General features: G+C 35.6%; 3 protein-coding genes across 10 annotated transcripts; 2 read left to right on the top strand and 1 right to left on the bottom strand.

The window, feature by feature from the left end:
* Positions 1-13,190: 13,190 nt before the first annotated feature.
* On the bottom strand, positions 13,191-22,446 carry LOC142341066 (protein Flattop homolog). Of its 8 annotated transcripts, none has more exons than XM_075391910.1 (6): positions 22,254-22,446; positions 21,711-21,773; positions 16,618-16,878; positions 16,311-16,347; positions 13,946-14,077; positions 13,191-13,314 (listed from the first exon to the last, which is right to left on the bottom strand). In XM_075391910.1, the coding sequence occupies exons 1-5, from the start codon at positions 22,278-22,280 to the stop codon at positions 14,034-14,036; spliced, it is 432 nt and encodes a 143-aa protein (XP_075248025.1). In that variant the 5' UTR covers positions 22,281-22,446; the 3' UTR covers positions 13,191-13,314; positions 13,946-14,033. The 8 variants fall into 8 exon arrangements, with proteins under 8 accessions (XP_075248025.1, XP_075248028.1, XP_075248027.1 ...); XM_075391913.1 differs by having other exon boundaries at positions 13,191-13,334; positions 13,915-14,077; positions 22,254-22,445; XM_075391912.1 differs by having other exon boundaries at positions 13,191-13,334; positions 13,939-14,077; positions 22,254-22,445.
* Positions 22,447-47,070: 24,624 nt separating this feature from the next.
* Positions 47,071-48,528, top strand: LOC142341356 (uncharacterized). The gene is made up of 2 exons (XM_075392283.1): positions 47,071-47,091; positions 47,638-48,528. The coding sequence occupies exons 1-2, from the start codon at positions 47,071-47,073 to the stop codon at positions 48,526-48,528; spliced, it is 912 nt and encodes a 303-aa protein (XP_075248398.1).
* A 103-nt stretch (positions 48,529-48,631) lies between these two features.
* LOC142341355 (uncharacterized) lies at positions 48,632-68,072 on the top strand. Its single transcript, XM_075392282.1, has 4 exons — positions 48,632-50,723; positions 55,104-55,519; positions 59,545-59,643; positions 67,926-68,072. The coding sequence occupies exons 1-4, from the start codon at positions 48,632-48,634 to the stop codon at positions 68,070-68,072; spliced, it is 2,754 nt and encodes a 917-aa protein (XP_075248397.1).
* The last annotated feature ends 4,017 nt before the right edge of the window (positions 68,073-72,089 follow it).

Raw genomic sequence — 72,089 nt, 5'->3', positions numbered from 1 at the left:
CCAGATTCTTCTTGGATCTTTTATGAAGGTGTTTCTTTCGGGCAATATTTAATTGGACGGCGTGTTCTTTCAATGGGAGTGGAGGATGCGCTTGTGTGGTGCGAAGGAAGCGGGATTCATTGTCAGTTGCTAGCCGTTCGCGATTGGTAGCATCCTTCGTCGCCTTACACATATTACGTTCAATTTTGTCATCACTGCGGCTGTTTCCCCAGTGTTCCTCCGGCAGCAATTCATTAGGTGTTACCGTTTCTTCATCTAAATAATGATTCAAAATTTTTTCATAACTTAAGTCAGATGATTTTGGTTGAGTACTTATATTACTAAGTGGTGTATTGGCTTTACGCCAAAAGTGAGATTCGAATGGCGAAAGCTTAGTTGTTTTATGTTTACATATGCGAAGCTGGTATATAATTGATTTTAATGCTGCTTTTATGATGAACGTATTTACTTCTTTATTTGCGTCTTTAATACATGTCAAGCGTTGTTTAATAGTACCAATAAGTCGTTCAACTAAACCTATTGCACGATGATCGTTTGCCGGATCTGGTATTAGTTGGATGTTGTTTTTTGTACAAAAATTTTTTACTTGGTTACCTACAAGACAACGAGCTTGGTCTATTCTTAATGAACGAGAAACTCCATGAATTTGTATATAATTATCTAAGAATTTTATGACATTCGAGGAATTTGCATTATCAACCAATTCTGCAGAAGGGTATTTTGAAAATCTATCAATGCATGTTAAAATGTATATTTCATGGTCTTTTTCGTTATTAATGGGCCCTGCAAAATCTATTTGTATTTCTTGGTTTGGAACTCTACATGGTGTATGTGCTTAAAATTGTTTTGCGGGAATGACAGGTTTTAAGTTTTTACCGATGGCAGTGCAAGATTTGCACTCTATTGCTTTGACAAGCAAATCACGATTCATGTATGGCCACCAGCAGTGCTGAGCCATACATAACATCCCCCAGCTACCTGGGTGACTCGCATGTAGATCGTCAATGAGGGCATCTTTGAGTGCATTCGGGATGGCCACCTTCTCGTCCATGCAAACACACCCGCCAGTCACATGAAGGTCCCGCCAATAACTATGAAGGTACGGATTGAGGGCCTTTAGTCTTTCTTCATCTCCACGAATTATGCAGTCCCGAACCTCTTTCAGTACTGCATCCCTGCTTGTGAGTGAAGCAATTAGGCCTTTGCTAAATACTTTCCCCACTACTCGTTCAAAAGACATTACTTGGGGACTATCCGTTAGTGGGGTGCTTAAATTTGAATGCGAGGAGGATCTGCGTGGCGTGCTTGTGGTTGCATTGTCAGTGAATGACACGCGGGGCGAAGCTCTGGTTGTTCGTGAAGAGATTGATTTTCCTTTCAATGATGAAGTTTGTTTACTCATTGTTGATGAGGATGGAGTTTTTTCAATTAAATTAATTGACGAAGAAGAAGACAACTGAATTTCAGGTTGAGTTTGGGCAAAAAGCTCTTGATTGTTGTTTGTTAATTGAGCACGTGAGTTATTTAAGGTATTTGAATGTGGCTTACTAAAAAAGGGAGGAATTTGAGGCTGATTATTGATTGCAAAGTGAGAATGACTTAATGGAGTAAATTTTGGAGTATTTTGGTAAGCAGGTGACGCTTTGCTTGTATTTACAAGAATTTGAGGCTCAATTTGTACAGGATTAGTTGTAAATGGTAGACTAAGTGACGCAAATTTGGAATGGATTGGGTATTTAGTAACTTGCTTTGCAAAAGAGGCATCTGAGGAATGCATTCTAGTCTTTTGAGTAATTAATAAAGTATTAAGCAGGGCTGGTGTTAATTGTTAAAAGAAAAGCGTACTCGCGATGCGGGATCCGAAGTGGTATTACTTAAATTAGATGAATTAACATTTGAAGAAGGATATGTGTGAGCGAATACAGAATCATTTTGATTTGAATGTACTCGCTGATCATGTGCAGTAGTGCAATTAATACTATTATTGGAATGGAGAAATAAGTTATGTTTTTGATCCGCGCGTGATTCAGTATTACTTGTTAAATGTACTTTCGGGGCGTGTGTACTATACGGATGGTTGGATTTAAAGGAGTTTACATTAGAGTTGTATTCTCGCGCCGCGAGATTCAAACTATTATTTGTTAAGCGTACATGCTGGGCGAAACTTATGTCTAAATTGGAGCTTTGTTTTGTACAGAATTTTGAACTATTGTTTCGCGGGGCGAGATTTGAATTAATATCTGTTAAGTGTACACGCTGGGCGGAATATGTGTCTGAATTAGAAGTTTGTTTGGAACAGAATTTTGAACTATTGTTTCGCGGAGCGAGTAGATCGTAAATTTTAGTTTGCGGATTTGGTGTTACGTAATTTATGGTGAAAACTTGTGTTGTATGTGCGGTGGAATTTTGATTTTCACCATCGACATCAATATATAATTTATGAAGTGAATGTGCAGAGAGGTTGTGTTTTTGTTGAGGTAATTGAGCGTCAGACTGTATGCTTGATAATGTGGCGACTAGAAATTCCTCATCATATTTAGAAACACTTTTTGCTGGTTGACATGGGTTTCGGGATATGTAGTCAACTAGTCCCACTTTAGCACCAGGTAGATGTTCTATTGAGAATTGATAAGATAAAAGGCGATCAACCCAACGTGATAACCTACTATTATAACTTTTATTTGATCGATGTTCTTTTAAAATAGAAAGTAATGCGCGGTGATCAGTGATAACAGTGAATTCTTTACCATATAAATAATTTTTAAAATATTCTATGGACCAGACTACCCCAAGAAGTTCTAATTCGTTAATGCTATAACGTTCTTCACTACTATTTAAAAATCTTGATGCAAAAGAAATCGGCTTCCAACCGTCAGCTGTTAGTTGTTCTAGTGCTGCTCCCAATCCGGAGCGAGATGCATCACATTTGATTCGCGTTTCAAGTTGGGGATTATAGTGAATGTTTTCTGTATGATTTGCTATGCGAGTTTTTATGGCATTAAAAAATAGTGTATGATTGTCGGTCCAAATGTATTTAGTTGACTTACGAAATAGGGGTCTTAAAGGATGGCAAAGTTGAGCTAGATTTGGAATAAATTTACTAATATAGTGGACTGAGCCGAGGAATGAGCGTAATTTTTTAAGTGTATTAGGTGGTTGTAATGACATAATAGATGATGTTTTAGATTCGAGTGGCGATATTCCAGATTGAGTTATATTATATCCTAACCAGGAAATTTGTTGCTTCGCAAAGTGGCATTTGGGAAGGTTAATTCGAAGATTATCTGCGTCCAATTTTTTAAGACAGTCTAACACAAGTTGGAAATGATCGTCTTCAGAACCTTTACTTACAATTAAGATGTCATCTAAGAAGCAAAATGTTTTTTAAGGCCAATCAAGGTGTAATCCATTGCCTTCTGAAACTCGGCAGGCATATCTGTAAGACCATAAAATCCCGTCTTGAATCGATATGTGCCTGTCATGTCACCATTTACGATATTAAAATTACAGTGTTTAGCACTTTCAGGATGTAAGTTTAGTTGGCTGTATGCATATTTAAGATCTATAGTAGAGAAGTATATTTGTTCTGCAGGTTGTGTTTTGTAGTTTGTTATTATTTGTGATATGGAGTCCATAAGTGTTTCAATATTTGGCATCTGATATTTGTTTTTGTGTATTGCTTTGTTAGGAGTTTTAGAATCTAATGCTAACTTTATGGTTTGGTCTCGTTTAACTGTGATTACAATAGGTGAAATAAAATATTGGTCAGAACAGTTATTTAGTTTTTCTATATGTTCCTCTTCTATAAGTTTTTTAATTTCATTATTTACTCGTTCTTGTAAATTAATAGGTACTCGTCTGCCCTTTTGATGTTTTGGCTGAAAATTTCGGTGGAATTTAGATTTAACAATGTGTATTTTGGAGCGACCAATTCGTGTAATAAGTTGAGGGAATTGTTTTGCAATACGTGTTTTAAGTGGACAATGAGTTGTGATAGTGTTGACCATACTACCTTCATTTTTGGGAATTTGAGTTACTGATTTTCCGAGGGCGTCAAAAAAGTCTCTGCCCACTAGTGGTTTCAGTCCATCACGGACCACTACAAATTCAGCTTCTTCAAGACGCCATCCATTGCTTTCAATTGGTGCCTGTATCATACCCATCACATGTATGGGTTCGTTTGAAAATGTTTTAGGTTCCTGAGGAGGCGCTATCATCAACCAACGACTAAGAGGGGAATTTTCCACAATCTCCGAAGCAAGAGACTCGGGTAAAATACTGCATACACTGCCTGAATCGACGAGAAGTCCAACATGGGTATTACCGATTTGTAGGGTGGTGTTCTTTGGCTCGATCTGTATTGCGTTACTTGCAATGCTAGCGACCATATTATCATCTGAGCTATCGTAGTCTGATTCGCATTGCGGGTTATAATCCACATTTTCTATGGCGTTTACCGTTTGGTCAATTGGAGTTTCTTCAACAGAATTAACATTGGATCGGTTAGGTTTATTTGTTGGTGACTTTGGTTTCCTGCACACTCGCGAAAAGTGATTTTGGAGACCACAATTATTGCAAGTCTTGCCTCTTGCAATGCACTTAACTTTATGGTTTGCTGTCCAGGTTAGACCACAGTTTCTACATAGTTGATTTGATGGTCGGGTAAAGTTAGATGTAGTTGGCCGTTGATTAGGTGGTCGAAAAGGACGTTGGGGAATTACTGCGTTAACTTGCGGGGCAGATTGTGAGTTTGTAATTTGTAGTTGATTTCTTTGACCTAATTCCATGTTTATGGCCAAACGTAACGCTTGGACTGGTTCTAGGGTTTCTCGCAACAATTCCCGTTGAATTTCCGTATCTAGCATATTCGCGATGAATAGATCTCTGATGAGAGTGTCCTCTTCACTCCCGAGATCGCAATTTTCAGAAAGTTCTTTCAATTTTCCAAAGAAGTGTTCGATAGATTCTCCTCTTGTCTGTTTTGTGGTGAGAAGAACGTACCTATCAAATGTTATATTGCGTTGACGAATGAAGGCTGATTCCATGATTGTCCAGAGTTCTGCAGTTGTTAAACTGTCCATCTTGAGATGTGGGTTTCGACTACACACGATTCGGCGTCCTTCTGTGCCCAAACTGAGGTATAACATTGACACAGTCTTTCGGTCGGCCTGTGCCCATGGTTTGTCTCCACACATTATTCCTATCTCCAATTGTCTCTGACACCGATTCCCCCAGTTCATTTTTGATTGAGCATTCCTCGCCAATCTTTCCCTCTCCGATTGTGCCGATGATCCTGTTATCGTATCTTCGTAGATAGGTTCACGTGGTAGTTGTACTGTTTCGGGTTTCGGTTCCAATAAAGTGTCTAATGTAAAGTTTTCTTTCGCAAGAAGAGCTAACTTGGCCTGCATCTGCCACTTTTCCCATTTTAATGGAGGGTCTGTACTAGGCTTGTCCCAAAAAGGTTCAATACCAAGTGGGGTCCGCTTTTGACCTGCTGGCTGCGCCATGTCGTACGCAAGTGGAATTGCGTACTTAAACTTGAGTCGCGAGTTGCAATTAAGCTTATGTTCTGACTTGCGCGGCGAATGCGCTTTGCACAAATTCTGAGTGAATTCGCTTAGCGAATTGCTTATTAATTATTCGTCTACTTTACTCGATTCGTAAAGACAGTTAGTGAAGGATAAGTTAAATTGAGCAACTGTACACGAGGTGCAAAACAAAAGAGAATGAAGATTAAGGCAACTGGTATTCTAGAAGTCATAACAAAATGTGAACACTAATTTCCCGCTGTGGGAAAATGGGAGCAACAGACTAGCATGTGAAATAATAATGACTTATGCACATGCCCCTCAGGAATAGATACCCTAAATAAATTAAGTACATCGTATGATAAATTTACTGCACTAAATTAATTTATGATGTATCACAGTGAGAAAAAAAGTCTTTTGTAAAAAAAATGACATTTATGAAACATTTTTGATCTTTTACATTTAACCACAAAAAATAACAAATGGAAAAACAGAATAAAAAACATCAAAACGTGCAATTTTTGATAAGAACCTCAAATAAAAAAAACGACAGATTTGAAGAAAAAATTAAGACGACATTTTTTCGAGAAAATAAAAAAAATTCGCAAAAAAGATGACAAATGGAAAAATTGAAAACTAACATTAGAAAATAAACATTGTAAAAACCTTAAATAAGAACGAAAGCAAAACTTTCGCTGATATATTTTTCTGAGTAGATAAGATCAGCAGAAATGCATTAAAACGGAAAATCAATTATTTCAGCCCGACGGATTTCACCTGGGATGGTTAAGATAATTAACCTTGGTGTAATTATGAAAATTTGACAGGTCTTTTGCTGTTCCTCTCTGTTTTAGGTAAATCTATGGAAATTAGATGAAAAGGGTCTATACCTAATGTTAACGAATGTTACATCCTTTTATCCCCCACCCTCATATAACTACACGTCAAAACTTTTTTGAAACAAATGTTTTTAATAAATCAAAATTGCCTTGCCGGCAAAAACAGGCGTCTTTGAAGAAAAAAAGATATAAAAAAACAAAAATTTTTCCAACGTACATTTCTTTCAAGGTTGAACTTTCATTTTAAAAAAGAGTTTTAGAAAAAAAGCATTTTAAAACTCAATTTTTAAAAAAAAATGGAAAATTAAAAGAGAGTGTGGTAAATTTTAGTATCAAAGTATCCAATCAAAAGCATACAAAAAAATCAACTTTTTCTAGGTGAATAAGCAGAATATTTAAAATTAAACAGTCAATCAGTCATCTCAGAAATTACTAGTTTTATAGCTGAAATTGTACAGGAAATATGTACAAAAGATCAGTCAAAAGAACAACTTCAGCTGTCTAGTTTTAGCTACTATATAACTCAGCAGCTCCCCCGATTTGCACGATGCAGGACACATCTCTTTCTAGCTTTTTACTTCCCACGCTCTCAGGATTATTTCCATCAGAAGCTCTTCTCTTGACCGCCTTTTGTCTGCAATACGCTGGTTGCTCAGACTTGAAGTAAAATTTTGCAGATATTGTTCCATTTACCTAATTAGAAATAATAGGATCTTTTTAACCTTCACCTCCACGGACTATTGTACTAAGGTTAATTCTGGTACACGTCAGAGAGTTTTTTTTAACAGCCGACGCTCTTCGTACCTCTTTCATTGCATATTTCGCACTTTCTGCAGAAACACACAAAAATGGGACTGTCTGGTCAATTTTATTGTTGCCCAACTTGGGGTCGATTGCGTTCTTTTCTGCAATACTTGCAATTATACTCTCTATCATTGACACGTTTTCCCACTAGTCACACTTCTAATCAGGTTTCTGCTTCTGCAGGTTGTCAAAATTGTCAGACACACACCAAAGAAATTTAAGTTCCCTCTCCACTTTAAAAGGTCTCAGTTGATTTTCAAACATCGGCCAATAAGACAACTCATAATCACAGAATTGTGCAAGGACTGATCTCCTTAGTTGCATGTTATCTGAGACTTGTAAAGTTGTGTTTTCGATGTGGCTTTTGTAGAAGTCTAGAGTTGTCTTTTTGTATGGTACAGAGACTTCAGGCAAAATCTCGATAGCAATAATGAAGACCAGGAAGCTGCCTCCGAAATGAGAATGCAGGATCAGCTAAACATCCGAAGCAAGTTTTTCTCCCCTTTATGATTGCTACATCATCATTGAAGTCGGGAAAAAGTGGACCTTATTATTTTCGTTCAATTTTACAGATTTGATATCTATTATTCAAGGCTTTTTTTGTTTGATGACTGTTGAAATCTTAGTTGAATTAAAACGTAAAATTAAACCCTTTAAAAAAATAATTGCAAAATTTTTCTCTCTGAAGATTTCATATGCTATTTGCGAATGAGTACGATTAATATCATTTTCATAAACTTATTTTTTTCTGGTTGGTTTTCATAATTCATACCAGAAATGGCTTACTTGGAATTGGAAATGGGAAGAGGCCCTGGAGCTGAAGAATCGTCACTGAAAGATCTACAGTTGACAACTTCGGTTGTAGCAAAAGGAGATTGAGATTGTCTCAGAAAGAGAATAAAAGCTAGCTATAGTTGAGTTGTTGAAGAGAAGGAAAAAGAAGATACTGACTTGTACTTTTGTTTGTACACTATGATAAAAAAGGACGCAATAGGGACGTAATAAATGCAACATTTTGAGCAAGAATTCAATCACGTAAGCAGTGTGTGAATGGTTTGATAAAGTATGAATAATCACATCGCAAGTAGTGTGGAGTCAACTTTGTTCACATGAGTTCAATGACCCCATACACTATCTAGGCATCCGTAATGTCGACAATCCTGAGACGCAGCTGGACTAAGTTTTTTTCAAAAGAGGTCAGTGGTCCACATACAAAGACGAGGTCACCTAATTGTCCTCAATCGTGAAGATAGTGGGACGTAATTTTTGTGGTACTATGATTTAACTGAGTTAATTTTATGACTACTTTCTGACGAAAGTGAAAAATTCGTGACAACATTGTACTCATAAAACCTATATCAATCACCTGAGAAGTTCTTCTCTACGAAAGGAAGATATCAAAAGTTTGTGTTTGCAAGATCACTAAATATTTGCATTGTCGGGAAGATTTTAGATAAATACAGATGATTTCAAGATCACGTAATGTTTGTTAAATTTTAGATAATTATTTGATAAAATTTTATTATGTTGCTGAGAGTTTGGGTATATTTTGTTAAAGCTAAAAAAATAGTTTCTTTTTTCAAGATTTAGCTACTTTTTGATAAAAATTGGTTTTTTTGTCAAGTTTTGGGTGTTTTCGGGTAGCAAGAATTGGCCAAGTTTGCTATTTTGCTAGAATTAGGTCCCTTTTGGCAGAAATTGGTCTCTTTTGAATAGTATTTTTAGCATGATTTGGGTAGTTTTCAAACGTATTGAGTAATTTTAGGCAAGGTCCGGGAAAAATTTTCTCAGAAATGGGTGTTTTTGCTAAGAATTGTGTATTTCTGTAATAAACTCGGATTCTTTTGGGCAGGAAGGTTTTATTGGCAAAATTTTGGTAATTTTATCTCAAATGGGCTACTTTTGCCAAATTTTGGTTGTGTTTTTGGCAACAATCGGGTATTTTTTGACCGAAATTGAGTACGTTTTGTCAAGAATTGGTTAATTTTGGAAATAATTGGGTATTTTTTGGTCAAAAAATTGAACTTGTTTGTAAGATTTGTGTTATTTTCTGGATGAGTATTGGGTACTGTTTACTTCGAATGGAGATTTCGGTCAGATTTACATATTTTTGTTAAATTGTGTTTTTCTTGGCTAGAATTGGGACTTTTTGAGTTGCAATTGGATAATGTTGGCAAGAATTAGTTATTTCTGGGCTTGTATTGGATATTTTTTGGCTTGGATTGGGTATTTTTGAACTAAAATTGGGTATTTCGGGCAGTAATTGCTTGCTTTCTTTACTAATTTTTTATTGAGGCATTACCTTGCTAATCCTTTTCGTGTGAACAGCTTGGGTGTCATGTTGTGAGGTACATCTTTGGAATTTGGAGGATTATGTGCTATACCTATTGTTAATATATAGGTACATCATTTTAACCCCCCTTCTCGTCTTGCTCACATATAACTACTTAGCAGGGTTTACAGAAGGATTGCTCCACAATTTGCTGCACACAATTGTTTTCAAAGCTTTTTTTTATTGGGCAGACGAATTTGTCTGAATAATATATACCTGTATCCATACGCAAAATGAGCTGGGCAAAATTAATACAACTAAACATGCAAATTTCGCTTCAGTAAAGTTGTTAATTGTACAACAAAGCGCGGCAAACAACAGAATCGCATGGTAGCTCCCCTTAAATAAACACTTTAAAGAAGCAAAACCGATCAGACTCCAGGGTTGAGTCTGCTTAGATACCATGTCATCAGATATTGTTCCCTCTGAGTCAAATCAAAGTTTCTTGAGTAATCTTTCTATGATTTCTATGAAGCCATCTTTAATTTCCATCTTGTACATTTCCATATATCTGCTGTAATAGTTCCGCCGGAAATTTCTATTTTTGCTACAATTTTGCTGAAAACAAGAGTCCATGAATATATGGTAATGTTTTTTTGAATGACAATAAACAGGTGATGATGACGATAAAATGATTTCTTAAAAATTGTTATCAATATTATGATCACTAAGCGAAATGATACTTCTCAATGGCCACTTGACCATAATTTTGATAAGACTTCCTTTATTGTTCCGACCCCTCTTGAGGGGGAAGGAACTATATACTCAAATGGGTTTTTTTTTGTTCAGTCAACTTTGGCCGATCGATATATTCATCGTAGAGAGTTGAGACTGGTATCATTAGAAAGCTTGTCCAGCGTAGAATATGGAATTTAAAAGGTTTTTTTAATTTTCGTATTTTACAGGGAGTTATCGAGGTTTAAATTTTGAGAAAATACAGTGAACTCCGGTGAGATTTTATTCACATTTTCCCGAATTTTTGACTAAATTTTCGCCAATTCTGCTAAGTTTGTTATTTTTTCAAAAAGTGTTTTTGATTTTTATTTGCAAAGAAAAAAAATATTGTAAGTTTTTTATTAATTTTTTTTGTCAAAAAAGCTGGCTAAATATTTCAAAATGAAGACTTTTTCATCAAAAACAGCACAAAATAAGTTTTTTTTAGTCCGGTTTGATTAAATTTACGAGAAGTACAGAACCAAACACCACTAACATAATTTTTGTAGACTCAAAAAGGCGCTTCTTCTACTTCAAATTCCGTTGAGAGTGCTCTGTAATTAAAACTTTGCCGTTTTTTGCTAACTTTATTCGTTGTTTATCAAAAACGCAGCATCTATTTTTGATTTTTTTAATTGACCAAATATCAATATCTATAACTTTCGAATAAATAATTGTTCCTTATGAACAAACAGCATTAACTGGGCTAATTTTGGACCAATCTTGAAGGGTCCAAAAAAAAAGAATCCGGATTGTAATCAGTCGATCTTTTTTATAAAAAAAAATCGATCTTTTCTAAATTAATTAAAAAACAGAACATTTCAAACCAAAGCTCACTAATGACAGGTCAAATTGGCTTCCGCATCAAGTCCACATTTTTGTATCTAGTTGGTTACTTGAAAGCCTATGGTCCTTTTGACTTTTAAAAATAATTGATTTTAAAGTAAATAATGACTTATTGAATTTTACCTCTATTTTTATCTTAATTTGGTCAACTTGTAGCTTATTGTCAGCAATGAGAGAATGCTTCTTCTTTCTTTTGGAATGAGATTTAGTCTGTATTGCGGTTTTTTGCCTTAAGTTATGGTTTTCTGGCTTTGATACTACTAGAAATCACATTTTTTTTTTGAATTTTTAGGTTTTTGCCCATTTCTCACGTTTTCTACTTTTGTCAAATTATCACGTTATTGGAAGTTCTTATATCAAATTATTGGCGTTCTCAGTAAGGCAAAATTGATAATCTTAAAATCTTTGAAAATATAGATTATGATTTTAAAGACTTCGACACCACTTTCTCGAAGAACTTATTCGAACTTTTTAAAATTTTTCGTTAACTGTCGGTTTTTGTCTTCTTAGTCGTATGAATTTGGCTGATCATTGACCCGGTTTCATTGGCTATTCATTGAAGAATAGATTAGCTGATATTCTGATATTAGTAGATAGCTGATGGCTTTCATGACTCTGAAAACAATTGTTTTCCAAGTTAAAAAAAAACACTTTTTAACTTCGCAGTTCAGTTTCTTTTATTGTCTTTTTGTTATCTACTCTCGTTAATTACAGGCCAAACATGACATTATTGTTGCAAAGCAGGGTTTCAAAATGGATTGGTGTCACACAAACTGATGTGTTTAAAGAACTCGACTTTACTGGCTTCGACACTGACAATGAAGTAAATTAATTTTTGATTTTTTGTCAAGTTTGACGATCTTTTGTAATCGTAAGACACCTTCTGGATAATTGCGATTCTCAAGGGCTTCTTTTGGAAGAATATACGGACCTATATAGTTATTTCGTTCTTTAATAAATGGCGTGCATGTCTTTGAAAGTTTTTTTTTCGAAAAAAATTAAAGTGTTACTTAATTTTGCATTTTTTTTCAGTTTTGTCTACTTGTTACCTGGCTTCATTTATGAGAGGTCACATAATACATTATCGTTGCTCGCAGAAAGTGCAATTGAACATATTTTTGATTGCCTTAGTATGGCTTTACGGTTTCGAAAGCGTTTTCTTCTAAGTTTTAATTGATTTTTTGTTTGTTGTCTATTTGTTGTTCTTTTTGTAACCGCATAAAAAGTAGAGTACCGGCAGTTCCTAATCCCTTCTTTAGAATTGGTAATTGTTCACCTATGGGATTTTTTCGCTGATTTCTAATGGTTTTCATTACTTTGAAATTAATTGTTTTAAAAAATATGCGAATTTTTCAACTTTACTGTTTTTGTTCTTTATTGTCTAATTATTACCAAGCCTTTTAATTGAATACTCCCATATCTTTTCTGTTGAATTACAAGTTATTTTGTTTAATATCAGTTTTAACTTACGCCATTTTGACTTTGTTATTAAATTTTGTTTTTTAAAACGGACATGTAGTTTTTGATGTAATTAATTTTTGTTGTTGTTGTTTGATTTTGCTGTTCGTTTTGACTCGCTTTCTTAATATTTGCACACATCATCAATCTATTGCACCGTCTTTACTCCACCACTGAGTTATTTGCTTTGGAGGCTATCTTTTCGTTCACAAACCAATTTTTTTTTAAAAGTACTTGAATTTCTGGGTTTTTCTATGTTCCTCATTTGGTAGACAATCATACCAAATTTGTGAATGAGCGGGATCGGAACCTTATGTGCGATCGCACATTACCGAGTCGCCTTGTTAATTGTATTTAAAGATTTGCAAGAAATTGCGAAGATAACCCAAACCCGAGTTTTGCCGAAAAACTCAAAATCTTTTATGTCTTAGCAATGTGTAGTGTAGTCGTGCGGTTTTGTTAAGATTCACTTGCGAACTTCATATCTCGTTCGAGTATGTGTGGTACACAGTAATGATCATTCAACATTTCCAGAATCAAATCAACAACAATGACAGCATTATTCACAGAGTTTGCAATCTCGTTCGTACTTAGAAACTTTCAACGAAAACAGATACTGACCTCACTAACACACGCTTATGTTAATCAACCAAGGGCCAGAAATAATATTTTTAAAGTTTTAATTAATTCTTTTAAGCCTCGCGTCGTTACTAATATTGCTATAGTAAGTTCGGTGTAGTATCGTCTTCATGTAATATTGCTTTGCCTCTGAGACTGTAATTTTGCTGATCCCGGGTCGAGGTGTCACCGCTAAAAATCGCTAAAAGATGTAAGATTTGCGGTGAATTTGAGTATAAGTGTAAGATTTGCGTTCAATGCGATGAATGCGGTAAAAAACTTTTAAGCGGTGAAAAATTTTTTTTCAGCGCTTTAGCGGTGAAAGAAAATTTTTCACCGCTACAAGCAGGATGCGGTGAAAAAAATTTTCACCGCTACCAGCAGAATGTGGTGATAAAAAATTTTTCACCGCTACCAGCAGAATGCGGTGAAAAAAAAATTTTTCACCGCTAAAATCGCAAATCTTACAAATATTCACCACGCTAAATTCAACGCTTATCTTATATTCGCAGGAAATATCATTGAAGTAAGTGACAGATGGCGCAGTGGATTACGAAGTTGGTGACACTCATGAGGTAGAGGTTCGAACCCTTGTACGGCAGTTTCTTTTTTGTAAGAATTCCGATGAATGCGGTGAAAAAAAAAATTTCACCGCAAAATTCAACGCAATTCTTACAAAAATTCACCGCTTTCAGCGCATTCAACGCTAAAAGATGCGGGCGCTTTGCGGTGAAAAAAGTTTTTTTTCACCGCTATTCACCGCTAATCTTACATTATTTTTTGTCAAAACCTCGACCCGGGATGTGGTTGCTATTTGCTGCGTCCATGTAGTTGTTCAATTCTGAGTTCCCCCTTTTTTTTGTTTGTTTGCTTGTTTCGTTGTTCGTTTGTTCACTCAGTTAGGCATCTGAGGGGATGCAGGTGTCGTGGGGGGTCTGAAAATCATCATTACAACGAAAAACGTTCAAAATGTCAAATGAACATGTTTGAAGCAAAGATTTGGTTCAAAATAGAGGTCATTATTCAATATCACTTCACCAATATCAGATCAAAAGTTTAGTTTATCAGAACATCAGAAAGGATAGTTTATATAGAAATTCCAATGATAAGTCAAAATTCTAATCTTCTCGATATATCACATTTGCACATTGTGTTGTGGACAAAAGAGACAACAGCTTCTAGTAGCTTAAAAACAAATTTCTGAAGAGACAACATTGACTAGATTGGACTAAATCTTCGAAACAGATGTCACATAAGTGACAACGCAGCTTACCCCAGTCATAACGGGACGGTTATCGTGCAAGATCTTGCCACACAAGCGTCCAAGTTGAACAAAACCCAAATTTTCTAAAGGTCCATTGAGATTTTTTCAACATTCACAATTTTCAATAGAATTGGGTATATTGTGAGGTAATTAACTGTTGAGAACTGACATAAATATTGTCGAATATATTCTTTTTTTCGCTGCCAAATTCCCGGACCTTAGTAACATAGAAAACTAGTGCTCAATATTTTCGGTACATAAATTCTGTTTTACTATACACATCATGATTATGTCACTTTTTACTTACTTGGAAAGAAGTTTCAGGTAGCAAAGAAAAACAAGATCACTGAAAATAATATGAGTAGTCTACAGATCATTAATTCTTTGTCCATGGTCGAGGAATATTTTAATTTTGTCGGTAGCCGACTCTGCGCAGCCGAAAGCGGTAAAGAGAAGGCTAATAGAAAACATAAATTTAAAAATTAGACCATAGTAAAATTATCCAGAAACGGACGCGTATAGTCTGGCAAAAATGGGAGCAAAAAATGTTCGATCTGGTCGTTTTTCCAGATATCTGTGATAAAGAGAACTAGCAAAAAGAAATATGGTACTTTTTCGTCTCCATGAAGAAAAATTTGTGCTGTGATAACCCGGGTCGAGACCGAATGGTTAACTTGTAAGAACTTGCAAGTTTCTTGCAAAAAATGGTTAACTTGTAAGAACTTGCAAGTGAATGGTTAACTTGTAAGAACTTGCAAGTCGAATGGTTAACTTGTAAGAACTTGCAAGTCGAATGGTTAACTTGTAAGTTTCAGTCCAAACTGAAAAACACACTGAAAACCGAACTTTTGATTAACTTCATATAAGATTATTGGCAGTTATATCAAAGTTTCTTGAATTCAAGTTCATTTGACGAAAAAGGACTCCTCTTAAGCTGCACTAGAGAAAAAAATTCCAAAAAATTTTGACTGTTCAAAGTTTCTGACTTTATTAACTTTTATTGAGAAGAAGTTGAGAAGAATATGTTGTGGTCCATATTATGAATTTTCGCGGGTGGTTAAAATAATAATAATAAATTTGTTATTGTTGTCTGCCATTTTATGAAAAAATAAGTAAAAATTATCACTTGAATCTTTTTCTTTGTACTTTCATCGTAATTTTTTAAACTTTCTTGTTGACATTCTCTACAAAGAACGTTAAAACTGCACATATTGGCCAACTGATATCTCAATGATTGTTGTAATTTAACACGAGTTTGAGGGTCCCGCTTTCCCTTTGAGAAATTGCTGCTTAGCCGAAAGGAAACAAAAGTATTTTTTGCAATTTTTGAGGCGTTCAACGTTCTGTTTCGATCCGGGGCGATTCAAACTTCATAAAACAGAGAGAAAAACCCAAGAAAATCAAGAAATTTGAAAAAAAATCAAGAAAATTGAAAAAGGAAATGAAAAAAAAAAGAAGATGAAGAACACCTTTTCTGATGCTTTAGATTAATAATTTTGATGATTTTTTTGTTCTTTTGTCGATGCGCAGAATATGTGTACATTCATATCTTGCAACGTTTTACTGTTTTTTTTACACCATAGGCAGAATGGTTATCTTGTAAGAACTTGCAAGTTTCTGGCAGAAAAACTTGCAAGGCGATGCATCGCCTTGTAAGTTTCTGCCAGAAACTTGCAAGTTCTTACAAGATAACCATTCGGACTCGACCCGGGAACTTTATGTGAACAAACCTTTGCTTTCATAACCTTTTGTTTTATGCATATGTCTAATAAGAGGCTGGACGAGCCATTACAATTAATAGATCATTTTTATAACGGTTTAAACATGTCTATATATGGTTATATTACACTGGAGAGAGTTTAGAGTTACAGAAAAGAATAGGACAGATGAGATGTTATGGAAACCTGTTCGTCTACAGCAGCCCAGTTTTTTAAACTTCATCTGAAAACAACTCACTTTTGGTTGAAGTTGATAACAAATTTGGACTTTTAGAACAGGGTTGAGATTTTTCAGAACTTTTTTGTTTCGTTTTTAAAATAGAGCCCGATGTTTAAACCAGCTATGCTTCTGAGCTTCCGTATTTTGAATTTTTAAAAGTTATGCGGATAAATAATAAACAGTTAAAAGGGATGAGGATAAACAGATACTCCGCTTTAACGTACGCTAAAAAGTGAACCATATATTTATTTTTAAATTTTATGGGAAAGATACCTCTCTGGGCAGTTCTGGCACATCCGGCATAGACTTATTGAAGCTTTTGTTCAGTGGTTTTCCGATTGAGGCTTTGATCTCGTCGGCTGCCTCTTCTGTTCTACCCATGTAAGTTGTGATATTGCCCACAAACTTCCTGGGCATGTCCCAGGTGCCCACAAATTCACCCCAAGGGCTCTTTGCAGACTTGGGTACTCCGTCTAACAGGTGTCCTCTGTCGTTTGCAACTATCTGGGTGAAGCCTTCACGAGAATCAGGAAACTGAAGTTTAACAAATGTTATTTGTTACAAGTGTTAGTGGAGTCATAGCAGGCGCAACCACTGTTACAAAGGATTAGTGCCGGATTCGACTAGCATATCTGTTTTGTAGGCCATAGTGTGCTAACCACCCGGGTCGAGGGTCACCGTTATTCAACGAAAAAAATATGCAAGACAAGCGGTGAACGCGGAAAACTTTGTAAAAGAGAGGAATGCGGCGAAAAAAATTCTCGCCTGGTATGTGATGAAATTACATAAATTTACCGCTTAAAAAGGGTCCAAATTACGTGAGATAAGCGGTGAATGCGGTGAAATTGCATAAATTCACCGCTGAACTTAGTGGTGAAATTACATAAATTCACCGCTTAACTTAATGCATTACAGCAACTGGTCTGAAGCACCCAAACGTGGGTATCCCGGTAATCCATTCTCCTCTTTTTCCTTGTTTCATATGATTACAAATCTTGAGTTAACTACTTTCCATATATATCTCCAAGCTCCACTTATTTTGATCCTTACTGTGGATTTCGATCAGATCACAAAAAAATGTTAACCAATCGTGAAAACAGATGAATTCAAAGTCATGAAAGCAATTTGCTATCAATTGAAAACTTTGATTAACTTCGTTTAAACCTTCAAACAAAACAATTTAGACCTGTCAAATTTCAGATTGTCATACCACTGCACCAAATACAAGCAAAAATCCAGATGCAACTTCAAAATTGCGAGGAAACGCTGTTTATTTTGAAATATATTTTGGATATATTTAACTGCGCCTTATTTCAAAGCCTTTAATGTGATGTTTGACCTTTTATTAATGAGCCAATAATGTGACGATCGGAGGTGTCAGCGTAAAAGAACCTCAAGTTTAGAAATTGTCCAAAAAATTAGTGAAAAATTGTAGTATTGATTTTAAAGAAATATTATTTAAAGAAAAAAACAGCTATGAAAACTACATCATGATACACTTGAAAGAAAATGTGACTTCTCTATTTGCTGGAGCTGTGCTGAAAAGTTGCCGAGACAAGATTGATATTGGCAAATCTCAAATGACCAACATGATTTGAAAAAAAATCTTTAAACGCGTGAGGCCAAACTTAAAAATTGTAAATAGTTTAAACTTAAACAGCTTAGACTTTTACTGCTTGGGAAACCAACATTTCATGTAATTAGGGTGGTTTGGTTAAAAGACTACACATTAACATTGAATACAGGTACATCTCAAAATCTCACGAACAATTTTTTTTCAAATGGTGTTGAAGCCTAAGCCCGATGCAAATTTTATGTATGCAAGCAAATTTAAACAGTCAAAAAGTGAGTTTTGATTTTAAATAACTCTGGTCTGTAGCTAACGTAAAGAGACACACAAGGCATAATTATTTTTAAAAAATATGTAAAGGTCCCCATTAAAATTCGATTAATTTTTGAACTATGAGTTTCCACAACTAGAGCAAAGCCGGTCCTGCTCTTGCTGCCTCATTATGAGATCAAAACTCGCCAAGCTATTGCTGCGCAACTGTTATAAAACTACTGCCACAACAAATGGCGTAATAATGTCTTTGCCAGAGACAGAAATCCTAATACATCAAAAAAAGAAAATTCATTTTTTCAAATTGGGTTTAAATTAGCGAAAGACCGCAAAAACTTTTTTGGGAACTGGACGTAAAGATTAGCCCATATCTGACTATAGGACGATTGTGTTAGCAGTTTTGAAAAGAAAATTCTGAACTTTTAAAATTTTATCCAAATTTTTGCCAAAACACTTGGTTCAGAATATTCTCAAACTCTTTTCTATCTTTAAATGTAAAACCAATGAGACTATTGTTAACAACTGTATCTAATTTCAGCAAAAATTGGTCACAATTTAAGGAAAAATTACGATAAATGTGAACCAAACAACGGAAGCTAGGGTCACGTTCACTTTTCTTCAAACCTCTGTGTAACTCGTCGGAAACACCGAATTTCGAAAAAAAATTTTTTACATTGAAATGAAACGCTTGATAAACTTTCTAATGATACCACTCACCATCCTGTACGAGGAATAAATCGATCGGCGAAAATTGACCGAACAAAAAAAAACACAGTTGAGTATATAGTTCCTCCCGCAAAAAAGTGCGTAGGAACAATAAAATAGGCCACAATACATTAAGTGTTAAAACACAATAGCTTGTTACTTGCAGCGATTCAATAGCTCAATATGCCCCGGAGAATAAATTCTTTGAAAATTTGAATTCTTGAGTAATCAGGACTAGTGCTCTTTCTTTTACAGGGATGTGTACAATCTAAAATAGACTGTAGCAACATCGTCTGTAAAATCCTGAACAGCCGAGATCTGAAAATACAATCAATCTTTGTGATTGAAACGTGCCCCATTTTTGTAAAAAGAAGAATCACAACGATAATAAAATGCAAAAAAAAATCAATATTTTTAATATTGATGTCAGGCATAAAATACCTACCAGCAAAATATAAACCGAATAAGTCGTTATTTGTTCGACTTATATTTTGGTGATACGTCTTTTTAACTGACAACAATTTTTAAAATATGGAATTTTTTTGCAATTTTTTTTTGAGCGTTTTGATTCTTCTTTTTACTAAAATGAAGCACTTTTCAATCTCACCGATTGTATATCCATGTTCGCTTCAAGATAACGCTTCAAGATAACACCTTGATGTTTGCTAACTATTGCGATGTCAGATAAAAGATCGTATGAAAATTTGGATCTCTTCCGTTTGCGCCCCCGCAGCTTAGTGGATGCATATTATTTGCGCCCCCAAGACGCACGTGCCATAATTCTACAGAGCGATTTAAAATCCAATGGCACGTGATGTGTATATTGGGGGTGCATAACGTACTGGGGGCACAATCGGTAAAGATCCGAAAATTTTCTTATGAAATTTTAGCACATTGGTGCAACTTTTCATCAATTCGAACATAAAGATCTAAAAGGATGACCTCAACTCATTTTAACGTTCTTAGCTTTCGATTTCAAGAGCAATAAAAATGCTATCATTTTGTGGGTCTTTCCATTATAGCCCCTTCCCTTGTGGGTCTTTCCATTATAGTCTTTTGCTTTATTAATTGGGGAGGGGGACAATATTGGGAAAGACTCCATTTTGTGATAGCAACTTAAGGAGAGCCAAAACTTTTTGGATTTGAGAAATTAAAAATATAAAAAAAATATTAAAAAAGAAATAAAGCAAATTCGATGTGTTTTTTGCCAACCCAGTCCATTGCTGTTTTTCAGCTTCTGCTACAAACTTTGTGCCTTTGCATTTTTTGAGGCACTTCACTTAAAACGATTGGTCTCCAGCTTAGTGGGTGCATTTTATTTGCACCCCCAAACGCACGTGCCATTTTGCAACATAATGATTTACTATGTTATGGCACGTGCTCTGTGACTGCGGAGCATAAAGTACTTAGGCGGGGGAGGGGGCACAAACGGAACATATCCAAAACCCTAGCCGCGAACTGATCTCTCTTGAATACGGGATAAACGCATTACAACTACACAGTATAAAGATTGACCGCTTGAAAAATGCTAGAAAATATACTTTTCTACAGCTAACTTAATTTATTTTAATCCTAACATGCCATTTGCTTCAGATGTTAAAGTTCATTCGATAAGGCTAAATGGAGTTGAATTACGATGAATAATTTCAGCGTTGATTTCTGCGGGAAAATTTTTGTTAAAAACTAAAAAAATATTTATTTGGTTTAATGGTTTAATTTTGCTTGTACCTACTTTCTTCTCAGAACCTATACACTCTCGTAACAAATTTGGGATCTTTTCCGCATGTGCCCCCAAGTACGTTATGCTCCCCCAGTTACAGAGAACGTGTCAATACATGGTAAATCATTATGTAAAAACATGGCACGCACTTCTGAGGAATGAAAAATTATGCACCCACTAAGCTTGGGGGGCGGGGGAGGGCACAAACGGAAAAGATCCCAAATTAGAATGTCGTCTTATCATATCTGATGATGAAATTTTATCGATATTTGTTCGTTTTTTAAATAAAAGTTAGGGTCTTTCGCATTGTAGCCCCCCCCCCCATGAAATTATAGCCCCCATTATGGTATTTAACCATGATTGGGGGGCTATAGGTTATCTGATCACTAAGCTGTGGGGGGGGGGGGGGGGGGGAGGGGGCTATAATGGGAAAACCCCAAAAGTTTTCGTTTTGTTTTGATAAAATCTAAAATCCGTTTTACTCATGAAAAACAATCTGAAAAAATGGCCGTATTCTTGCTATACAGACTGAATTAAGGCAGTAAGCTTAATTCCTGAAAAAAGCCCCCAACCATCTATAACCCCTCTCTATTCTGTTTTTTGTACAGCGTTCTCAAGGTCATATTGGTCAAATTGGTCATATTTGTTTTTTTTTTGTGTCATCAGAATGTCATTTCAGTGAGTGGAGCTAAATCCATATGGTTTCATATGGTTAAATTCGAAAATCATGACACGTAACAAAATTTTTCGGTCATTCAAAATTTTCGTTAAAAATACGATCACATCTATGGATTATTAGTGGAACACTATTGAAAGTTGTACTATAGTGGAATTTCAAGGAAACACTAGTGGGATTAGTTGTATAGTGTAGTGGACCACTAGTGGATACTAGTGGGACCCCAACCCGGGTAAGTAGTTATTTATTTAAAACAAATCCATAATGTACGACCAGAATATGTACTGTGGGGAAAAACAATTACAAAAATTTAAAATTTTTAAGCGTTGTTATGGGCTTTAGTATATATTTACTGTAATTGGTGGAACAGGATGATTTCTTTTGACGTTTAATGCTGTCTTTGGCTTATTTTTGGAACTACAAACCTCTTTGTGTAGTAAGGGCACTTCCCAATTGCCCAGTCTGACGGGTTTGAAGGGTTCCTCATACTGAAACAACCAACATATGTATGAAGCAAACAATTAACAAACATATGAGGCAATATCCAATAGCAATATCATTGGGAATTGTAATAAATTGCACCAAGTTCATAATGAAACTCAACTGATAACGAATTGCTACGTATGACTCGTGCTCAGTAACAGTGGGTGTATAACATAATGGGTGTGTGTGTGTGTGTGGGGGGGGGGGGGCATTGTAAACTTGTAAACTGTCCTGCCTTCTTGGTAGATTTTGGCGCTCCATTATTGATATTTTTACATCTTTATAATTGTTTCTATTAACTGTAATAGCTAATACCGCCTCTGCGCCTCTTATCACAATCCAATACCAATTCGTTACTTGACATATGGTAATTAAAACAAAAATTTTGGGAACATGATGGGGGATGGACCACTCTATGCTTTTAGGCGTTGTTTGGGGGGGGGGGGTCAGTGCTTGTTTACTGTTTAGAAGACTGAGGAACCCACCTGGTTAGCGGAGAAATGCTGAGCCATTTTGTTGTGCTTATCTCTTCTAGTTAAAAAGAAAGACGAAGAAAAATTGAATGTATATGTGCGCTTGTATTCACTTTAAGAACAGCTTGCTCGTGTTTTTGATGGTCAAGCAAATGTATTATAAATTTGGTCAATATCATTCAGCTGCTGTATGATGATACCAGCACGTGCGTTTAACATATGCACTAAAAGCATACATCAAGGCAGTTTGTGACACGAGGAAATGCTTCCTGTGGTTGACTATAACTGCTATGTCTCTTTAATACTAAGCCGTGAGGGGCTGCAGAGGGAAAGAGGCGATAATTGTACGTTTTCATAATGATATATATATATATATATATATATATATATATATATATTATATATATATATATATATATATATATATATATATAAATCATAGGATCTGTACCGTTATTGCCCCCTCCCCGCCGCGTACGTTCTATCCCGTGATTACATACGTTTGAAGTTTTGTCAGGTTTTGGCTTTAAATTTGACAATTTTTGCTAATTTCATTAGGACTGCTGTCAGCAAACTTCATTTTATTCGTTATATTTTTCCATAAAAATTTCTTTTTTTCTCTCGATATTTCAGAAGAAACAATGTTTATTTGAAAAAAGGGATCTTTTTCGTTTTGTTTTGATGTACTTACCAACCTAAAAATTTTCCATAGAGAGTTGAATATTCAACTTTGTTCTCCGCCGTTAATCGATATTGTGAGAAATTCAAAATTTTCCCTAACATCAGAAATCTCAACAGAAACTACAACATTTATTTTCTCGGAGACTTTAACGTTCCTGGTGTAAACTGGAGGTGAATGTCGAACTCTTCTGCCTATGAAAGTAACATATTGCAAATATTAACCAACCACGGTCTTAATCAATTCATTGATAAACCAACTCACACAAAGGGAAATATTCTTGATCCTATATGGAGCAACCTTGCAACAATATCTTTCGAAATTCTGGCAATACCACGCTCTAACCATTACCCGTTAATCTTTACTACCTCAACGAAGCTCAATCCCCCAGTTACCACTCCAATTTAAATTTTTCCAAGTCAAGTTAAGATCAAGCAAATTCTAATTAAATAACTTCTACATTTCATAGTGTTCTAATCTATACTCGACTCGTAATTTCGCTGATTCATGGTATTATCTTTTAACGGACGCCCTACCTCATGCCTTATCTCGCAAACTTTCCCGCCGTTTGAGCTACCCCTGTTTCTACTCTTTACATACTATTCATCCTTTAAATATGCAGAAAATAGCTATCAGAAAAAAAGAGAAAAAATGGACCAATCTCAGCTCACCGCAGTGCCAAAACCTACAGAAAGAAGTTGCTGCAGATTCCATAGGTCTCGATAAATGATTATTCGCTGAGAAGTTGGACTTACAGGATCCGAAAGGGTGTTTCAAATTTCTTTGAAGTTTCAGAACGACCCAGAGCTACACCACCACGATGTATATAGGCGACGAATCGACTTATTCCGTTGTCTGTAAAGCAACTCTTTTCAATAAAGTTTCGGCTCCGCCTCTAGCGACAAACAGTGCTACCAGACCTTTCACACAGCAAAAAAAATTGTTCTAAACAAACTTGTATTCAATTCTACCCAAACTGAATCCCTACTGCGTCAAAATGAAAAATCCCTTTCAACGGGTTCGGACTGAATTCCACATTCTGTACTTTACTAGTAAAGTGATGTAATAGCACCTCGAGTGTACCAGTTATTCACATGGATATGCAAACAAAAGGTTTGGCCAGAGGTCTGAAAATTATCCTATTTAACTCCCACTCACAAGTCTGATTCAACTAATGATATCACTAATAATCGTCCAATTAGAGTTTTATCTGAATTGTCACTTGTACTGGAAAGCTTCCTTTTTGATTATGTGTATTCTAGGTTTCGCTCTTGAAATTAAAGTGATCAGCATGGCTTTATGCAATCCCGCAGCACTGTGACCCAATTGTTATCTTACTTGGACCATATCTACTCTTTACGTGACAATAATGTGCCGGTAGTTGCAATATATTCTTACGTAAAGGAAGCGTTTGATTCCGTTAAACATAATCTATTATTGACGAAACTAGAAAAGTATGGTTTCGACATCAATTTTCTAACTTTTATGGATTCCTATTTGTTCAACAGGAGACAATGTGTTAAACTTGATTCCTCTCTTTGTTCGGAGATTCCGGTAACCTCTGGTGTGCCCCAGGGCAGTTTATTTTGGCCTTTATTAATCACTCTGTTCATTAATGAGATTTGCGACAATTTTGAAAGCACCATCTACTTTCTTTATTGTGACGACTTGAAAATTCTTTCATCCGCCGAGCCAAAACTAGTGCAGGATGATCCGGATGTCCACTTCAATTTGGCGTCTTCCAATAGTCTAGACTTCCAACCCTCCAAGTGCTCGGTACTGTTTTTTAATTATGCATTTGACTCGCCTGTTACGTTGGGTAACAACTTACTCACCTCGACAAGCTAATTTACTGCTTTGGGTTTTATTATTACGTCAAATTTATCTTGGGAAACTCACATCGATGAAAATTTTGACCAAATCAATTCATGTCTTTCATTTTCTGGGACCAAATGTTCCTTTTAATGTTTCAGAGAAACGGAAAAAACTTCTCTATAGTACACACATTCAGTCAGTCCTGTTATACGGAAGTCCTGCTTGGTCACCCAAAATCAACCAACTGTGACGGCTGGAAAGATCGCAGTGTCGAGTGGTGAAAAGGATCAAAAGCGCAGATGGCTACAACCCAATTCTCAAACAACTTAAACTACTTCTTATATGCTTTCAACTAATACAAACTGATCTCATCTTATTATGGAAACTGTGTAATGGCAAACTTGATATAAAGAACCCACTCATTTTCAACTGTTTACCCACTCGTTCATGAAATCATTATCTTTATAACATTCCCTTTACATGGAAGCTTCAGAGCGACAATAAATACTTCATTCGTGCTCCGAGGATTGCTAATGTGCTTTTAAAACTCAGCATAACATCCTTTGAAATGCCATTATTTCATTTTAAAACCGCTATATCTAAGTATTCGGATGCTAAATTACTAAAAAATTGGGTTCTTTTTCTTTTCATAACCCTTGCACTTTATACTTTAAATGTTTCTGTAAATTTTGTCGATCTGATCGTACCAATTCGCTTTTCCTAACTGTGTGCTTCTCGTATAGAGAAATGAGACTTTAACTACTACTACAAGTACTCTGGGCAGAAACGGTAAGCAGGGAGAGCTTTAAACTTTAGCTATTATCCCAATCTTGTGAAACAACTCATTGGTTGCACTGAGCAAGAAATCAATGTTTGTCAACGACAAAAAGAGTTCAACATTTGCAGTTTTTATTAATTCCGTGTTTTTTCTTGTTTCCGGCTTTGAAAGAAAAGTAACGTGCATTTATTAACTTTAGTAATTGTAAGAGACATGTTGAATTGCGCTAAATTTATCAGGAGATGATCCATCTGAGCTTCTAAAGAAGCGCTTTTCTACAAAAAATGTGATAGAAGGTTGAGAGAGAACAACCTTATGTAAATTGTGCATAAGATAAATTTGACGTAGCTGGACAAGAAGCTCAACGTTTACTTGGCTAGAGAAATAAAGTTTTAAGGAACAAGAAATAACGTGAAAACGGGTTTTAAAAGATGGCCAAGTTCGAGAGCTTAAGACCAGTTGGTGTAAATGGGTAGCACCCTCGGCTTGCTAGTAAGAGATGCTGGTTCGAATCCAGTAGCGGTCCATTTTCACAGTAATTGCACCTGCATAGACCCCCTAACAAAATGATCTGCAGATTAGCTGAATGTTTGAAATTTCAGCTAATTCTTCAAATGGCAGCGTATTTCTTACATAAGGGCATTGACGTATTGAAACGGCGCTGACATTTTGACTCGGGTATTCGCCCAACGTCAGAAGTTTATGCTATGACTTGTGGTCCCTGTCGGCCAAGTGATTTGCAAAAACTGTCAAAGATTTATAAGCTCAAAAAGCTTTCCTTTTCAAAACTGTCACAACAAGTATATCAAATGGCCTGAGGTTCACAAAAATACACACCATGTTTTTTATTTATTTCAACGGTAGATAATGTGTTGAGGAGTTTTCTCAAAATTACATAAAAGTGCATTGAGATGCTCTAAATTTGTTACGAAGTTCAATTTAAGCGCACTTCTTACATAATTCCTCAATCTTGTTTTTTGAGCTAACTCTTTTCCGTTTTTCAGCGCATTTTGTTTGTTTCAATGCATGCAGCGCATTTCGTACAGAAAAGTTCGCTTAAACGGCGTTGGTACCTTCACCCAGGTTTAGGTTTCCATCACATAAAAAATAAGAGTTTGCAAAAGCCATTGCTGTTTACCAAACAATTCTTAGCCATTTTCCTCGGTGTTCTAAATTCAACTATCAACGGGAGTTCCTCTTTCGACTTTGAGCAGCAAACGAGAATTTTTTCTGATAGTTTGAACTACTTATCATAATAGATCAAATTGATCTCCGCTTCGAGCAAAGAGACAGAATGAAAATTGTCTAAGTAAAAGTGTAACTGATTGAAAAAGAGGTATTTTGAGAAATTTTGTTAAGAATAACATTCAGGATCAAATGAACATGTCTAAATATCTATAATCTGGAATTTTATTTTCACAAGTACAAACTTATCTTGCAAGTTTGGGTCCAAACGTTGCATGATTTTGCGTAAGTCGTGCATGATTTTGAAATAATTATAAACTGTGATAAATCGTGATACGCTGACACGTTCAGCTTCCCAAAAAAGCTTGAAAAATGATGAAACACTAATTAAATGTTTATCAACTATATAAGCCATCATGTCTCCAGTTTGTTGCAACTTTTGTTCCTGTCTTGAATGTTTATCGTGGCAGTTCAGATGAAATTGCGTTTTTGATTCCCTAAAATTAGTCTTTAAGTGTTTCATCTTCTGGGCAATAATCATGGATCTGCAAGTCCAAAAGAAAATGATACTGAAACCATCATCAAAGTTAGTGTTTATTGTTGTCTCTGGTTCCTTCTCTGTTTTCCTTCCCTAAATGCAAGAAAGCCGTATTGATTTCTTCGAATATAACTGAATTCTTCCAAATGGATTAAACAAACGTAATTGTTCCGACCCCACTTGTGGGGGGGAGGAACTATATACTCAAATGGGTTTTTTTTGTTCCGTGAATTTTGGCCGACCGATATATTCATCGTAGAGAAATGTGCGTGGTATCATTAAAAAGCTCGTCCAGCGTAGAATTCGGAATTAAAAAGATTTTTTTGAATTTCGTTTTTTTCGAGGAGTTATCGAGGTTTAAAGTTTCATGTGAACACTGGATATTTGGTTCACTTTTACCGTAATTTTCGTTCGAAATAACGTTTTTTCTACAAAAAAATTTAACTCAAAACTAGATTTCACGCCAAAAAGTAAATCAATTTTAGGTTTTCAATAGACGAACGGAAATAAGAAAGACTAGTTCTAGTCTTAGAGGGAAGTTTAATATATAAAAAAATTCGAATTAGGTTTGGGAGCTCTTTTTTTTAGAAAATTTTGCAATTTTTATGTTTTTTCAAGTCACCTAGAGACTACTAGACACTTTTAATATCGAAGTTCCGTTAATGACAAACCTCTTTTACGATCAAATGAAGCCCAATGAACAAAAATTGGTTTCGAAGGGATCGCTCATGTTTTTTTTTGGACTCGTATCTCAAATTTCGTAATTTCAAATGAAATTTGGATTTATTTTTTGAGGGTGTTACTAAGGTTTTATAATCCTATGGCATAAACTTGTTGACTAAAGGTGCAATAGATTTGCTAATGAGCACTAAGTGAACCTATCTAGTGCTGTGACTGGACAGCTAATGGCTGTTAAGACTTTGAAAATAAATTTTCGAAAGTTTTTTGAAATTAGTAAATCATAAACTTATTTTTATGAACTGTAAGTTCGTCTCAGTAAAACAGGATTGAACTCCTTCATACCACTGCAACATAAGTTAATCTCATTGGCGGCTTTATCAAATAACTATTGGTTATACGTCTTCAATGCCACAAGATTTCAAATTTTTAAAAAAATTTTTTGGACATTTCGTTTTATTGGTTCATTTTGAAATCTTATCACGTCATCTTAATATTGATGGCTACATCTTCCTTTAGTGAAGACGTCCAAAGTATCATAGATAAAACTTTCTGAGAAAAAAATATGGTTTAAATGGCTTCAACACTTTCTTCTCCCGTTTTTCTAAAGAAATTTTGGTTTTTGCCTGTATTTGTTGGTTCTTTTCATAGTCATAAGTCATATTGTGATGTCTTATTGATTATCTAGGCATCATAAACAACCTTGTTTTCACATTGTGGCATAGCTGAGCGTATTCACTGAATTCCTATGAAAGCTTTTGAGTTTAATGGATGTTAAGACTTTAAAAATTTTTTTTTTTAACATAAATCAATCTTTAGCTTATTTTCGTGGATTGTAAGTCAGTCTCGGTAATGACAGAACCGATTTTTTTTCTACATCAGCAACAATTTATCTAGTTAGCGGTTTTGTCTTCTAACTATTGGTTTTTTGACTTCGGTGCACGAGTTTTCATAATTTTTATAATTTTTGGATCTTTTTTAGTAATTTTGGTTCCTTTTGAAATCGTATTACATTATCCTAATATTGATAGCTCCCATTGGTTTACTGAAGACGATCAATGGATCTTTGAAAAAGTTTTCAGAGAAAAAGGCTTATGGTTTAAATAGCTTCGACACTTTCTTCTCTCAATTTTCTACCGAACTTTTGGATTTTGCCTGTTTTTGTTGTTGTTTTCATAGTGAATGACTTGTTGTAGTGTCTTATTGATAAATTTTGAATGACAAACATCCTAGTTGTCACATCATCTAGGCATAATTTAGCATATTAAATGCCTTCCGTTGAAAGCTGTAGAATTTTTTGACTTTGATACTATGGGTTTTCTCAAAAGTTTCATGGTTTTGATGTATTTTTCTTTGCCATACGACTTATTGTGATGAGTTATTGATGTCACATGAATGAAACCTATGATTGCTATTTCATCGAGGCAGAATTTAGTGTATTTAATCAACTTAAAATGTAGCATTTTTTTTTAAATTGAAACATCTATTTTTGTTATCTCTTCATTTGGTTGAGTCAAAAATGTAGATGAGCTCGGGTCGGAACATCATATGCGAACGCACATTAACGAGCCGCCTTGTTAATGCATATGACAGTAGTAAGGAGATTTGACCAGCGATGGCGTTTGCTAGATGAAATTTTGACTGCTAGTTGATGATACCAGTATGGAGAAAGAACGAAGAAAGTGCTCGACGAAATAGGTCGACTCAAAATCTTAAGATCATCTGATATGATTGATGGCACAGTAGGATTGCATAGTGCAAATTTTAGAATGCCAATTAATACCGGATCCTTCCCATAAAACTGCTAATTTTGCATAAAAATTTAGTTCCCAGATATTTATAATACCAAGATTGAAGTCCCAGACCGAAGCCGCATATGTCAAGACCAAAATGAACGCACGAGGGGGCGTCGTGCGTTCAAAATTACACGGTCTGGAAACACGAATGAACGCACTAAAATCTGGACATGAAAGCACTGAATTTTTGGCGTTGGAATGAACGATTTTTTTGCAGCGCACGATAGTCTGGACGAGAACGTACGATGTTCTGGACATATGCATTTTCCGTCCGGGACTGTCTAGACATGGGCACTTTCAGTCTGGGGCTGTCTGGACAAATCACTTTTCGTTCTGGCACCTCAGCCTGGACAATCATTTAACTTCCTATTCAGAACCGGCATTCTTTAAGATCCTTTAGGTTGACAATTTGAGCTCAACTACGGCATCACATAAAAACGGTACTAGTCTACTGTGTAAAGAGTTTGTGCTGTCGTACTATGATTTTAAACGATAGCTAGAATTAATAAAGGTCATTACTACTAACTTTAAAAATCTAACAAGGTGTTGTAGACAATCAAAGTAGCCAAAAAACAGCCGGAAATATCTAATACGGCAATTTAAAGACTTTTCGAATATTTTTTTAAAGGTTTTTGTCGTTTTACCCTGTCCTTTTTCACTCCTGAATTGGTATTGGCAGTGACTGAGTTACTGAAATGGGTTTTTGAAGCACAGATTTAGAATCGTTAAAAATCGTGCATTCATAACTCGCCAAACCAAACTAACGATATGAATTAATAAAATAAAATAAGACACAACCAAATACATTATAAATAGCCAGGTGATTGACGGAAAATTTTGGCAAGCTGAGTCAAAAACTGACTTTGTATTTCCCTCTATATTTGTGTCGTTAAACAGTCCTCCATTGTTATTTCGGCCTTATAAACATAAAGCACAGGCTGATTGATATTTCATGGTAAAAATCGTGCAAATACAAATCTTTAAGAGAAAAATAAAACTAAAAAAAATCGAAAAAATGATGAACAACTAGTATCTCTATAATTTGCTTTAAAAAAAGCAACAATTGTCAGCTTTAACATTCAAATATGTCGTGAGCAATGTATAAAAGACCTGCTGTTGAATTATGAAAGATTTAATAAAAAAAACTTGAAGACAACTACTGCCGTATTAATTTTTGCGTCCACTGATGAAAAGTGATAAAGAATTTACTTGACTCAGATAAATTGTTTATCCAAATATTTTTGAGACGCGAGAGTTGGTCAACCATTTACAATGACAGCCACTATGGTTAAAAACAGTGACGAATTGGTGTATGTTTACTTGAGCAAAATGTAGGCGTACGGGTCCTTTTTTAACCAAATTCGCACGTCCTCAGATCCCTTTAATAGTCTCGATTTAACTTCAACAAAGCCCCAGTGAAGCAATTGGAGAAATTGGATCGTTTAGAGAAAATAATTGTGTCAGGAAAAAAAAGAAAATGATACCTTGAAATTTTTAATGATATCTTTGCCGCCCAAGTCGGATTATTCAAAACTGAAGTTTATTAAGACCTATTAATGTCCACGACAAAGCATGATTAGTTTGATTTCTATCCATAATTATAAAACTTTATTTTGCTTAATTACTGAAGATTTTAAATCTGAAAAGAGCAGATAACAATAGAGATTAAATTCATTTTCAAGAACTTCAGTTTTTGTCGAAGTTTAGCCTCCAATAATAGCATTAACTTCGATCTTACATAGCATAGTATAATCATTCGAGTGAAAAAGTTCCTACTTTATGATGGAAATTTTGAATGTTACTGTGAACCTAATTGAAGAGAGTATTGGACAAAATGGCAGAGTTCAAGGTCAAAGGGGAGGGGGTGCATCGTCGTTAGCTCGATTCAACCTTCTCTCTGCTTCAGCCGTCTCATTTGTCACCGTGCTGTCTCAGGTACGCCAACTTTGCTCTAATGTTCGATTTAAAAACTACAATACCTGTAATTAGCGGGCTCGTACCAAACTCCCTAGAGTTGCCCCAGGCAAAGCAGTCCACCTTGGAAATTAGTAGGAAATTTGATTAAAAATTTTTTTAAAAAAATTGTAGATGAATTACTACTCGCAAATAGGCTATATTGCCTCGAGTTTAACTCTCAAGTCAAGTGTAACTCGGTACTGGGATAGTGTACATCCAATTCCAAATCAGGACTGATTCAGTGACTTATTCACTTTCCAGGCTTAGACCAAAGTCTGTTTTTATAATTGTCAGATTTGAGAGAACTAATTTTCGCATACAAAAAATTATCCATGTTCGAAAAAAATATTCATGGAAAATGACCCGCATTTGCTATTGTCCATTACTGATTACCTCCTGGAGTTCCGAAAACTGGCCAAAATAACAAGTAATAAATGGTGAGAACATTAATCGAAGGAAGAAAAAAAGAATAAAATTCGTCACAGTACAAAAAGTCCAAATGGCGTGGACAAATAACGGGATCATTGGAATCTTATGTCATAATTCGCTATGTATTTTTAATAGCCGCAAAGCGATAGCTGGGGCTATTATTGGCCTTCTAACTTTTTCAACCAAAGGTGCTCGCTTCATATATTTTGACTAGTAATGCTATTTTTTTAAGTATATTATCAACATCTGATGCAAATATTATAGATTCAGATGATATTTTGAGTTGGTTTTGATATTTTGTGGAACACTTTTTTAGAAATTTTTACGGTATTCATCAATTTTTGATAACAATTGGGGTCTTTTCAAGTTTTAGTTTAGTTTGTTTAGTGTTATTTTGACTTGTTTAATATTGATTGTGATTTTGTTCGTTTAGGAAAAAGGAATAATTTTAATCAAACTTTGGCTTCTTTCTGTCTGTTTTGTTTTGAAAACTTTTGCATAATATTTGGATTTTGAGTTTTTTGACAGTTTTTTTTGAAAAATTGCTAGTTAATCGACAGATGTTTAATCAGTATTGTTGTCAAGAGCTGACAATTCAATGTTTCATAGTGCAACTAATATATGATCATAAATCATAAAAACATTTTACGTTTTGCTTCTTTTTTAATTGTTGATAAGGATGTCTCTGACAGGCAACCCTTGGTAAATTCATTGATCAAGCAGAAAAAATTTTTAATTGGTTGTCAGAATAATTGATGGGAGGCAGCATTGTTTAGGAAGTTTTGTTAACAAAAAATTTGTTTTTCTTTGTTTCTAGGTTTTCTCCATGTGTACCGTTTCGCGGTTTTTTTTTCAATTGGTAATCCTTATTTGAAATACAATTGTTTTTTTTGCATGTGTTTTTGCCAACATTTTTCTCAAACTCTGATTCAATGACGAAAACTAATCTGACTTTACATCAAGTTTTATTAGATTTATTTTTTAACAGGTTTTTCCTACTGTTTTCTATTTTATGCTTGTTTCAAATTAACCATTATTGAGTAGAAGCACATTTGGGTTGATCAGTAGCTGACCGGGATTTCAGCGAAGATCTACTTCGAGTCGGTCCCGGAGTTATCCGGCTATGATTATTTAAGAATTGTTCAAAATCTGGAAACATTTGAACTTTTTAAGGACTTGTCCTGCTGTTCTTCTTTCGTCGGTAAGATTTTTGTTACAACCATATTGCGTCGCAGACGCTTCAAATCTGCTCTTTGTTCATTCGTTCTTGCAAATTCAACTGATTTCCACACGTGGCGTCAGTTGTCATTCTGAGTGGAGCGAGTTTTTTTTGTTCTTGATTATTTTTTCGTCACACGTGAATTACCTCACTCTCAAAAATAGTTTCCTCTTTTTAAAATTGACTTTTCTTTAATTTAATTCAGTTCAAGTGAGTTAGTGTCACCCTAATTGAAGGTATTTTGAGAGAAACTAAAAGAAGCAGCAATGATCTAAACAGATTTCTCTTCAAAATAAAGCAAGTCAGCATTTAATAAAATGAAATTTTTTTCAGTTCGTTTTTATTTTTTTTTCAGACCACTGATCTACAAAACTATTCTGGATCTTTTTTGGCAATATGCCAGCTATTTTTTATTTTATTTGGTCTAACTATTTGACTTTGCGTCCTCAAACTAAGGTTGGTTTAGTAGATTTTTTAACAATCTGCCAGCTATGGTTAGAATATTGTTTTAAAAAAAACACCCTGTTTTAAGAAAATTTTGAATAGGGAGAGAACACTAGAAGACAAAAATTTCTGTTGACTTTTTAGCAAAAAGTTTTCTAATGATATATGCCGTCCACAAATTTAATTAGCATCGATTTCAAATATTTTGGTAGCCTCAAGTTTTCCCGTGAATGCGTATAAATGTCGTTCCCTTTTCCTTTCTGCTACAACGACGGTAATACTTGGTTTTGACATAATTTCGTTTACTTGGAAAAAGTAAGCCTGAAAAATCTATTAAGTTTCGTTGAATCAAGAGAATGCAGCTTAATCAGCTAAAACGAAGATGCTTTTTTAAAATATTTATTGCTTCAGAAAAAAGCAGTCAAAAACGGATTGTTGCTGTGTAGCATCATGTTACAAAATGTTGAAAGATTTTTCTGTTTTTGAGATATTAAGAAATTATTGGAGAGCAATGAAATCATTGAGATGTCACGCTCAAATTCAAAACTTCAAAACCTTAAGGAAAGGGCTCTGAAAGATATATGATCAGTTCCTTGATAGAGAGCAAGGAAGAACACATGCGAGATTTTTTTATCTTTGACATATTGTTTTGTGTGATAACAGAAGCCGTAAGAAGTTTTTTGCAGCTCTCCATATGAATATTTTGATAGCCTCAAGGTAACTCACGGGTTCTAATAATTATCTATTTTTCCTCTCTATAGTGGTGCAAATATTTGACTGTTGATTTCTTTCCGGAAAGCGAGAAAATTTTTTTCTTTAAAAAATTCCATAAACTTTAAGCTCTTTCGTTAAAATTTTGGATACACATTTTTGAGCTTGGCATCTGAGTACTCTACTTGCTCTTCAATCAAAAATTTTAACTCAAAAGCAGAAATTTCTGCGAACATTTTACAACAAGATGCTCCAACACAGCAACAATCTAATTTTGGGCAATTTTTTGTGAAGTATTAGTTTGAAGAGAACATCTTCGTCTGTCCTTAAGTTTCAATTTTTGAGCCAACACTATTTTTCGATTTGTCAAGCATGATGGTTTTCTGGCAAACGCAAATGGGTCAACCAACTATTGAAGTACCTGGTTTTGATAAAGTCAAAGGTATTAAGTCAAAACCAGCGAAGAAAACAAAACCAGAATTATACTTAATCACGTGAAAACTTGAAGCCATCAAAATATTTTAACGCAACATAATTAAGATTGCAGACGGCATATTTCATTTGAAACGTTTTTGCTCAAAAAAATTTTTAAAAGAATTCCATTGTTTTGCATTGATGAACTGATCACTTTTCAGTTAGACTTTAAATTAATTTCAGAATGCAAGAAAAAATTTTTTAGGAAACTCTATTAGGGTCGAGCCCTTTCTTTCTTCGACACTAATCAGCAAAACCGGAGATTTTGCAGACAAAAATTTCATTTATTTGAATAATGTTTTACGGCTATTTAATTTAGCCATTAGATCAACTTCGCACAAATTGCTGTTCTTTTGGTTTAATACTGTTTTGGTAAATGGGAAAAAATGCAATTGCGGCTAAGGAGTATCAGGTTATAAAACTTTCACCAATACGTTTGTTTTCAGGATATAAAATATTGATTGAACCAAAATCAGAGCATACGCAGGTTAAGCTCAAATATATTTTTATAAAAATTACAAAAAGTTATCAGGCAATTTTTTGCGATGGCTATTTATAAAACTATACGTTTGTTTTTGGCCAGATCCTAACGCATTTTTTCAGGTCATCAGAGCTTAGTTGTGTATAAACTAAAATAACAAATGCTAGATCTCCTCTACAATTTTTTACATCCAGTTTTGTCAGGGTGTTCTACAATTTTTGAGTTGCAAGAAATACAAAAACACAATCACTGAAAAACAGAAAAAAATGATTGAAGGCTACACTTCACTTTCAAATTGTTTTTCTAAATGATTGAAAATTAACCATACATGTTTTTTCATTTGCTGACTTGTGATTAAATTACAATTTATTAACGAAGTTATTTGCAATACTCGTACGCATACAACACTTGTACGCAACCATTCTGTAGTACTCGTACGTAACCCGACTCTTTCTAACACTTTAAATAGCAACGACTTTAAAACAGAGCTTGAACTTTTCAAAACGTAAATTTAGCCCCAATTTATGCTTGTTTGCCATTTCACTCGAAAAACTCAATAAGGAGAAGAAAACATTAACAGCATTACGAAGCAAAAAAAGAACATAACTTTTTTTCGCACCTAAAATCTATTACAGCAGAAAAAGTTGGAATCTTAAGTTGTTTTTTGACAAGATGGATGTATTTTTCTAACACTTTTTGACAAGAAGCCACATTCAAGTTTCACGAATCATGCTCGTGTAACGCTAAAGACAATGGAAAATGAAGAGAACATAGTTTGCGCGTTTGAGCCTCTGAAATGAAATCCAACAAGCTATAGACTTTAACAACAAAAATGAATGTCAGCGGTGAACAATTTCAGAAGTAATTCCGAATTCAGTTTAATATATTTTGATTTTTTCAACGGACATTTTTTCAATGTGATTTAGATAATTGTGATCGTGATTGCCCGAGGTGCGGACTCGGACTCATCTGGGCGGGCCCTTATGTGGGTACAGGCTGTGGGGGAGATGCTGAAGAGGGCAAACAGTTCAATTAGACCCATTTGTGTCATCATTGGTAGCCTTTTCAAATCACTCCATCCGTTCTGTTATTCTCGTGTCATCACAAGACATCACTCGATAAGTAGACATGGAGAAAAACTAAGAGCTGATTGTTAAGAAATAATAACTTAATATTAGCTTCACTTTTGAACAGAAGTACCATGAAGACCTGTAAAGGAACCAAGTTCCTTTATATTTTATCTCCCCCCACACCCTCATTTTCCTCCCCCCACCTACACTTTCGTCCTCCAAAACCCTTTCATTTCATGATTTTCATTCCCCCAACCTATTTTCGTTGAAGCTTTTTATATGTTGATTTTATTGAAGAAGTCAGAAGTGGTTGACGTTCACTTTCAATATTATTTATAGTAAGGGATTTCCCGTTTTTGACTTTAACTTGTGTGCCAATGGCGCGAATTATGATGTATTTCTAGAGCTTGATTTGCTACCATAGTTGCGACTTTCAGAAATACAAATATTAATGAAAAGTTGTCTTGGTATGCAAGACTTAGGCCGAAGAGCATAAACATTTCTGGCGTATCCTAGGGTCAAAAAAGGACCTTTGAAACTTGCTCGACGCAGACTGGGGAATTTTTGATTTTATAGGGGGGAACTTAGACATTTGACACTTAGCACATTTTAAACTCTGGTTTTGATAACTTCACACTTTTAATCAAAAACATCACAATCACAAATGATCCAACTGATTTTTAATCTGGCCCTAGAAGTGAAGACTGAGATGAGAGTTCTCCTGAAAAGGATGCTTGCGTGGGATGCCTAGTCACGACAGATGGGCTGGTCTTGCTTGCGGATTTGAATGTCTTCATTTCAAAGGCTGGGTTTTAATAGGCGACTAGTTATCGTTGGATCAATATAGTATCTTTCCGCATTAGTTTCGAAAGGAGTAGGTCCTCCTCTAGGTGAAATTTAAAGCACCACCAACACACACATTAACTTAGGATTAGTTGCAAGGCCTGGTATGCCCTTGCTACCTTAAGGTTTATAGGAACGTGAAGTTATCCCCCACCAGTGTCAGTAGACGCACACAATAGTCGAAAGTTAACCACCACAGAATAGGGTTCCTTCTGTCGCGCTCGAGAATCAGATAGGCAACCAGAAAAACATCTAATTTATCTAAGTTTGTAAGAATTTCACTGATTATTGGAAAAGTTTAACTCTATGCAACTTCTGATTAGCATCATATCTGTATCAAACATCATTTAGTGATAGCGACAAGCATAAACATAGTAATCAGACATTAAACAAAAGCATTAGCTAAGCACAGTAAGCAACAGCCTCATTTAAATAATAGGTTTAACATAACAAAAACTAGAATAGGGCTGTTACAAGGAAACATAGTGCGGTAACAGTGCAGTATAAACTTTGTAAAATAAGAAAAGTCTTCCAACACAATCAACATGCCAAACAAGTCCAAAGCATCAACAGCAAAGAACAGCCTCAAGCAACAACTTCAGCTGAAAATGATAGAGTGGAACGCAGTAAAAGACCTCTTCGAAGAACAAAGCAATAGTAACGAAGGTCTAAGCATACTACGTGAAACTTTGGAACTTTTGAGGTCTCAAAGAGCAGTTGGACAGAAGTTGCAGTGAACTCATGAAGCTACAGCTAACAAGTGAAGAGTTGACAACACTTGCTAATGAATCTGCTGAAAGAAACATAACCATGCTGAAATGCAAACAGAGAGCAAAAGCACACAGAACGGATGCAAGTGACACTGAATCTGCTTTCAACACATCAGCAGCGCCTTCCCCTAATCTACTGAGAAAACAGTACCCTTTACGCAATAGAGCAATGAAACAAATGAAACATCAGTTGGCAAGCCGCAACAATCAGGAAACAAACAACGCTGACTCGTCCGACTCAGAAGACCCTGATAAATCTCAACCCGTTTTTAACATTGAAGAGAGAAGAAGGAACAGAGAATTTCTCACAGGGGCATTGAGAACAGATGAGGGCTGGCAAAATTCAATTCGATCGAGAGAAGAAAACCATGTTCGAGGACAGAACCGACATGAGAGTGAGGATAGAGCTGGGCATTTGCAACAACCACTTTCTTTTCACATCAATAGCCAAGCTGGTCCTACCATGAGCCATAGTTACACACCACAAAATCAACAACCACTGAACAGTTGTACCGGGCATGAAGTACACTATAACAACGGCTCTAACAACAACCTATACAATGGCTTCCCGAGTTTCCCGAGTTCTCCACCAGACTGGATACAACACCAGGCACTGATGATACAGAACACAATGAGTTTGCCCAAGATATCAATTGATAATTTCACAGGTGATCCTTTGAAATGGCACCAGTGGTTCAGCTTCTTCAAAGCGACCATTCACAACAACAGTGGCCTCTCAGACGCTCAAAAAATGACATACCTCCAAAACTCTGTAACACATAAGGCAAGAGACTCCATAAGTGGATACTCATACAATGGGGACTACTACCATGAAGCTATCGCTGAACTGACCAGAAAGTTTGGCAAACCACAGCATATTGTCGCTGCATACCTAGATCAATTGGAGAAGTGGCCGAAACCCAGACTGGACGAACCAAACACTTTTGTGAGCTTTTCATCCTTCTTGAGGAGACTGGTACAAACATTCAGGCTTCACAACTTTGAAGCTGACCTCAAGTCTTCAGCCGTCCTGAGAATGGCCAGAGACAAACTGAACGCTACCATGATAATCAGATGGAATCAACACACAAGAAGCCAAGCCTTGCTGCAACCTAACCCTACCCACTTTGCTGATTGGATTGACTCCTACGCAGAGGCGTGTGAGGACATCTCCCCACAACGGAACCAGAGAACCAGAGTGAACAGTTCTTCTAGAAGGGGGCCACCAGATGTGTCATGTCAACTCTGCTGACAAAACCACAACCTTGGTCGATGTCCCGAATACTTGGAAAAGTCAGTGTATGACCGACAGTGTTGTGTGAGAAGGTTCAATCTCTGACCTAACTGTCTAAGAGGTCATGAAAAGGGTCTCTGTCAATCAAAAACAAGGTGCCTTGTGGACAGATGCAATGGCTTCCATCACTCAACACTCCATAGGACAGATGCAAGGCAGATGCAACAATATGCACAACCAAATGGGAACTGGAACCAAAACTCACAAAATAACTTCAGACCCCAAACCAACCAAAACCAGTCAAACTATGGACGTAACTTTAACAATGAAAACCAAAGGCAGCAGACGAGTTCAAACTACAACCAACAGAGTAGAACTCAAAACAGACATGGTGGATCTAACAGCAGTACTTCACACAGGGGCAACTGGAACAAAAATTGTTTTCACCCTCAGCCGATGGACACGCAGAACGACAACAACAACAGACAGCAGAGTAGCAATCAACGCACTGTGGCTCAGCAGCAGGCAACTACTCCGCAACAAAACTACACCTGCAGCAACCAGCAGGAGACTTCTTGGATCAGACCGCAGATTCAGTTGCAGGCAATACCAGTAACACTTTTCAACAGAGATCTTTGCATTGAAACCTACGCATTGCTGGACAGTGGCAGTGACAATACTCAAAAAACACAGAAGGTTGCTGATGCACTTCAAGTTCAACAACCAAAAGACATAACTCTACCACTAGCTTCACTTCATGGTGAACACTCAGTCAAAACAGCAGATGTCATGATCGGCATAGGAGCTTTGTACAGCAGTTGTCCTGTGATCAGAATCCCTGTGTACGCAACAGCAATGGACGAGTTTCGCATGCCAAGAGTTCAAATTGAAAAGTTGAATGAGATCTGCAGAGACCATTCTCACCTCAAGAGCATAAGATTCCCAACAATCAGGGACAACCGGATCGGAATACTGATTGGAGCAGACGCATTCACAGCAACAGTTCCCAGACAGTTCACAACGGGACCCACTGGTACACCATACGGAGTCAACACTCTGCTTGGCTGGACACTGACAGGGCCCATTCCTCAGAGGTACACACAGAAGAGGGTCGGACAGTCAAACAGCACAAACATAACACTTTTCAATCATATCAAGAGACGGCAAGACGATCCAGATGAAGATCTTCTCCAGCTCTTCTGGACAATTGAAGGAGTGAACTTCAATCAGTGTTCTTCAAAGGGACAGTCTTCAGATGACAAGGACACTGTGTCCATCCTCAATGATACCATAAGACACATTGGTGACAGATACCAGATTGGACTTCCATGGAAGAAAGACATCACACTACCTAACAACTACTTCATGGCCAAAGTTCAGTGGCACTGTGGTACAATAGTACCATTGTTAGTTTAAGTTTGTTATATGGTGTTGCTAAATTGGTTCAATTTCTAATTAACTTATTTTAGTTCATTTATTTCCATTTAATTTTGTTCATTCAGTTAACTTAATTTTGAAGATCAAATTTTAAGATTTCATACTTGTAAATTTTGTTTACATCCTACGTATGATCTTTTGTCTGATCACGTTGTCTGTTGCCGTATTTAGTAATGTTAATGTATGAACAATTTTTTAAGCAGTTTTGTTATTTTGTCTAATTTCATTCCTCTCAAATTCGTAATTCAAAATAGTTGACTATCTCTCTTAACCAGATTCCGATTCGCTAAAGTCAAAGTTCAGACGTAACAAAAATTTGGTATCTTTCGCTAAGCGAAATACACTACAAATAAGTGAACGCGATTTCGCTACGCCAAATCAGCCTAGAAATTTGTAACTCGAATAGTGAATATTCGAATAACAAACTAGAGCCTCATTTCGCTCCGCCAATTCACTCTTAAAATTGGCCGTCATAAATAACATTAATTGGAGCTACGAAACAATTAAAACTACAGATTGTAAATCTGTACGACATGGCGCAGCCAGCTCGAGAATCGAGAAAAACACCGCTGTCGATAGAGCCGTTTTGGGAACGACCAACCTCAGACCCACCAATCAGATGGGAGAAATGGAGAATTCAACTAAAACTAGCGATTCTCGCTCGCGAGAATATAACTATAGACACATTGCTTCAATCCAAACCATCGACAGTTCGTCTGCCAGTAGAGCCGAGATACGAGATGCCGATTGACGACACAACCGAGGAAGCAGAGAGTGTAAAATAAAGCAGAGAGAGCGTAAAATAAGAAACAACCAGCTGAAGTTGCAATGGGAACTAAAGTGTCAAAAGATAACCCAAGCGGGAATACTATGCGGGGAGCGTCCATGGAATTTGTGTGATCAGAAATGCGTGTCTCTCTTGTACCTAAGTATTGGTACTGAAGGAAGACGACTTCTAACACAAAAATTCCCGCACGACAATATTTACGATTTGACTACCCTCAAACTCTGGGAAATGATGGAGATTGCCTTTATCCGCCCAAGAAACATCACATTCGATAGATTTGTGTTCTTCTCTCGGAAGCAAAAGAAGGGCGAAACTGTAGAGCAATTCTACAGCATCTTGAAAGAACTGGCTGAAAATTGCGACTTTGAAAACCGTGAAGAAGTAATCATCAGGGACATTTTCATCACGAACATGCTAGATGATGACATTCAGCGGGAGCTTCTAAGGGACACAGTTGAACCAGAGAGAGCACTCAGCATTGCAGTCAATATGGAAATGGGCAATCAGAATCAGCAAAGAATTTCATCTAATAACGGAGCAACTGGCAGTACGGTAAACGCAGTACAAAAATTCAATCGATTTCGCGGCGCGGGAGTACGGGGACCCCAATCAAGCAGAACAGTCACAAACCGTGCATCCGTTGGACAATGCCGTGGATGTGGACAAGTCTGGACACCTACACATCGTCAGGTTTGCCCCGCAATGGGTAAGAAATGTAACCACTGTGGTTTACAAAACCATTTTGCTAAAGTTTGTCGTCGATGACTCAATACTACAAGAAACACTCAACAAACTTATCGTATTAACAATGTAGATACGGCAGAAACCTCTAATCAAAATTCTAGCCAGGAAAGCTTAAACGTCAATTATATCAATTATAATGAGCAAATCAATTCAGACTATGATTCTTCGGATGATAATTACGTTGCCACTGTTGAAAATACGAGTTCCCCAAATTCGACACTGAAAAATTTGTCATTAACAATCGGAAACACAAACTGTGATTTACTTCTAGACTCTGGTAGTGGTTGTACCATTATTAATATGTCACTCGCAAGAGAAATAATTTTCAATTGTGTTCAATCACAATGGTCGGAGAAAAAACCATTGGAATTAAAGTCATTTTCTAATGATATCGTCCAACCTCTTGGCACTTTGAAAACGCCGGTAAAATGCAATGATTGGAGCGTACAGAAGGCAAAAATAACAGTTGTATCCGATGGATTTCGACCAATATTAGGACGGGACCTTTTTGACCAGTTAGGTATCACAATTTCTCAGAAACCTTGCCCACAACTTGAAGTTAATAATATAGATCCACCTTGTGCAATCAAGAAATCATTGGCAAAGGAATTTCCTGATTTGATCTCCCGAATTGGAAAATCAAAAAATCACACGGTCAATTCAAAATTTCACAAAAATTACCGAGTAATACATCAAAAAGGACGAAAAGTCACCTCCAACCGAAAATAAAAATTGAATTAGAAAAACTGTTAAATGAAGGACATATCGAAAAGTTAAACAACTGTTCAGATCAATTCTTCATATCTCCGATTGTCATTACAGTAAATAAGGACAAGTCAATCAAAATAGCACTTGATTCAAAAATCCTAAACAAAGCTATTCATAAAAACAAGTATCAAATGCCTAATATAGATTCGCTAATTCAAACAATTTCGCAAACAATGTCAACGGTTCCGCAGGAGACTGCATATTTTACAACTCTTGATTTGCAATACGCATATAGTCAACTAAAGCTACACAGTGATACGGCCCGCCATTGTAACTTTAACATATTCAGTGGTGATATGACTGGCACATATCGATTTAAAACTGGATTTTACGGCCTAACGGACATGCCAGCCGAGTTCCAAAAAGCTATTGATTGTACTCTTGCCGGTTTGGAAAATACTTTCTGTTTCCTAGATGATATTTTGATCGTTAGTAGAGGTGGAATCGAAAAACATATCCACTTGGTTCGAAAATGTTTAATAAAACTGGATCAGGAAAATTTACGCATAAATCTTGCAAAAAGTCACTTTGCAAAAGATACGATTGAATGGCTCGGTCATAATATTACACAATCAGGTGTAACCCCACTTTCAAGTAAAACAGATGCAATTGGAAAACTATCGGCACCTACTAATCTTAAAAAACTTCGCCTTTTATGGGTTCTGTACACCATCTTGGAAAATTTATTCCGAATTTATCACAATTATGTTACCCCCTACGACCATTGCTTAAGAAAATTTCGAAAGTTCTCTGGACGGAAGAGCACGATAAACAGTTTTCTTTAATAAAAGAACAAATTACGGAAACCACTGAAAATAAACATTTCAACCCAGAATTAGAAACGCGAATTAAATGTGACGCCTCGCGTAAAAGATTGGGATGTGCTTTGGAACAACGAACACCTAATGGGTGGCATACTGTAGCATTCGCGTCGCGATTTTTGAACTCTGTTGAAGATAGATACAGTATAAACGATTTAGAACTTCTGGGTGTCGTTTGGTCAGTCGAACATTTTAAGTATTATTTTTACGGCAAACCCTTTACTGTGATAACTGATCATAGAGCACTTCTCTCTATTATGAGAGAGAATAGATCTAATAAATCATATAATAGTAGACTGACACGTTGGGTAGATCGTTTACTACCATTTGATTTCTCGATTGATCATCTTCCGGGCACAAAAATGGGATTAGTGGATTATATATCTCGCGACCCGCATCAACAAGCTGCTAATATATCCACATACGACGAGCAATTTATTGTAGCTAAATTGGATGTAATTAAACGTAATGCGAAACGCTTCTTATTAAATGCCGAAAATTACGTCGATTTCGCAGCGCGAAATCCATCTACAAATTGCGTCGTAAATAATCCAAATTCCACTAATAACTTATGTAGTGATTTCGCACCGCGAAATCCAGAACATTCTACAAGCACGCAAATCGACGACTCAATTAGCAAATTAACGATAAATAATTTAAATTCCATCCCCAAAATCGAGACAACTAACATTCCTCAATCGCTTTTTGCCTTAAACCGACCCACCGAACAGTCACTCTCTAATTTAAATCACTTTCAACGAATTGCAACAAAACTCAAGAACGTCTACATGATGTCACAATCACCTTCTGATGATGAAACGCTAATGACTGTTAAACAATCGACCCCATCGCGAGTCAGATTTGCAGAGGCGGGACCTTCAACTGCCCAAGCGGCACCCGTGACCCCCGTTACACCTACTACAGATACAACAGCCACTTCGCCGTCAGTAGACGATTTGTACCTAGATTCATTCAATTTCGCACTCTCAAAGATCTTCTCAAGCTCTCTCATGGCCAGTCTGACAACCAAAGACGCGATCTTGAAAGAGATTCGCGACTGCATTTTGACGGACAATGAAGATAGATGTAGACAAATTTCACCCTACATCCACTCCTTCTGGAAGGACTTACACGTGAAGAATGGGTGTGTCTGCATAGACGACAGAATTGCTCTTCCCCATGCAATCAAGGATGCGTATGTAGACGCAATCCACGCAACTCATCCTGGGACATGGGGAATGACGGATATGGCAACGCACGCGTGGTGGCCATATATGCACAGGGATATTGCCACCAAAACAGCAAAGTGCAACCCCTGTGTCAAGATTGGTAAAAATTTAAAACCTATTATACCAGCAAAAAAATGGGCACCATTAAAGTTATGTAAAGTTCCTAATGAAGAGATTCAAATTGATTTTGGAGGACCCATCTATAATGAAAAAAATCAAGAGATTTATTTTCTTGCATGTATTGATCGATTTTCGAAATTCCCAACAGCAGAAGTATTTGATAGAGCTAATGCAGACAATATTTTAAAGTTTCTTCAAGAATATGTTTTGCTACACGGTATACCCCGCGCGATTAGATTGGATCAGGCTAGATGCCAAACGGGGCATCGAATTAAAAGATTTTGTAATCAAAATAACATACAGCTAATCGAGGCGCCAATACACGACCACAGAGCTATTGGTTTGGTTGAAAGACTCATTCAAACAATCAGGAATCGCTTAGCCTGTATTAAAACGCAAAATCAATTTAATATGAAAGCATCAATAAACTCAATAATTTATAAGTTACGAATATGCCGTCAAAAGACTATTGGAATATCGCCTTTTGAGGCACATTTTGGCAGAAAAGCAAACACACCATTAAGCAATATAACAACAAATCCCGATTCAAAAAGTTTAACATACAAAAATATTCTTAACAAATATTTAGATTTGGAGACTGTCAGATGGGACCAGCTCATCACAGACAAAAATTGGGACAATGATGAGCGAAGTGACATCGAAATGGAAATAAACAAGGACAAACTAGGCAAAGAGGCCATGAAAAGACAAAAGGATGACCCGATCAAAGAATCGAGATTAATTTCTCATCCAGATGTTGGCCAACCGATACCAAGAACAGAATCGTCACTGGAGGTCAAATTGGCTAAAAAGAGACCAAGAACGAAACGAGCCAAGAAAAGTCTCGACGGACTGTATGACGTTCTCGCACCCAGATCGTCAGTCATTAAAACGACCGAAAACACCTCAGTAATCAAAGAACCGGGCAAGAAAGAGGTAACAATTAGGAATTCTGATCTTGCAACGTTCGGCACAAAGGCGGAACGAAACACAGAATTGCAAACTTACGCAAACAGACGCCCAAAACTCCCCACGGGAAAAACAACGGAGGAACTCATACACCACCATGCAAAGGAATCAAGGAAAAAGTTAGAAGGCGGAAAGAAAATGAAACACAGAAAAATGGCAGATGACGTCAGCACAGTATCGTCTATCCACTCCAATGTAACAAGCGCTCTTCGAGTAAGAATGCCGACTAAGCCAAAGAAACAACAAACAACGGCGCCGCCAAATCAAACCACACAGTCAAATAACAATCTCGCGGTACCAATGGAATTACCGACTTCAAGTATCGTTATCGCGGAGCCACCAAGCAGACCAAAGAGAAAGGCAGCTACGAAAGCATCCGCAGCGCTACTTCCCACAAAGAGAAAACGCTCTGCCATATCGACCACAGAATCGGACGAATCTGTAATTCCAATACAATCCTGTCCTCCCACAACACCAAGTAGTGCAGCACTTGGAAAACAGAAAAGACGGCAAAACCTTAAGAAACAGCAAATCGAAAACAAGTCTATAATCTCGGCAATACAAACTGCTGCATCACAGTCCAATCAAGAGGAGTCAAACTTCACAGTCGGCCCATGCTCTCCAACAACCTCCTATCCAACTCAATTCTACGTTTCTCCAAAATACGAGGAACCAGAGTTGTCTATGACAGTTGGCGAAGCGGAGAGATTCTATGAAAGTGAAAGCGATTAACGAGTAAAACTGTTACATGCAAAACTCCGATTAAAACATTACAGTATTAAATATCTTAACAAGTACATATGACTATTAATTTTCTGTTAAATAACATGTTATTTAATTTCGCCACGGGGGAAATGTGGTACAATAGTACCATTGTTAGTTTAAGTTTGTTATTTGGTGTTGCTAAATTGGTTCATTTTCCAATTAACTTAATTTAGTTCATTTATTTCCATTTAATTTTGTTCATTCAGTTAACTTAATTTTGAATATCAAATTTTAAGATTTCATACTTGTAAATTTTGTTTACATCCTACGTATGATCTTTTGTCTGATCACGTTGTCTGTTGCCGTATTTAGAAATGTTAATGTATGAACAATTTGTTAAGCAGTTTTGTTATTTTGTCTAATTTCATTCCTCTCAAATTCGTAATTCAAAATAGTTGACTATCTCTCTTAACCAGATTCCGATTCGCTAAAGTCTAAGTTCAGACGTAACAAAAATTTGGTATCTTTCGCTAAGCTAAATACACTACAAATAAGTGAACGCGATTTCGCTCCGCCAAATCAGCCTAGAAATTTGTAACTCGAATAGTGAATATTCGAATAACAAACTAGAGCCTCATTTCGCTCCGCCAATTCACTCTTAAAATTGGCCGTCATAAATAACATTAATTGGAGCTACGAAACAATTAAAACTACAGATTGTAAATCTGTACGACAGGCACGCTCTGCAGCAGAGGTTGGAGAGGGACACAAACTTGAGAGACCGCTATGAGGAAACAATCAAAAAAGATTTGGATAAAAACTACATCACAATTGCAGACCCCAGTTGCAGACACTCTGTTTGGTACCTTCCCCATCACCCAGTGATCAACAAACAGAAACCAGACAAAATCCGCAGAGTCACAAACGCTGCTTCCAAATATAAGGCACTCTCACTCAATGATGCATTGCTGACAGGGCCGGATCTACTCTGCAACCTCCATGGCCTTCTTCTCCGCTTCAGACAGTACTCAGTGGCAATCACAGCGGAAATCGAGGCAATGTTCATGCAGATTGGCATCCAACCAAAAGACCAAGAAAATCGCCGTTTTCTCTGGACAGAGGATGGCAATGAAAAGATCTTCAAATACAATCGACTCATTTTTGGAGCCACATGCTCACCTTCTTGTGCGATATTTGTTCTGCAGAAGTTTGCAAATGACCACAAACAAGAACATCCAGAGGCCTACACATCAATCATGCAGCAGTTCTACATGGATGATTTCATGCAGACCTACCCTTCTGAAGAGGAGGCCCGCAGGAGTGCAGAGGAGATCAAAACTGTTTTACATACAGGAGGATTCAATCTGACGAAGTTCTTGAGCAACAGAACAGCCGCATTAGAAAACCTATTGAAAGAAGACAAGGCGGAAATGAAAGCCCAAAGAATCCTTGGTCAGACGTGGGACCCCAAAACTGACAAGTTGATGTTTGCAAAACCGAAGCTTCTCTACACAGGAAAAACAGATGACTCAAAGAAAGATTCTTTCAATGGCAGCTTCTCTGTTCGATCCAGTCGGACTGATATCACCCTTTGCCATCAGAATTAGATGCATCCTCCAAAGAATCATTAAAGAGGGAAGAAACTGGGATCAACCTGTGTCAGAATGCTACCAACAGGAACTACAGGAGTGGATGGATGAGTTAGACAACATGACTTCAATTGAAATTCCTAGATGCTTGATTCCCAGCACCAATGGAACCCATCAACTTCACACGTTCACTGATGCCTCAATGAGTGCAATTGCTGCCATAGTTTATGTGAGGACCACGAACGCCGATGGATCTTCCACATCCCGATATGTGATCAGTAAAACAAAAGTGGCACCGATCAAGCAGTTGAGCATTCCAAAACTGGAATTGGAAGCTGCAACACTTGGAGCAGAGCTAGCTGGGTTCTGTGAGAGCGAGATGACAATTACAATAAGTTCAAAACATTTTTGGACAGACAGCACCGCTACACTTGGTTGGATCAAATCCAAGCAAAGACAGAAAATGTACATTGCCAACAGATTAACCAAAATTCACGAGAATTCCAACCAAGAGAATTGGAGACACATCCCTGGAAAGATGAATCCCGCTGACCATGGAACACAAGGCCTCACCCCATCAGACATACCAAAGATGTGGCTTCAACCACCGGACTTTCTGAGCAAACCTCAAGACTCTTGGAATTTTGCCGAGGGCAGTGATCCCCACATATGCGCCACACAAGCGACACAACTTCAGACGCCGGTCATTGAGGTTGACAAATTTTCAACATGGAGTCGACTGCTCAACTCTACTAGAATGGTGCTCCAGGCAATAAGACGCTTCAGGGCAAAAGTTCGAACAAGAAGACAAAACGAATCACCTGAGACATCCAACACTAACATTTTTGCATCAGATGAGAACAAGGCAAGGAACTACCTCATCAAAATGTCCCAAAACGAGTTGTTCTCCGGAACAATTTCTGCACTGTTGAAGGGAGGCAATCTTGAGAAAGGAGACAAGCTGATGCCCTTCACGCCCTTTCTAGATGAAGACGGACTCTTGAGGGTAGGAGGAAGACTCAACAAGGCACCTCTAACCTACAATGCAAAACATCCGCTTCTTCTCCATAGCAGGAGCAAAATTGCAAGACTGTTGATTGAAAAGGCGCACCATGACTGTGGCCATCAGGGTGTGGAACATGTGAAGGCTCACCTGCAACAGACTTTCTTGATGATTGGATTGAGAAAAGTGCTGCGAAGTCTGGGGAAATACTGTTTCATTTGCAGACGATGGAGGGCAGACAATGTGAGACCGAAGATGGCCGATCTTCCTGAATTCAGATTTCCAGATGCAAACAAGCAGTACCCTTTCGTCAACACAGGAATGGACATGTTTGGACCTTTCTTCATTGAGGACAAGAGAGAGGGCACCCAGATGCACTACGTCTGCTTGTTCACATGCCTGGTCACCAGAGCTGTCCACCTAGAAGTATGCCATGACCTCTCAACTGATTGTCTTCTCATGACAATCCGCAGATTTGTCTCACGACGTGGATACCCTGACCTCATTGTGAGTGACAATGGCAAAAACTTCATTGGAGCCAACCAAGCAATGAAGTTAAAGTTCAAGAGAAGCTACAAGCCAGACAATGAGTACATCAGACTGCAATTGGCTCAACAGAACATTCAGTGGACTTTCAACCCTCCATTGGCACCACACTTCGGAGGAGTCTGGGAGAGGCTGATACAGACCGCGAAGAGGAGTCTACTAATAGTGCTGGGCAGTCGGAAACTAACACTCTCAGTTTTCCAGACAGTTGTGGCAGAGGCCGAGGCAATTTTGAACTCCAGGCCATTAACTCATGTGGGCTGCAGCATCTCTGATGAGGGACCACTTACTCCGAATCACCTCCTCCTTCGCCGACCTCACATGTGTTTGAAACCTCTTGTGAACAGCAACCAGCGGTTCTCCACTAAGGACTTCAAGTTGACGCAGACACTACTTGATCACTACTGGAGCAGGTTGCTGAAGGAATATGTTCCTGAGCTCAAAAAGAGAACGAAGTGGCAAAGATCACATGATGAGCTGGACGAAGGTGAAATTGTGTGGGTGCTCAAGGAGTTCACACCCAGAGGCATCTGGCCTCTTGGGAAGTTTGTGAAAGCACACAGAGGTTCAGACGGGATAGCCAGGAGTTTCGACATCCAGACGGCTACAGGAATGGTACAAAGACCAGCAGTAACCCTAAGCCGTGTATTCCCACAATCGTCAGGTGCGCCGGAGGGTCACTGAAACAAATTCATCGAAACACACACACACACTCACACACACACACACAAAACTCAATGTCGGAATGAAAACTTTTTGCTTTATTGTGTTTACATTTTCATATCAAATGCTTGCTTTTGTTGCCGGGAGTGTAAAGGAACCAAGTTCCTTTATATTTTATCTCCCCCCACACCCTCATTTTCCTCCCCCCACCTACACTTTCGTCCTCCAAAACCCTTTCATTTCATGATTTTCATTCCCCCAACCTATTTTCGTTGAAGCTTTTTATATGTTGATTTTATTGAAGAAGTCAGAAGTGGTTGACGTTCACTTTCAATATTATTTATAGTAAGGGATTTCCCGTTTTTGACTTTAACTTGTGTGCCAATGGCGCGAATTATGATGTATTTATAGAGCTTGATTTGCTACCATAGTTGCGACTTTCAGAAATACAAATATTAATGAAAAGTTGTCTTGGTATGCAAGACTTAGGCCGAAGAGCATAAACAAGACCTATAAAATGACGTGCAAAAAATATAATATGAATTTAAGAGCTGAAAACGAAACAGGTGCGCACAAATGGCGTAATTTGGATATTTAAATACTGTACTTGATCTCGCTCTCTCAATTGTTCCCGTTAAAGGTGGTTATATTTTGTGGAAGACAAGCATTTTATTTGTTTCGTTACAAATGTGGCCCACACGGCAGCTAGAAGTCAAATGTATTTCAGTTCTGTGATTAGAAGAAATTCTCGCGCGAATGACTTTCATCTGTCTTTATTTATATGACCAAGCTTGTCAAAAAGCCTGTCAATAGGGGTCGGTTTCTATCGCTAGCGTTTTTCTATATCTATCCATTGACTAAAAATCAGCCTCGTCATACAAATGGTTCAATTTGAACAGATTCATTTTTTTATCTTATGATCTGGTTTGCTTGTTTTCCCCCTTTGAATAACTACGGAATGTGCATAAGATCCGCGAAAACTGAAAACTTTGAAGCGAACGGGAACAACAACTGCCTCATTTTTTTTTGAAAAAAATTTAATCCTAAATTGAACAGAAATTGATAAAATAGCTGAAATCAAAACAGATGAACAGTGTACGAAAGATGGGTACACGGTTCTAGAATGTTCAATTAAATACGCATGTTGATCGCATTTTAAATTGCAGGGCGATAATTTGGCATTTGTATGATCATCGATGTCATTATATATACCGCTTTAAGGAGTAGATTTTTAACCCTCTTTTTTTCTAAAATCTTGTAAATGAAACTCTCTTTTCTGCAGTTCTGTAAAAGTAACTTCCATCAGACTTCTCTCTACGCTCTATATTGTTCGGTGTGGGCTTTTTCTCCCACCAATTTTGAGCCCGATAACTTTTAGAAGTCACGATTCGGTGACATGCTTCAAAAAAGAACGGGTAAGGTGTAACTCAAGTTGCCTAGAAAGACCGTTGCGTGAAAAGTCGAGTGCTAAAAACACGCTTATCAGCAAAATACGAGCGAGGCCAGTTACCAGGCAAACAAAAGCACCGTCATTTCACATTCACCATTTGATTTTCTCAGTCTCGTCCAGATTCCGCATGGCGTCATTTCTTTGAGAATACATTCGATATCATTGACATCCAGCAAACACTTTTTTTATCAGTCCATTTCACACGCTTCGTCAGTGTTAGCTAGAACTAGCGTACCGGATGTTTTCATACATATGTCGTTCAGAATTGTTGACATATCGTTAACAGATCTTGTCGTTGGAAAGTTTCCAGGAGGTAGTGGTGTGTGCGAGCGATGAATAAAAAAACGTTTTGGGCTGAGATGTTCGTCACTTTCGTTTGAGGCTGGTATATTTGTTAAAGGTCAATTATTAAGATGGTACAGAAAATGTCAAAAGTGAACCTTCATGAGCCTAGAATGGATAAGAAGGCTCTTTTGTCGCTCTGAATCAATTTACATGAGGTTCCACTTTTGTAATAAATTTTGCGTTTTCTGAGTAACGCTCATGGTTTTTATGGATCCCAAAAGTTTTTTCGTAAATGAGTTCTTGATCTTTACCAGAACTTACTTTTATTTTGGTTGTCTGCTGATTAAGTCTAAACATTCAACGCTCTTATTTGCGATCTAGGGTAATTTTTAAAGAGACTATCTGATGCTTTCACTTGATCCCCAATGGTTTTCGCTACTAAAATGTCGATAATTTAGTAAAAATCATCGTTTCTTTTTGATATATAATTTTTTTTGTCTCTTTGGCTATTTTGGTTAATTATAGAACAATTATATTTTTTAATGGACAACCAGGAAGAGCAAAAAACACATTGTAAAATTTTGCAAATTTACAAATCAAATTTTTTTATGGTAATTGTAATGTTATTTAAAGACAGCAATCATATTAAATCACGGCTCAGTTTTTGACAAATCAAATTTGGGGGCAAATGAAGGCCAACTAAAGTACATTAAAGTTTCATGGAAAGGCTTATGGTTTTTTTGGGCCTCAAAACTGTGTTTTCAAAAAAAAATTGTAAAACTTAGAGTTGTGCCTTAGATTTGTAAAACTTAGAATTTGTAAAACTTAGAGTTGTAAAACTTAGAGTAAAACTTCGTTGTTATTTTGCATCCTTTTCACTTAGTTTCAGCATACATATTTAGTAGGAGGTAACAAGTTGCCGAAACTACTACGTGTTAACAGAGAGCATATAGTTGTTAATAATAATGATTGAAAATTTCTTCGAGAAACTATGGTTTTTTTTAGATTTGCTATTTTTTCTCATTTCTGACAGCTTGTAGCGTTGTCTCAGCAAAATAAAAATTTCCTTTTTTTCCAAATGAGTTCTAACATAATCGTCATTTGTGTTTTATTTTTCAAATAATGTCCTTTCGTTTTGTTAACTAGCTTGATTTTTCAGTTTCCATTTTTCGGACATTGTTCTATGATTGTGGTTCTCCTGGTGTCTTGCTGCCCTGATTATCTCGACATTACTGAAAATTCACATATCACATAATTGGCGTTGAAAGGGTGAACAATAGGTTATTTTCATTATTTTTAGCGATACTGTATATTTTTAAAGCTTTCGGTAACGTTTTCTCGCATTGATTGAGTTTCTGGTTTTTGCTTGTCTTAGTTTTTTTTGCATTCGTGAGATATTGGCAATAATTGATGGCCTTGATGGTTTCCTATGGAAGTATACGTGAGCTCATTTAATGAATTCAATTGATAGCTAATGGTTTTCTTGTCTTTCAATTTAGTTGCTTTCGATAAGTATAGACTTATTTTTTAAATTTGTCTTTATTGTTTTCGTTTACATGCTCAATAATCTTAATAAAGCCAAATCCTATATCTGTTCTGGGAAAATTCAAGTCAATTTGTTTGTTTTAAGTTTCAGCCGTTGCTAATCTGAATTTCTTATTAAGCTTTTATTAAAAAAAATATAGACAGTCAATGCGTTTTGCTCTTAATTAAAGCTTGTCCCCTAGTCTCCTTAGTAGCAGCTATCGCTGGCTCTTTAAAGAGGTTTTATATAAATTTTAAATTGTTTTTTTTCTAATGGATTCACCAATTGCTTTCGACCAAAAATTTTCGTCAGTTTTTGAGATTTTTCTATCTCTTCCTCATTAGATAGACAAATTAAGTCGAAAATCGGGTTTAACGGGCCGGATCAATAAGTGCAAACGCATATTACCCAGCCTCCTTCTTGATCCTTGAAAAATTCAGCCTTCTGCTGACGGCTGATACGAACCTAAAGGTGCTTCTCTTCCAATCAGTTTTTACTATTTTCAAATGACATTAATTTGTCCCGACGACGTGTCACAATCTCGAAATAGTTTGTCTGCTCAGGTGAAAAACAAAAAATTATTTCGACAATTTTGGTACGTTTCGACAAAAAATATCGGCGTTTCTATTTTCTAGATCGAATTTTGCCTGCAGAAAAGAAATGCCTGTATTAAAAGAATTTAGTACCATTACGCAAGACCGACGAATAATGAATCGCTCAACCAATATTTTAAAACTTGCTAATTTATTTCCCTCCATTTCAGTATAGTTTTGGTGTAGATTTTGTTATATTTTGTGCCTGCTACAACATTTCGAAGGCTTGAAAAAGTTCTCGGCTAATAAGTAAGAGCAGTGTATATTGCTTCAATCTATCGTCTGTTCCATAAAGTTGCAATGCTAACAATCGTTTCAAAGGTTAAATTTCAAATAAAAAAACGCAGATATCCGCATTTTGACGTTGTTTTGCTTATTTGGAGTTTTTCGATTGTTTGCTTACGTTGCACCTTTCTTGGACTTACTATATCTGTTTAAAAATTATGCGGATCTATTTTATTTGAATTGTTTCTTTTGCAAGTGCAATCATTGCTTCAAAATAATCATAATAACGGTTTCTGTTTCTAGCTTCCACGAAATGCATTTTCATTGGCTCTGACATTGCGTGCAAATTGACCAGTTTCTTCAATTTCGTCCTAACTGTATTCCCTGATGTCATTTCGGCTTTTGTGGCAGTGGATCGAGTTGTCGCAATCTGTTTCGGTGTTTGGTACCGAGTACACGGAACCGGTCGCAATGCTTTGATCACAGTTGGGACAATTTTGGCTACCATTGTGGTTCTGGGGGCTGCTCGACTGTACTTTGGAGAAAAAGATTCTGTTGGGTTGTGTAGATTGCCAGTACTGATTTTGGAATTGATGCAGTTGTTTATTGGAGTGGCGGCGACAGCTGTGACGACCATTTTGACAGTTTGTCTGCTTTATTGCATGAAAAACCGGAAAATGGCAAGCAGGAACAGCAGCAACTCTGAGAATGAAAAATCGGTATGTGCTCAATTGAATTGTGTAATTTTCAGAGGAAAGATTGAATTATAGGCGTTTGTGAAAATATTTTTACCGCGAAAAATTAACCACGCCATGTTAAGTGTCACTTGGTTATCTTGCCAAGATCTTGTTCTTGAAGCACGATAAGATATTGCAAGCTTGCACCTGTCTTGACGTTATCTTGCCCTTTAACATGCCATTTCGGGTTAACCATCATAAATCCTTCTTAGAAACCATACGTAGGACATACATGGAGCTTATAGTTCTTGGGTACTAGTAGTAATATCATAAATAAAAAAAGATATAGTTTAATAGACGCTGTTTCAATTGTTTATTGCGCAAGAATGACAAAAAAAATCAATTTTGATTATTTTTATTGTTCCGACCCCACTTGTGGGGGGAGGAACTATACACTCAAATGGGTTTTTTTTGTTCGGATAATTTTGGCCGATCGATGTATTCATCGTAGAGAATTGTGAGTGGCATCAATAAAAAGCTCGTCCAGCGTAGAATTCAAAATTTCGAAGATTTTGACATATTTCGTTTTTTTTCGATATGTTATCGAGGATTGAAATTTTTGTGCGAACACGGGATAATTGTCATGATTTTGTTCAATTTTAGCGTAATTTTTCTTTAAATTAGAATATTTCTTAACAAAATAGTGCTTCAAAATTACATTTCACGTCACAAAATGAATCAATTTGTTGCTCCTAATTGACCAAAGACGATAAACGAAAGGCCAGTTTTGGTCTCATAGGGAAGTTTACTATCAAAAAAATTTCAAATTCTATTTGGGAGCTCCTTTTTTAGAGAAGTTTTCAATTTTTTGTTTGTTTGAGTCAAAGTGAGTCTAGTCGATTTTCATGTCAAAATTCTCATAAAGGAAAAGCTCATTTACAGTCAAAAACTTTTGTGATGAGCGTTTAATGAACCTATCTAGTGCTCTGAGTGGACAACTAATGGCTGTTGAGACTTTAAAAAAAGTTTTTGAAATGTTTTTTTGAATAGTAACCAATCACAAACTTATTTTCGTGAGATGTAAGTCTGTAGGTCAGTCTCAATGGTAACAGGACCCTCCTCCTTTCTACTGCAACCAAATTTAATCTGGCTAAAGTTTTTCTCTTCTAACTATTGGCTATATTGCTTCAACGCCACAAGATTTCAAAAAAATTTTCTAAAATTTCTTGATATTTTTGTATTATTGGTTACTTTAGACATCTTATCACATTATCCTAATACTGATAGCTCTCACCGGCTTGAAGAAAACATTCAATGGATCAGAGATAAAATTTTCAGAGGAAAGATTAGGTTTTAAATGGCTTCGACAATTTCTTCTCGCACTTCTCTACTGAATTTTTGGTTTTTTCCTGTTTGGGTTAATGTTTTCATGGTCATTACATTTATCGTGATGTCTCGTTGATTTTCCTATGCATGACAAACATCTTTGTTTTCCCTTTGGGGCATACTTGAGCGTATTTTTTGACTTTTCTTGAAAATTATTGAAAATAATTGATGTTAAGATTTAAAAAAAATCGAAAATTTTTTTTGAACATTAAAGAATCCTAAACTACTTTCGTGAACTGTTAGTCAGTCTCAGTGTTGACAGAACCCACTTCGTTTCTACTGCAACTTAAATAATCTGGTTAGCGGTTTTATCTTCTATCTACTGGTTACATGACTTCAATGCCAAAATTTTATTTTTTTTTGGTTTTGTTTGTTTTTTTCTGAAATCTTATCACATCATCCTGATATTGATAGTTCCTATTGGCTGAAAGAAGACGTTCAATGGATCCTAGATCAAGTTTTCAGACAAAACTTTATGCTTTAAATGGCTTCAACACTTGCTTCTTGCAGTTTTCTACTGAATTTTTGCTTTTTGCCTTTTTTTGTTGTTGTTTTCATAATCAATGACTCGTTGTAATGTCGGTCTGATGACTCATGGCAAAACATGCTTTTCATCTTATTGGGGTTTAAATTAGCGTATGTAATTGCTTACTTTGAAAGCTATTGAATTTAATGGGCGTTGATAATACGAGTTTTTCAAAAAAAAATTGTGGTTCTAATGTATTTGTTCATACTTGTCGATTTTTTGAAGTCATCTTGTTGAAAAAGAAGAATCCCATTGCTGTTTAAAAATTAAATAAAATAGAAATTTGTCAGTTTGAAGCAGTCAATTTAAAGCGAAATGCCCTAAAGTTTGTGATACACATATTCAAAGATTTTTCAAATACACATTTTTCAGTTTTTGTTTCACTTTTCGTCAACTTGAGACTTATTTTCATCATTGAGAAGTCAAATCCAACTTTTTGATTTTTATAGAAGCACATCTATTGATCTTATGTCATCACTGACGTTTTGTACAATATGCGATTTCATAAACCTTTTTTGAGTGGTCAATCTTTCTAATTCTTTTTCTATTTGTTTCAGCGTAATAACAGATCCCAATGGTTTTCAAGCAAACGTATTCAATCTCTCAGTAACAATTTTTTAATTGAATTTTGTGGAAATAACAATAGAAATAAAAACACATAGTATTCAGATAATAGCTAATGATTTTACTGTTATCAATAGTTTGTGTTTGCGTTTGTAGTTTTTTGAGGTTTTTTGCAATTTTTGTCCGTTTCTATGGCTTACTCTAACCATTGACAATTCCTTTCGGTTTCGTAATGACTTTTCAGTAATTTATCAAGGGTTATTTTGCTAAAAGTTAATGATATTTAAGACTTGAATATTGTTGATTAATTTTTGAATTTCGCCACATTATTGGTTCTTTTCGTCGACTTGTTACCTAGTCTCATTAGGAAAAAATTACATATTTGTTATAGTTAGGAAAAAGTAAATTTGTAAAGTTAAGGTTTTTATCTGACTGCAGTTTGAATTTGTTACTAGGTGCTTTCAAATTTAGATATTCAGTTTTTGCCGGGAAAATTTTGTTTTTGCTTATTTTGTTGTTTGATTTTTTCTCCTAGTCTCATTAATGGCAGATATTGTTGGCACTGTGATAGGATAAAGCATTATGTAATTCAATTAGTATTTACGATTGTTTTAAACATCTTTTTTTGTTATCTCTTCATTTGGTTGACAATTAAGTCAAAAATGTAGATGAGCTCGGGTCGGAACATCATGTGGAAGCGCACATTAACGAGCCGCCTTGTCTTCTATAGTGTTATAGAATGCGTTTATAAATGTGCAACAAGTAAATTAATTTTCTTTATGATTGAAATTTGAAAGTGTTTTCGAATGACTATATGCATAGTTTAGACAGTATAGTTAAATGGAGGATTGATTATCTCATTGACCTGATTTAAGCCTCTTTTTTCTTGAAAAGAATCCGGCTGTTTGAGGCGCTGCCATCTCTTGTTTTAACCGTTTTGGAGAATATAACGATTGTTTTCAACTAATTAGCTGATCGTTCCGGCCAGCTTGCGGATAGATCAAATTGAATTTGATTGCTTTTAGTCTCTCAAAATTATGAGCCATTAATTATTGCAAAAGTTAATTGCTATTTTTTTCGGTCGGAGCAGTTACTTTTGCCTGAAAAAATTCGACGGCCTGCGAGAAACATTTTAAGAAAAAAGTAGGTCGAGAAACAATTTCAGATTTTTCTTTCATAGCTCCCTGCAGATCTTAATCGAGGATTAACCCTTAAATGGTTCTTCATTACTATACACAAGACTATAAATGATTCTTCTAAGCCATTCGTAGGAACATAAATGGTTCTTGAACACCATTTTTGTCACAATAAATGGTTCTTGGTTACAATGCGTTTGCAAATAAATGAAATTAATGATTCCAGTGGGCCGTCAAGCGTTTTGTATCATTATTGGATGAAGTCTTCGGAACCATATGTAAAACCATATATATGTGATTGCCTTGAAAGGAACTGAAGGCATTGGAAAAATATGCTTTGTAGCATCACCATGTACAATTTACGTTCATGTCCATTTCCAAAGATACTTTTTCTCAGGAACCAATTGTTAAGAACTTCCCATAAGGTGCTAACTTATAACCATGATCTGTTTTAGGTGAACTTGGCACTTGTCATCAACTGTTCGCTCTTTGCTATCTTCTCTCTCGCTCAGTACTCTCTCTACAGCATAACTGGAGATAATACTCAACAACAGGCTAGTAACTGTTTCAACATACTGAATTATGTTCCGCTTTCAATTTAAATAATAAGTTTAAAGCCTGATCCTTAAAACTGAACGCGGCTGCAATCCTTTACGCTTTCTGTGGATTGCTTTGATAAATGAGTAAAACATTCCGAAATAATTGAAAGAATTATTACTAAGAGGGCCCCCGTGAAATTGCTGGGAATTGTGAAATATCTGGAACAAATCAGTATGACATTGAAAACATCAATCAGAATCGGTTGAGCGGTTGCACATAACTTTCTTACCCATTACATACCAAATAAATTAACAAAATTGAAAGTAAAAGAATCAAATCAGCCTACAGTTAATTCTAAAGATATTGTTTGAATAAAATTCTGCTGCAGCTGTCTAGGTGGGTTGACCAGTCACCATGGATTGGTTTTAAGATCCACTTGCTCTCCCAATTATTAGCGTCTCTTATTGTTAAATTGTAAACAAGTATAAGAAAATCAAACGATTAAAAACGAGCATTATTTATGGAGCCTGAAGTATCAGCATTAGCGATCTATATTCGAATTTTGATGGGGCAAGAACTAAATGCTCAACTGAGTTTTTTGTTCAGTCACTTTTGGCCGATCAAAATATTAATCGTAGAGAGTTTTGAGTGGTATCATAAGAAAGCCCATCCAGCGTATAATACAGAAATATAAAGATTTTTTTTTTGAATATAAGTTTTTCCTCGGAGTTATCAAGGCTTATAATTCTTTGAACATTTTACTTATTTCACATGATTTTTGTTTACATTCTACGTATTTTTCCTCAGTTTTTTGTCGGTTTCTCTTAAAAATATGCTAAAAATGCTAACCAAAGCGCTATTTTTTAAAGTTACGAAGGCGTAACTTGACCATATCTATGTTGCGGTGACGGTGGGTTTTTACATTCCGAAGTACTTGGATTGCATTGGCGTGCTTTCCTTTTTTTAAGATCTAATCACGAGGAATAAGAAACAATTTTTTTAAAAAATTTCTGTTTTGAAAACAAATTTTTGTTCACGTGCGTTAACTTCAGTTCTGTTTTTAGTCCTCCTTTTGAGTGGTATTAATACAATGTTATTTTGTTCCAATCGGTAACAACTGCTTCAGTTCCATAACATGCAGCTTGAGTTCGGTAACATGCAGCTATTTCTTTTTCTGACTTCAACACTATTTGTGGTCATAACATCTAATTAAATTTTTGATTTTCCAAGCTATTTTTTTCTTATTTCTGTAGTCTCATCATTGAGTTTCATTAAAGACAGGTGTCTCATTGGTTGCTAATGAGCCACAAATGCACCTAATTAAGGATTTAATTTCATTGGTAGTGATGGGCCTGTTTTTGACACTACTTGTCCCAAAAAAATTTAAGGATATTAAAATTCTCAAAAAACTTTAATTCAAAAAACTTTTGTTATCTTATCAATTAGTCTTAATGAAGACATGTCTCAAAGGGTGCCAACGCAAACTCTTTCAATCGATTTAATTGGTTGCTTTGCGGTTTTCTGATCACTTAGTCTTTTTGAAGACTCTTCTCTTGTTAGGCATGTATCATTTTTTTGCTTCAATTCAAAGTTATTGCTTTTTAAATCTTACACAAAAATCGTTTTCGAAAGAATTAATTGAGAATTTCACATTTTCTGGTATTTTTTAACATTTTGGCTGTCTTATCTGTTAAAATCATCAATGGCAGATCTCATCGGTTGCTGAAATTGTATTGAAGAGTGTTTTCCGTAGCAGCTGTTGATAGCAGTCAGTATAGTGACTATGACATAATTTCAAAAAAAAATTAAGTGAGCTTTAAGTCTTGCATATGTTTTGTTTGCTTTTTTTATCACACAATTGCTTAGTCTCAAGAGCAAACAATTTTGATGGCCACTTTGTACCATCTATTAACGATTCTGAGTCAATTTTTTTAGTGTTGCTATTGTTAGTAAATCTTAAAACAAAAATCTTGCGAAAGAATACATTTCGATTTTCTTCATAAGCAAATATTAACAAGACTTTTTTTGTTAATATTTGCTTATACACTTAATCGGCTTTGTAAACTGTTTTAATTTGATGTCGATTTAAAATTGTCAATTGTCAAAACTCATTTTTTACTCAATTTTTTCGGCAATTTTATGAATTTTAATTAAGAGATGTCCTGTTATAAATTATTTGTTACGTTTTCCAACACTCTTTTTTTCGTTTCACTTTTGTTCAAGCAGCAAAACTAAAAAATGTAAATTTTCTGAATGACCTCTTTTTCTCTTTAGCGGCGTTTATGCGCGTGACCTCATTTCTAGCTTTCTCTAGCAAAAAATTTTATGTCATTTGCGCAATTAAAATTTGAAAATGAGTAACTTTTCTCACTCAAAAAAGTGACATTGAGTTTGAAAAATTAAAAAAATAGTTTGACTGAAATTAAGGACAACAAAATAAATATTTAAGGAAGGTCCCTGCTAAAAAAATTTCCGGAGAAAAGTTTAAAAAGATTTATGATATTTTTGCTCAACGTCTTTTAAAAGACTATTGAGTGCTGTCGATCAAATATTCTCCGATTAAATGTTCTCTAATCGCTCTATCTGTTTCTTTGTATCATAAGGCACGCAAATCTAATTTTCGGCCATTCCGGCAATCGGCCGGTTATGCTTTTATTCTAAAGACAAAGAAAGGTTGCTGAACTGGTTTTTCAAATTATTTTTAAATTACGCATTCTCTCATCGAATTTGTTGCACAATTTTCTTCAATTTGCCAGAAGAAAGAATTCAAGAATGCTGACAATCTTTGCAATTTGCACAATTTGCACAGAGTTTTTGTTTTACATCAAGTTTCTCAGAAAGTATTCAGGATTCAAAAATTTGTTGGGTTTTTGTCTAATATGTCCCACGGAGTGCTAACGCAAACTAAATTCAATTTCAATTGATCAACATGTTTCAGTTCAAATCTAAAGCGTTCTATGACTTTGACATTAATTGTTTTAAGAAATCTTGTCTTAATTTTCTTTTTTGCGAGTTTTTATGGTTCAATCTGTTTTCTAATCACTTAGTCTTTTTAAAGACCTTTATCTTGCTTTGCTATGGATGCCTTAGTTAGTTGCTTCTTTTCACAGCTATTACTTTCTAAATCTTATGCGGTGTTCTTTCTGAAAAATTTTCTTTAAAATTTCAGTTTTCGTGGTATTTTTTTTTTAATTTTCGCTGTCTTTTCTGTTAAAATCATCAATTACAGATTTCAGCCGCTTCTGAAATTGTATTGAAGAATTTTTTATAGTAGCCGATTTTGATAGCAGTCGTTTTAGTGATTTTTGACATAATTTCAAAAAAAGAAGAGACCTTTCAGTCTTGTATGCTTTGTTTGCTTGCAAGTTTTGGTTGCTGAACTATTTCATTCCAATTACCTCAATGTTAAGCCTTTTTCATTGCAGATTTGTTGTTCAATCTGCTGGGAAAAGAAGGTTAAAATGCTGACACAATCTTCACAATTTCCACAGAGTTTTTGTTTTACTTCAAATTTCTAAGAACGTATTTGGGATTTAAAAGATTTTAATATATAATTTTTTGTCAAAGTACAATAGCAGCAAACAAAAGAAACACGTGCAATTTCATAAAACACAAGAATGAATATCAAGGCTAGTTTTGTCTGATCAGGAAGCTTACAATAAAAAATTATTTAAGTTGTTTACGGAGCTTCAAAAATATCTTTCGGCTGTTTCTTGTTTCATCTAAGTTAACAAACAAAAAGTTATCATACCGGAAAGAATTCAAGTTACTGCTCAATTATCGACCAATTCTATTATCAAGCGAATTAGGATAAGTGAAAAAATGAAATACCAGTTTAAAACTCATGGTTTTTATGGCTTCAACACTAATTACTTAAATTTGTTTTCAAAATTCTGAGCGTTTTTTTGATGTTCCTTACTAACAATACGCTTTAGTCTCACTGGTGATAGGTTCCCTTGTCCTTTTGAGGAGCAATAATTTGATCTGTTCAGATTTTTTAATGAAGGCTGAATGTTTTTATCTTTAATTCTTTTTATGCAAGCATTTTTGGGGATTTCAGTCTTCAAACGAATTTTTCGTTTTTCAACACTAAAACATTTTTGAGATTTATTTTTTGTGTTGCCAAATTGTTGCACTAATGTCCGGTTACAAGTCAAAGTAATGGTGTTAAAAGTGGGCTGCATTGAACATATATAAGGTTCTTAGTGATTAAATAATGGTTTTAACGGCTTTGACATTGTTTTCTAGCAAACATAACGTTTCTGCCGATATAAGGCGCTTTTGTTATAGCATGCTATAACTTAGATAAAGAGAGTTCTCAATAGCCTATGGAGTTATAATTGAACCGGTTTATTGATTTCAGCTGTGTTTTTGGAATCTTTTTTCTCTATGTGAACTATTTTATTTAGATTTGCCTTTTTTTAGTCTTTTTTTTACCTGCAACCTGGTCTCATTAGGGAAAACTCAAATTTATTTTTAGTGCAGTACAGGTTAAGTTGTTTAATTCAAGTTTTAATTGACGCTACTTTGACCGTGTTACGTGTTTTTTCATGGACATTGAGAAATGGTCGCAAAAATTGTTGGTTTTTGTTATTTGACTGTGTTGTTTGCCTTGTCTAATTGATGGCACATCTCGTCGACCCAAACAAACGGCTACCTGAAAAATAGATTATAAACAAATTAATTTGAACTAAATCTAATAAAACAAGAAAATTAGCAACGTTTAAATAAATCTTTATGAACATTTCTTTCTTACCTTATATTTGAAAATTAGCAAACCTCTTTTATTCTGGAAATAATTTTATTCTGGAAGAAATTTTTGGAGAACAAAGGTTTTAGAGAAAAAATTGGAGAAATAAATTTTGCTAACATTTTTGTTGAAAACTTTTGATTAAAATTGTCTAAAAATATTCAACTTACAGGAAAAAGAAAGCTAAAAAACAAACGCCAGTGTAAAATATAACACTGCTGATTATTTGCAGCAAACCTATAAAAACTACTTTACTGTGTGCTGTACTACTAGTCATTTTGTTAATTTACATTTCAGTTCTGAATTGGAGTTACAAATTTTATATCCAAATGTCAAAGGAGTGACGACATAAACGAAAGTCAGTGGAGTGGTAGCACCTCTTAACGATAATAAATAACTGAATGATTTAATTTGTTTCTTATAATTTTTTTAAGATTCGATGAAATAAGATTATTTAGTATTGCACAAATTAATTTGCGTGAAAAACTCAACCTTTAGATTTCCGCCAACTTCTATTTTCATCCTCTAGCCTGCTGGTATATGACGTATTTTGAAAATAGCAGCTGTCAAGAAACACATGCATTCTTCTTCTGATATTGGCTCTAATTGTTGCCAAAATTATCGCGTGGTCTATTTGAAACACGCAGTTTGAATTTCTGACTAGCAGAATGCTCCATTCAGGTTTGGGTGCAGCAAAACCAAAACGTGTAATTTTCACCCATATTTGCAGATATCACAAAAATTTCCAGATCAGCTTCACACTATTTACTACGTAATTCAATACAAAAATTGAGTGAAAACAGCGGAAAAACGCAACTTATCATCCAGCAGAAGGATTTTGTCCTCCAAAACTTCGTTTCTTAAACCGTCCCATTCAAAAGCTGTTTTTAATTCAAGAATAAATCACGCAAGATGTGGCAACGCTAAAAATTGCGGAATAATGAAAGAATGAGCTGTAAGTTTGCACGCATTGCAATTTCTAGCTCTCAATGCGGTGAAAGCAGCCATAATAAAAGAGAGTTTTTTTATTTTCAAACCTTTTGTTAGCAGAGGTAAAATGTTTCTTTTCACCACATAGGCGGCGAAAATCAAGTTCAGTGCTAAAAACTGAGAACCCGGGTTGACTCCATAATTCAAAAAGTTATAAAATTACAACTTCATATTATGGCGTCTATGAAAAGTTGTAGTCATAGAACTTTCATAAAAGGGAGTTCTATGGAATTAAATTTTTATGCAAAATTTTTTTATATCATGAAAAGGAGGGAAAAAGTATGTTTCAAAAAACTAACTTGAAAAAAAATTGAAAAATTGAGTCTTAAGCGAACAGAGAATTATGGAAAAGTTGTAGCCATAGAACTTCATAGAAAAAGAAAAAAATTTGGAGAAAAGTGAAAAACGTTTTTTCAAGTTAAAAAACACCTCGCATGCCTTGAGTTATTCAGTGAAAAGCCGTCGCATCAAGTGAGATCGCAACTAGCAATCAACAATGAAAAAGTTGTAGTCATAGAACTTCATAGAACAGTTTTGCTTCAATTTTTTCCGTAAAAGAGCAAATTTCTTCCTTAAAAAGAAATGTTATCTTGCCATTCAAAATTTTGGTGCAAAACAGACCACTTTTCCAGCGTATCTTGTGTTTTTGAACTGATAACAAGCAAAAAGTCACATTATAGCGAACTGAAAGCAATAAATCATAGTTTTGTCTTTCGATGTTACTCCTTCTCATATTATCAATATCTGGCACCATATAAAACGTTTTATCTATGGATCGCGTTTGAATTTCATGTGCACTGGTGTTAAGTTAGCGTATGGCACCAAAAAAGAGTGGGACAATGAAAATTTGATAGAACATGGTTTCAGTTTTCTTCCAAAAAAATTGGGGTAAATCGGACACCCAAATTTTTGGTTAATGTAGCTAATTTTTTTTTGAAAAGACCAATTGATTTTGCCAATGAGTTGTTTCTTCTATGATGTGCTATAATGTTCCTGGCTTATCCGGGATTTTAGATTTTAGCTATATGTCTTGGAAAAAAAGAGCCTCCATTTTTGCTTATTCTGCAAGAAAAACAGTCAAAACTGTTTTCCCTTGTAGTTTAAGAAGCTCATGAGGACTCACGAAAAAACCAAGACTCTTTAAATGCCTCCTTTCTGTTGTTATGGAGGATTAGTAACCATAGAACTTTCATATTATGGAAAAGTTGTAGTCATAGAACTTCCATTTATGAAAAAGTTTTAGTCATAGAACTTTCATTTATGGCAAAGTTATAATTTTACCAATCTTTTAAAACTTTTTTGAATTATGAAGTCAATGGTCCATAATATGAAAGTTCTATGATTAAAACTTTTGGTCAACCCGGGAATCTTTAAAAAAATTTTAAGGAATACTGTTTTTTTTCTTAAGGAATACTGTGAAATTCTTAAGGAATACCCCAGAGGTTGGTCGCAGAGCAAATCAGCGCTGAATCAGTCTAAAGACATTCTGTTTTTTAGGATGGCCAGTACTCTGTTCATGTCACAATTTACACAGGCCAGTCTGATTTTTGAGTAAAATTTACTTCATGAAAAATAATATGTTCAGCTTAACTCCCGCCAACAAGGTTTGCTTTATATGCGATTCGAACTTCCGCGTGGGTACTTGTAACATTTAATTTGCGCAGCAAGTCGTAACCACTGAGCTAATTGGGCTTTGTTTTAATTGCCAACAAACCAGCTTAAATGTAAACAATGTGTATACTACTATAGTAATTGCTAGTTATAAGCTACAAAAGTATGACATTACTCTGCTCAGACTTAATTTTGGGGTATGAGTAATCTTCAGACTATACAGGATAGGTTTAGACTGGGCGAACTCTATGACCTCAATATAATCATTATGAAGAAATACTGCACATAAAGAAACTTAAAATATTCTGGAGATACAATGTTTCAGAACTGAATTAAGTTTTTACTCTTGAACTGTGCTGGTTCAGCGCTGAAAAGCTCGGCGACTCAAGTCCGGGACTTCTTAAGGAATACTAAAATTTTTTTCTTAAGGAATACTGTGAAAAATGACGCAGTTTACAACTATCACGGCAGTCACGGCTAAAAATATGGGTCGCATTGCGAGAAAAATGTTTATTTTCACCGTTGTTTACCGCTAACTTTTAATTACTTTTCTCTGACCTCCAGACGTGGGAAAGGAGGCTAGGTATTGAGCCTCTCACATGGTGTTCTGGCACCTCTCATCTCCCAAATTATGGACCCACACACAATTCCAAGTCAAAATTGCAATCTCTGAATTGATCATGGCAGCGTTGTGTTTTATCAAAAGTAACCATATATTATCATTACGTCAGTGAGATTACGTATTTTAGTAAAAAAAGAAATCAGTAATTCAGTAAAAATGGATTCCAAGGTGAAAGTTGGTTGTTGATTTCCTGCCGATCGAAATCCAATTGATTATTTTTCTCTGCAGTTGTCAATTTGACTAAAGTTTGGGAAAATTTCCTATGAAATTGTGACTATATAACGTTGAACAGTTGGTAAAGTAAAAAAAATGAGTCTGTTCAGATTTTGATCAACACTTCGTCTCACATTTCGGGAGCATTCGGAGTGGCGATCAGAGCTCCAATCTACTTGACAATGGGAACTATGAGGAAGCTGTTCTGGAAAGGATTAAAACCTAACCAAAGGCCACAATCTGCTAGAACCAGTTAAAAAGCCGTTCCAATTATTCAGAATGACATCTACAACTATTTATGCGATGAAGCCAATTCTTAGTCAAAGTTACTGAAAATGTTTTGATCTAAGACTTTGCTTTAGCATGACCACAAAATATAAAGTTTATAATCCGAAACTAAGAAAGAATTCGCCATATGTTGGTTTTTTTGTCTTAGTTTATTACCAAACTGTCAAACATATAGATAAAAGATTTTGCGAAAAAAAAACCTGAATTTTAAGAAATATTTTAGTCGTGTTCGTATTTTTAATGCACTTTTCGGTTGACTTAGATAAACCTACTACTAATCTCTAGCGAGGTGTGCTAACTTAACCAGGTGCGAGGACTACAGGTGTAACGACTGCTGAATGTTTACACCGCTCAGTTCGTCTCGGTTTAAAATTTGTCTGGATATTACGTTTTTGCAGTTAATTTTGTGAACTGTATCCACTATGCCATGCACCACAGTTCCCTTACTCGAAGCACATTTAGTCCCAATGACTAGTCGTTCAGCTTTGCTCTTCAACAGTTTTTTTCGCCTAGAACACAAATTTAATACAAATTGAAACAACCAAATTGTACTCAGGCTTTCGTTATTAACTAAAATTTTTATTCGAATGAGCGAAATCCCCCATGTTCAACGCTAGGTAACTGTCTTAGCTGTTGGTTAGCGTAAAGAATTCTATCTCCGCTGTGTTGCTATTTTCGGACACCTTTTCGCGAAAATAAAAGTTAACAAATGTATCAATATTCGCACTTTGTGATTTCCTTTTGTGCCTTCAAGTGCCCAAAAACGCAATCAGTGAAACTATGCTAGACGTCAATAAAGCTATTAAAAGAAGCAAACTCTGTGCGTTGCAAAAAGTTTCTCTTACTTAAGATCTTTGCCCCTCAGAAATAAAGTTTGAGAATATCAAAAATTTTTCAACGACTCAAAATAGGTTAAACTCTGCAATTACTAAGATGATTTAAAGAATTAAATTACGATAAAAATAAGATGAGTGCTCAAAAAATTTTACTTCAGAACACTCTGTATGTCATTTTATTATGTCCAAAATTTCAATTTTCAAATGATTTCTGGTGGGTTTTTGAGCCCCTTTTATGCTGCTTGTCACGTGTTTTTACATGTCAAAATTGTATCTCTCGGTTATAGATATGGGTGCTGACAGAATGTGAAGAGCTTTCAATAACTTCAGTTTTCCCGTCGAGGAATGATATCATAGGAAAATGGTTAAGCCTCTAGAAGTATTTTTGAATGTTCAACAAAAGTCTGTATCAACAAAAAATCGATTCACAAACAAATCGTACATAAACTGATGCAATTTGTACAAATCATTTATAAGTCGTCCTTTTTGTTTTGCTGATATTGAGGTTGTCCGAATTTAAATTTCAGTATGATTTCATGAATGATAATCTTGTACTAATAACAGCTACAATATATATATATATATATATATATATATATATATATATATATATATAATTATATATATATATATATATATATATATATATATATATTGACAAAAAGCCGTTTGGCTCCGATAAATAGTAGCTATAAATTTTGATTGTCACGCTATTTTAAGTTTACTGCTTTATTTAGCCTTGGATCATTTGCTTATTGGTGAAACCATGCCTTCAAATTTGGTATTTGTACAGTTATATAAAAATTCTTTTCTTTGCGACAAACGACAAATTGTCAACAAACAAGAAATTTTGCTTTTTTTTTATCCGCTGATGCTTTCGCGATGCAAAAATAAGCCTGACTCACGTTGGTATTCAAATGCACATTTAAATATTTAGAAAGAACGCCATATATACTAATATGCAAGTTTTAATAATGTTCATTGGAGTATGGAGCCAACTTCAACACATTAAGTGGATCTAATCGACAAGCTGAATTACGCAACCGAAGTTTGGTAAGCATAATTAGACTTCTTAAATAATTATATATAACTTCCTAATTTTATACACGTGCTTTTAATTACACATGTAAATAACACCTAATGACGCCTCTATAATATAAGGATGTGCTGCAAAATCTTAACAGCACCAAAAATTTTTAGAAGGTGTAAAAGTAAAGAATGAAAACAATGCACTATGAGTACATGTTTTGAAATATTTAATTTACATCACGTATAAGTAAAATCTTTTACAACTTTCAATCTTAATCTTTGTAATTTTTTCAAATTGGTCTGTTTTTTTGAAGCTTAACATCTTTAGGCGTAAGCTGGTTTCTAGCGACAATTTGACAGGTTGGCCCAAAAAATCGTTTATTTCTCTTTGCTTAATGCGGTTTAACTGTTTTAATTGAGCAACAACAAACAATATCGAAGAAGTAATACCTAACATTTTTAAAAACATAATTAGGGGATAGAAGAAATCCAGCATGATCCATCGAATATGTTCCTTAAAGCAGCTAATGTTGCTAGTAAAAATGAGATCTTTCAAAAAAAGTGCATTTAAAAATTTTAGTTGTGTAGACACGAGAAAAAAAACACATCTTTGGTTCGATAAGAATGAGGAAAAAACATGTGTCACATATTACCTAAATTTTGAAAATGGAGCACGTTACATCAAAAACAGCTGGAAAAATAGTTATTTAGAGTCTAAAAACAAATTTCCTATATTTTTTTCTTTCATGTGTAGCGACAAAGGTTGAACATTTTATAAAAACTTCTAAAATTTTTTCGCAAAATATCAGGGTACCTCAACCAGCTTTGATTTGTTGTAATATTGAATAAGGGTGCAACCATATGGAATATAGCTCATGATTTCTTAAAAAATTTTTTGCACACTGTTGTGAAAATACAATTTCTCTTATTTCTTTTGCTTTAAGGTTTTTTGCAGTTTTTCTGTAGAACTATAAAAGTACAAAGCACAAATAATGGACTTGAGATAGTGTACAAAAACTAATTTAAAAAAAAACTCAGTGAAAAATTATGAAAACTTGGGTGAATTTAATTCAGTTTTACGGTTGTAAACCGCTAGTCTTTTGATCAATTTTAGGATACATGATTCATGGCATTTTTAATGGTGTTTTTGAAATCTTTCATAAAATTGCAATGCGTGTGTGCACGTATTTTTCAATTTATTTCTACTGTGATCACCCAAACTGCTAAACAAAAATAGATTCAAACAATATCTATATGTGTGCACTTGCAAAACCTGCCTGTTTTTTATGCTTCTTTTCAGAAAGGTACGATAAATTCTCCCCATTTAACCTAGCTTTAAACCTCTACTTATGAAAAGACCATTTTTTTAAATAAAACAATTATAAAGCAATTTGTCATCAAATTCAAGGGTATCTAATTTTAATTTTCAGTTTTGCTAATTTCAGTTTCATTCGCCACTCCTCCTGCATTAATAATTACTGATGAACCATCAGCACCTCGTGCCGTGTATGAAAACACTGGTTTGAACCAAACATTTTAGTTTCAGCTGCTTAAAAAAACTGAAGACATCTTAGAAAATTATTTGTTTTAGAACAACTCTCGCAAGTTGGAACGGCTTGCAGTCCTAAATATTGGCTTTTTTTAAGGGTAAAATAATATTTTACGAGGATGAGCAAAGTTTTCTTTAAAAAACAAAGCATCGCCTGTTTTTTGTTCTTCGTCTTTTTTCTTATTTTTCTAACCCTTTTGACGGACATGTATCAACTGATTAGTTTGAGAATTCTTTTGATGGTGCTAGGATAATGTCACTTCCGCAAAAATTTTTCACCGCCATCAATTCGTCCGAACAAAATTTACTTTATCAATGCCCAATTCGAGTGCCTTTCAAGAAACTCCATTTGGTTGTAAGATTGGGGGTAATTTGTCTTTGGGGGTGTATTGTGGTAAGAGTGAGGTCGTAATTTGTCTGGAAGGGGCAAATGAAGCAAGAGTGGCGCTGCAATGGAGGGACGTTTGAGGATTAGCTCCTTAAACAAAATTGCAAATTGGGATTGGCTGCAATGCGAAAAGTTTTGAAAAAAAATATCCCCGACCAAAATTGCAATGTAAAAGTGGGGCAAA

The sequence above is a fragment of the Convolutriloba macropyga genome, chromosome 6 (genome assembly GCF_964194025.1).
Source record: "Convolutriloba macropyga chromosome 6, txConMacr16.3, whole genome shotgun sequence".
NCBI classification, from domain to species: Eukaryota; Metazoa; Xenacoelomorpha; order Acoela; family Convolutidae; genus Convolutriloba; species Convolutriloba macropyga.
The sequence above is the reverse complement of the archived record's forward strand: the minus strand, read 5'-3'. Positions and strand labels throughout refer to the sequence as shown.

Bases quoted from the DNA above. Each gene is read 5' to 3' on its own strand.
- LOC142341066 (XM_075391910.1), bottom strand. From the start codon at position 22,280: ATGGCTCAGCATTTCTCCGCTAACCAG. The intron at 16,348-16,617 runs GTATCTTTCCCA...AGTTGTTTTCAG, and splicing joins TGCCAGAACTGCCCAGAGAG to ATGAAGTTTAAAAAACTGGG. The intron at 14,078-16,310 runs GTTTCCATAACA...GATGATTTTCAG, and splicing joins GGGCTGCTGTAGACGAACAG to ACCCCCCACGACACCTGCAT.
- LOC142341355 (XM_075392282.1), top strand. From the start codon at position 48,632: ATGACTTCAATTGAAATTCCTAGATGCTTGATTCCCAGCACCAATGGA. The intron at 50,724-55,103 runs GTGCGCCGGAGG...TTCTGTTTCTAG, and splicing joins TGTATTCCCACAATCGTCAG to CTTCCACGAAATGCATTTTC. The intron at 59,644-67,925 runs GCTAGTAACTGT...GAGTCTGTTCAG, and splicing joins GAGATAATACTCAACAACAG to ATTTTGATCAACACTTCGTC.
- LOC142341356 (XM_075392283.1), top strand. From the start codon at position 47,071: ATGTGGTACAATAGTACCATT. The intron at 47,092-47,637 runs GTTAGTTTAAGT...TTAAAACTACAG, and splicing joins TGTGGTACAATAGTACCATT to ATTGTAAATCTGTACGACAG.